This window comes from Pseudophryne corroboree, chromosome 4 (genome assembly GCF_028390025.1).
Source record: "Pseudophryne corroboree isolate aPseCor3 chromosome 4, aPseCor3.hap2, whole genome shotgun sequence".
Classification (NCBI taxonomy): Eukaryota; Metazoa; Chordata; class Amphibia; order Anura; family Myobatrachidae; genus Pseudophryne; species Pseudophryne corroboree.
In genome coordinates, this window is record NC_086447.1 from 389,004,918 (window position 1) to 389,077,006 (window position 72,089).

The following is a 72,089-nucleotide window of genomic DNA, read 5'->3' on the forward strand; positions in this document are numbered from 1 at the left end:
TTTTTCAGAGTTGGCCACCAATAGGACCTAGAGATAAACTCCAGGGTTTTTTGGATACCTGTATGTCCGGCAAAACGGGAAGCATGGGCCCAATGCATGAGCTTCTTCCTTAGTGTCGGCTTCACAAAACTTTTCCCTGATGGGGGCGTAGAGTCCATCCCTACCGTGGAGAATGCCAACGGATTTATAATAGGATGCTTGTCTGAAGACTCCGACTCATTTTCTTGCTCCCATGAGCGGGAAAGGGCATCGGCCTTGCGATTCTGAGAGCCCGGACAGAACTGGAGTTTAAAGTCGAACCTGGAAAAGAAAAGTGCCCATCTGGCCTGACGAGGGTTGAGACATTGTGCGCCTTTTAGATATAGAAGGTTCTTGTGGTCTGTAAGGATGGTGATTGAATGAGAAGCTCCCTCCAACAGATATCTCCACTCCTCTAGAGCGAGCTTGATGGCTAGCAACTCCTGGTCGCCAATGGCATAGTTGCGCTCCGCTGGGGAGAACTTCCGTGAGAAGAAACTGCAAGGATGTAAATGACCATCTTTAGCCCTCTGAGATAACACCGCTCCTACTCCAACGGAGGAGGCATCCACCTCTAAGATGAAAGGAGAGTCGATGTCAGGCTGTTTCAGGACAGGTGCAGAGATGAACCTCTGTTTTAAAAGATGAAAAGCTTGCATGGCTTCTTCAGACCACTTGGACGGGTTAGCACCCTTCTTGGTGAAAGCAGTAATAGGCGCCACAATGGTGGAAAAGTCTCGTATAAACTTTCGGTAATAATTGGCGAACCCTAAGAACCTCTGGACCCCTTTGAGGGTTAAGGGTACCGGCCAATTCTGGATTGCTTGTAGTTTCTCAGGATCCATCTCTAGTCCGGAACCGGACACAATGTACCCTAGAAACGGAATGGACTTGACTTCAAAGACGCATTTCTCTAATTTGCAGTAGAGATGATTGACACGGAGACGGGACAGAACCTCCTTTACCCAGAAACGATGTTCCTCTAAATCGTTGGCAAAAATGAGGATATCATCTAGATAGACCACGACATGACGGTATAGAATGTCTCTGAAGATCTCATTGACGAAATGCTGGAAGACAGCTGGAGCATTGCTCAATCCGAAGGGCATGACGAGGTACTCATAATGTCCGTCACGGGTGTTAAATGCGGTCTTCCACTCGTCACCCTCACGGATCCGGATGAGATTGTATGCACCTCTCAGGTCCAGCTTTGTAAAGATGGTAGCTCCGCTAACTCTGTCAAAGAGCTCAGTAATCAGGGGTAAAGGATAGCGGTTCTTGATGGTAATGTCGTTCAAACCTCTGTAGTCGATGCACGGCCGCAGACCACCATCTTTCTTCTTTACAAAAAAGAAGCCTGCGCCGGCTGGAGAAGAAGAAGGTCGAATGAACCCCTTTGCTAGGTTCTCTTTAATGTATTCCTCCATAGAATGTGTCTCGGGGAGAGACAACGGATAAGTTCGGCCTCGAGGTGGAACCTTCCCTGGAACGAGATCAATTGGGCAGTCCCATTCTCTATGAGGAGGAAGGATATCAGCAGAAGCTTTACTGAACACATCCGTGAAATCTTGATATGGAGGAGGTGGAACATCAGACGACCTGGGGGAGGAAGAACAGACAGGCAACACTTTAAACAAACATGTCTTAGTACAGGAGGAACCCCATGCCAGGATTTGCGTAGTCGTCCAATCAATTGTAGGATTGTGAAGACGGAGCCATGGAAGGCCCAGGACCACAGGATGTGTGGCTCTTGGAATCACTAAAAATGAAATAAGTTCGGAATGAAGAACTCCCACTCTCAGACGAACTGGTAGAGTCCTTAGAGAAATAACTGTATCAAAAATTTTACTGCCATCCACAGCAGTTAAGGAAAAGGACGAAGGAAGTCTCTCGGTGGGTAGGGACCACCGTTTAACATAGGCTTCAGTAATAAAGTTCCCAGCTGCTCCGGAATCCAGGAGGGCAATGACGTTCTGATAACGTTGAGCAACTTGAAGCGAGACTGGGAGGTTACAATCTTGAGGAGATGGAGAGGAGATCATTACTCCTAGCCGGCCCTCTCCTTGGCGAGCTAGGATTTGGAGTTTCCCGGACGTTTGGGACAGGCATTAATGGTGTGAGACGGAGCTGCACAATACAGACAGAGAAACTCGGAGAGACGTCTTCGGCGCTCAGCAGGAGTTAAACGGGAACGGCCAATTTGCATGGGCTCATCTTTAGATGGTGACAGTTGGCGAGGAGGAGGAGCAGAAGATTTTGGAGCAGATGATCTTCCACGCTCAGTTGCTCTCTCTCTGAAACGTAAGTCAACTTTCGTACAAAGTGAGATTAGCTCATCTAACTTGGAGGGTAAGTCTCTGGTAGCTAACTCATCTTTAATACGCTCGGATAAACCATGCCAGAATGCAGCATACAGGGCCTCGTCGTTCCATGCCAGTTCGGATGCCAGGATCTGGAACTGTATAAGATATTGTCCTACAGTACGTGATTCCTGGCGTAAACGGAGAATCTCAGACGAAGCTGAAGTTACCCGGCCTGGCTCGTCGAAGATGCGCCTGAATGTTGACACAAATGCAGTGTAAGAAGATAGCAGGGTGTCGGACCTCTCCCATAACGGTGATGCCCAATCAAGGGCTGAGCCACTGAGAAGAGAAATAATGTAGGCAATTTTTGTACGGTCACTGGGAAAATTGCCAGGTTGTAGCTCAAACTGAATCTCACACTGGTTGAGAAATCCCCTGCAGAATCTTGGAGATCCGTCAAATTTTGCTGGCGTTGGAAGATGAAGACGTGGAGCAGAAATGGGTAAGGTGGGTGGGGTTATAGCTGGAGTCACTGTGGTTGACGCACCAGACGCGCCTGATCCACGGAGAGTTATCTGAATCCCATCCAGCCGAGTAGAGAGATCCTGGAGACAGCGGATGATGTGGCCCTGTGCAGCCTCCTGATGTTCTAGTCGGGCTGCCAGTTCTTGCATCGGCCTGGCCGCTTGATCCTGGTCTCCGGCTGGATTCATTAGGTCAGTGCTTACTGTCACAACTGAGGGCCTGAGCTGACGGGAGGCAGCCTCAGTTGTAGGGGCTGAGATGTACCGGAACCTGGGAGGTTGTATCAGACCCCTGGACATGTAAGTAACATGAATAATAACTGCCCGAAGGCGTGACCACGACAACTTAGATAAAAGTCAATGATGTTTATTATGACAACTCCGCATCACAGCAGCAATAAAAGAAAACGTAAAAGTCAGCAAAGAATAAATACAGTTCCTGAGTACTACAGCATGGCAGGAGCCACAGGGCACTGGTAGTGTGAGATAGTTCTTATGATCTTCTAGATGGAAAGTCCTTACCAGGCCCGGCTGTAGCAATGGAGATAACCCAGGATTGTACCAGCTGGTGTTCCAGGAAGAGCTGGGTTGCTGAAGGTAAAACAGCTGCTGTGGATACTGGCTGGAACCAGACTGTTGTTAGCACGGAGTGGATACTGGCTGGAACCAGTTAAATAATAAATGAACTTTGGGAGCGATGAAATGTGAACTGAAATGTAGAACTTGAGAGCGGAGAAATAATAATTCCGGTGGAGAGTGGTAAAGTGTAGAAAGGACACCGGCCCTTTAAGGGAAGCTGTACTCTGCTGGAAGCTGAGGCTGGAAGCAGGTAGTGTTGTAGCTGGAAACAGATGAATCCACAATGGATTGGAGAGTCAGGCTACACCGCAGGTGGAATGCTGGTGCGGGTCTCTATGGTGGAAGTCTTGAGACAGGAGCTGGAACCTGGAAGACAATCATAGAAGAGAGACAAACAGGAACTAGGTTTGACAACCAAAGCACTGACGTCTTCCTTGCTCAGGTACAGCTTACTTATACCTGCAGCAAGGAAGGGGTTGGCTAGGCAATTATGCAAATCAACAACACAGACAGCAGATTGGTGGAAATGATCAGATGACAGAATCCAAGATGGCTGCGCCCATGCAGACACTTGGAGGGAAGTTTGGTTTGTAATCCATGTGGTCTGGGAAACAGTAATGGCGGCGCCGGCCACCGGAGACAGGAGACGCCAGGCTGATAGATGCACATTTAACCACGCGGGCACAGCGGAGGCCGCGGCTGATGAAAAGACCACTCTGTATGTGGAAACTCAGGAACAGCGGAATCCGGTCCTGGAACGCTGAGCCCGCCTTAGGAGGCATCTGAAGGGTAAGTAATGGCGTCCAGATACCCGGATCGTGACAGAGAGTGATGACAGGGAGAGAGAGTGACGACAGTGACGACAGGGAGAGAGAGTGATGACAGGGAGAGAGAGTGACGGCAGTGACGACAGGGAGAGAGAGTGACGACAGTGACGACAGGGAGAGAGAGTGATGACAGGGAGAGAGAGTGACGACAGGGAGAGAGAGTGACGACAGTGATGACAGGGAGAGAGAGTGACGACAGGGAGAGAGTGACGACAGGGAGAGAGGTGACAGCAGGGGAACATTACCTCATTTGTTGCTGGTGGCTGGCAGCGCTGAGCTGCTGGCGGCGGCGGGAGGCTGGTGGCGAGCAGCGTGCGGTGAGCGGCGGGCGGCTGGCGGTGAGCGGCGGGCGGCGGCGGGTGGCTGTGAGCTAATACAGCGCTCTACACAGCCGCTGGCCGCCGCGCAGGGATGGGGAGCACAATGTGCAGCAGGATCGCCACTTATATATATACACACACACATACATACATACATACATACATATATACCACATTAAAATATACATACACAAATGCACACATATACACAAGTACACATACATACATACATACATACATACATACATACATACTGTACATACACCAGTGCACAAACACACAGGCATACTGTACATACAAGCATACAAATACACACATAAACACTGGCTGTAAACTTACATGATCCATCAGGGCCTGGGAGCAGAAGGACGGCGGAGTGAGGACGGAGCAGAGGGAGCTGCTGTTGCTGAGCATGTGCAGTCAGCAGCTCCCCCGGCACATTCTGTAAGCAGAGAGCTCCATAGCTCTCTCTTGCTGCTGCAGCTCCGCGGTCGCGATCGCGGTAGCGGCTTTTGCTGAGACGGAGACAAAGCTGTCTCCGTCTCAAAATAGAAATCTCGGCTCATCAGGGGGGGTTTCCAGGTACTCGGAAACTTCCCCTGCGTGCGCCACTGTTATATCCACAGGGATGCCCCTCACCCGCAGGTTGTTTCTGCATCCCCTATTGTCTAAATCGTCAAGACTGTGATGTAGGTTCTGAATCTCTTCTGCTTGGAGTTTAATGGTCTCTACCAATGCATGATAGAAAGCAATGGATTCCTCTCCAGTAGTCTCCAGCGTTTCAATGTGAGAGCCCAGCTGAGTCAATTCAGACCGAAGCGTGGACACGTCAGAGTGTACCACGTCCCAAAGTTTACTTTCCAAGGATGTGAAGTCTGCCTTGGTGGGCAAGGACTGTAAGAGTTTAAGGACTTTCTGCATATCTTGATGTCCAGCGGAGCCCAGAGGTGGCATCGCCCTGGTTTCGACTTGTGTCTCAGACCCTTCAGAGTGGGCAGGAGAGCTGGGCGTCAACGGAGCAGACATGTCCGTATCTTTTTGGAGATTGAGATACCATCTTAGGTCTGAATGGGGGTGAACTTCAGACAGACGGATAGAGGTTTTTACTCCCTTACATTTCCTGCGACTCATGAAAAGGCAGCCTTTGAATCCGGAGAGGGCAATCCAATGAAGAGTAGCAGGGAGAGGATGGAAACGACAGCACCTTTATGACAAGAACGGAAACAGAAGCACAGGACGACTGGATGCCACTAATCAAATGAAGGCCGCTCCCCCGCTCCTGTCTCTCACAGTTGGGAACAAAAACTTGAAGAACACTACGGAGCAACCATGTTGAAGACAGAGACAGGTGCAGCTGCGGCTATAGATACCATATTACATGGTCACGGAACGCGAGCATACCAGAATGGCCACGTAGTCGTGCCGGGTCTAGCAGAAGAATGTAGGGTTAGTGAGACAAACCCATGTAGCTTTGTAGGAAGTATGTGTCAGAAGGTGTCAGCCATTACTCCTCGAGATGGCTGCACAAATTGGTTGAAGGAAGCATCCACTCCCGGGAAGATGGGGACAGGTTCACATGGCAGTGACTACTCCAATTTAGGCAGGATGATTTGTTATAATACAAGCAGATTTGACAGCAAGGAAGGTGAGATTCAGCAGGTTCCCACAAGGGGGAGCTTCGGTTCCCCTGGTCAGGCAAAGAGTGTGTATTCAGGCTTGACACGACCCATATAGCTAATAAAACAGCAGGGAATCTGCTCAGTGAAGCAATTGCAATGGGTGTATATAACACTATTATCCATTAAATTAGAGGCCACAGAGCCCACTATAATGAAGGGTGGGAGTAGTGGGATAAGGGCAGCTGCAGACCACTTCAAGGTTCACCTCTCCCCCTGGCAGTGCCTAGCATGGGTAATCAATGTCTCTAAAAGCAGAGGGGAGAGGGTTCCTAGCAGCCCCTACTACCAGTATTACAGAGAGAGCAGGGCAGTGTCCCCCCACAGATCAGCAGCTCCCAATATGGGCACTTTGCCAGACTCCAAAATGGCATTGCCAGGCTCCAACCCTGAGCCCCAGCAGCGCAGGTACATGTGCTCCAGCCAGATGCGTTGGTGGAAGTGGTGAGCATCCCGGCAGTTACAGAGCCCCCCTCACTGTATAACAGCGGAGGACGGATGGAGGAGGCAGCGCCAGCCGCGGCCAGCCCAGAGAGCACAGCCGCGCACTCTCCCGCTTCACAGAGCTACACAGCGGGCGCCGCGGCCAACGGGTGGGATGCCGCACAGGGCAGTCAGGCAGGAGGCAGGTGATGAAACTTCAGGGGAGGCAGGAGAAGGGCCGCTGATGCCCATGATCACAATCAAGGCACCGCCTTGTCACTTCCGGTCCGGGATAGCACCAAGCTCAAGTCCCCAGCTCCAACCAGGCAGGCAGACCGCAACCCGCACGGGCACAGGGGGCACCCGCTGGCTCCGCAAACCTACCCACCTAGTGCAGGGAAGTCTAAGCAGTCGACTGATGGGCCTCAATTAGTAGCTGAAAGGGCCGGTGAGTAATGAAAAATAGCACTCGTGCAGGAGCTCAGGCCCAGCATGTCCACCTCCTCTCACAGATAAGCTGTCTCCATCTTTTTGAAGGCAATACGTTTAAAGATTTTTCTACAGTAGGAGATGCCGAGGGATACTTACGTGAATCGGCTCAGGCGGACAGCTGCCCCTCTGCAGACCCAGATGATCTTTAACGAGCCCTGTGAGACTGCGTTTCTTTTACCTCACTTATCATTAGAGTGATGCCCACATCCACTCTTACCGTTGTTCCTGTGTATACAGATTTACAACTTTATACAACAAATTGTGGGCAACTTGCAGTCTTATTGCTAACATTATTTTTATTTTTCTGTTTTTATTATCCTGCATTTAAAATATGCTAAGATTGCTCTCTTTTTTTTCTTTTATTGCTCTTTTCTTGTGTTACTCTTATGTGTTATTATGATTATATTTCATCACTTACAGTATCATGACACTAATGTTGTAAGATATGGAGGTTTGGATATTACTTATGTATACTCTCGCTTCAGGAAACCCTTTATATTTTATTCAGTTGAACTTTGCTTCTTGATTTATTTTTCATATATTCTGGTATGCCTAGTTCCATCTTGTTAATAGAGGCTGGGAGCACTTCCCCTGTTCTGTTCCGTATTTGTTGCAGATTACCCGTGTATTACTATAGCGCAGGCAAATCTGACCCCGGAATTTCATTTTGCTTAAATGCTTAACATAGGAATGTATTCCCCTATAGGAGTATATTCTGTATGTTTGTGTCCCCAGTTGTTCTTTTCCTCCCCTCCTCTCCCCCTTCGCAACTCAGGTTTTGTTTTGTTTTTCAATTTGTCGTGACATAGAATGTATCCAGAATGTGGTTTTAAATTCTGTTTTGATTACTTGCTCGTCCTCCTTCACCTGTATGGCTAGTCTAAAATTAGGCTCTCTGAATGGAGGGGGCTTCCATTCCCCGGCTAAGAGGAAGAAGATATTGATATACCTGAATAGAACGCAACTTGATATAGCATACATACAGGAAACTCATTTACTTCCTCCTGAAATGTTGAAGTTAAACACACTATGCTGGAAAGTTCTTTTGTCTGCCCCGTTCACCTCTAAAGCTCGGTGTGTAACAATTTTAGTGAAGAAATCACTAGCAACCATTGTACATTCCTCGATAATAGACCCACAGGGCCGATATATTATAGCTGACGTTTCAATTGAACAATCTAGATATATATTGTGTAATATTTATGCCCCAAATGTATACTCTAGAGAATTTTTTGTTCAGATTATATCCAAACTCTATGCATTTGAAAACGTCCCTATACTCCTAGGTGGAGATTTTAACATAGAGGCATCTCCGCAGATGGACACCTCCTCCCCTACATCCAACAAACGCCGAGTCCCAAAACTCGGCATACCTTACATTATACAACAACTTCATCTGGTAGATGTATGGAGAGCTTCCCACCCCCTAGAGCGTGATTTCATTTGCCTGTCAGCGGCTCATGGTACTCTTTCCAGGATAGATTTTATTTTTATGTCTGAGCATTTGTTCACGCATCTACTGGACTCTAATATAGAGCCCACTTGTGTCTCCAATCATGCCCTATGCTGGATAAAAATTGCTTTGATCACTGACAAAGGCCCATACAAACAGTGGCATTTCCCCTCCCACTTATCTCACTCTGCAAAGTTTAGAGCTGCTTTAGAAACTACCTGGTTGAACTATCAACTTAACAACAAGGATACTGCATCTTCTTCCCCCATGCTTTTCTGGCAGGCCTTTAAACCTGTACTTAGAGGAGAGATTATTTCTTATTGCTCACATAAAGACAAAATGTTTTGTTCCTCCTATATAACCTTACAATCCAATCTGACTGCATCTTATCTTATCAGTTATTTAAGACCGCTCCCACCCTAGCCAAGAGAACGGCATATTTGTCCCAGAAAACAGCTTTTGATAACATGTTATCACAGGCAGAGTCGAAATATACATTTAACTCTGTCTGTAAGTTTCATAAGTATGGAAACAGGTCGGGAAAACTTTTATCTAACGTACTTAAGGGTCAACTCACCTCCAGTATAATTAAAGCTCTTAGGGATGAAAACGGTACGATTACTTCTTCTGGGAAGGGAATCTCCAATATCTTACATGCCTTTTACTCTGATTTATATGCCTCATCAAAAACTAGAGAGGAGGACAGGGTTGCTTTTTGGGACAAAGTGTCACTCCCCCATATGTCCCCAGATCAAGCTTCATCCCTACTGCTACCCATATCTATTGATAAAATAAGACTTGCCATCAAACAACTTAAACCTAATAAAGCTCCAGGGTCAGGTGGAATTTCTAATGATTTCTACAAGATTTTAGGCCCCAAAATAGAAGATACCCTTCTAGCAATTTTTTAACTCCCTTATATTAGGATCTGACCCTCCTCTATACTTTAACTCTGCACTATTGAAAGTCCTACATAAATCAGGGCGTGACCCTCTCTTACCCGGCTCCTATCGACCAATCTCCCGCCTGAACACTAATTATAAAATTTCTGCCAAAATTTTAGCCGATAGACTCAAATTCATTCTTCGAACTATTATCCACGAAGATCAAACTGGATTTATTATGGGCCGCCACTCAGTAGGGAATGTTAGAAAAGTCCTCACGGTTATGCAATGGCTAGAATCCTCAGATCGCAATGGTCACCATGCAATATTATCACTCGATGCAGAAAAAGCCTTCGATCTAGTAACATGGGAGCATCTGTATGATTGTATGCACAGATTTGGCAACCCTAAAGAATTCATCCTGACATTGTAAAGGCTATATAAGGGCTCCTCTACACAAATTTTAAGTAATTGTTACCTTTCCTCTCCCTTTTCTATTTTACAAGGCACAAGGCAAGGTTGCCCTCTTTCCCCCCTCCTCTTTGCTATGGCGTTAGAACCATTGGCAGTGGCCCTTCATTCAAATTCCCCGTTTAATGGTGTTAAAACCAAAGATATGGAGGTTAAGATGAGTCTTTTCGCAGATGACATGCTATTATTTATATCTCACCCTTTACAACCACTTACAACTATTATATCTATTTTAGATAATTTCAGTGCGTTTTCAGGTTTTAAGGTAAATTATTCCAAATCACGACTCCTGCCTATAGTTTCAGAGGCCAATTAATTTTTCATCACACCCTACTTTATCCCGTTTTTCTATTTGTCACACCCCTCTTAAATATCTCGGGATTTTCATTCCAGCCACTCTAAGTTTACTCTATTCAGTAAACTTTCCACCAATACTAACCTCAATTGAAAAATTAATCAATAATTGGATACATTTACCCCTCTAATTGTTGGGCAGAATCGCTGTAAGAAAAAGTGTGCTATTCCCCAAACTTTCATATATATTGCAAATGCTCCCCCCTCTCTCCAAACAAGATACCAGAGCCTTGAATGCTCAGCTTACTAACTTTATTTGGCAAGGTAAAAAAACACGCATTGCTCTTTCAAAACTTGTTCTCCCTAGAGCACAGGGAGGCTTTGCCTTGCCAGATGTTACCACCTTCACACAAGCAACTCATTTTAGCTACATATTAGACTGGTTTGGTCAAAACTCGGTATTTACCAATAAAGAACTAGAAGAAGCACTCTTTTTCCCTTTTTCCCCTAGTGCATTGTTACATTCTCCCAAACCACTGATCCCTACACCCATTTATTCTAATATTTTATTCACAGATATTTATAGGAGCTGGTGCGCCATCAACAAACGCTTAAACAGGGATCATACTGACACTCCTTTTACTACCTTCAGGGGGAACCCCTGTTTTATCCCGGGTCTGGATAATCAGTTATATTTAAACTGGAAAAGGAAAGGAATAATAGCGATAAAATACATTTTTGATCCAGGTGGCATTATCTGCACTTTTAATTATCTCCAAAGTACTTTTGTTTTACAGAAAAGTTGTTTCTTTATGTATCTACAGGCCAGACATTTTGCTCAAACCATAACTATAAAACCACGTTTGTCCCATCCCAAAGATTCTATTTTAGAAACCATGGCTTACATTAAAATAAAACCATACAAAATACGCTACTTATACCCTTTCCTGTTAGAACCAACTGCGACTAAGGCTTGGTCTTGCTCCCTCAGTAGTTGGGTCCGAGACATTCCCTCCATTCCGTCGTCTACCATTTGGACTGATTATTGTGAGGTTACTCTCAAGCGTCTCCCTTTAGCAGCGCTACAGGAAACTCATCTTAAGATCATTCATAGGGCATACATTTCCCAATCGCAGAGAAAATATATGGTCTTGGATAAATCAGGTAGATACCCAAAATGTACTGCCTCAAAAGCAGAATTTTATCATAACTTCTGGGAATGTGGAAAGATTAGACGATTCTGGGATAAAGTTCTCACTTATATTAATAATCTTTTTTCTTTGCGTCTTATCAAACTCCCTATCCCATGTCTACTTTTAAATTTTGATGAATGGGATCTGGGACTACATAAACGATTATTATCTCCTATATTTACGGTTATTCTGACCATTGCCAGTAAACTCATTTTAACTCACTGGATGTGTAGATTCCCCTCTTTCTTACATGAACTCCAATCGGAGATTTTAAAAATACTTTATTATGGTGGTCATTCTGAGTTGTTCGCTTGTTGCCGATTTTCGCTATGCTGCGATTTGTTGCTAAATGCGCATGTGCATGGTACGCAGCGCGCATGCGCTTAGTTATTTAACTAAAAACTTAGCAGTTTTGCTGTTGTCTGTGCGGCGCTTTTCAGTCGCACTGCTGATCGGTGAGTGATTGACAGGAAAGGGGCGTTTCTGGGTGGTAACTGAGCGTTTTCCGTGAGTGTGCTAAAAAATGCAGGCGTGCCAGGTAAAAATGGAGTGTCTGGAGAAAAGGGGGAGTGGCTGGCCGAACGTAGGGCGTATTTGTGATGTCAAACCAGGAACTAAACGGACCGAGCTGATCGCAATCTAGGAGTAGGTCTGGAGCTACTCAGAAACTGCAAGGAATTATTTAGTAGCAATTCTGCTAATCTTTCGTTTGCTATTCTGCTAAGCTAAGATACACTCCCAGAGGGCGGCGGCCTATCGTGTGCAATGCTGCTAAAAGCAGCTAGCGAGCGAACAACTCGGAATGAGGGCCAATGAACGTAGAGCTGCATTCCCGGAGATTGAAACTGGTGTAGAGAAATTTTATAGGAAATGGGGTAGATATATTGACCAGCTCCCCCAAGACACACAGGTTCAGATTCAAACAGTGTTTGAAGGTACTGACTAGTATCTAAGAAAGAAGATAACATAACTTCTATCTACTATGATGACATGTTTTTATTTGGAGTTGCCATCACCTTCCCCCTCCTTCCCCCTGTTCTCTGGTCCCCCCCCCCCCCCCTTCTGAGTTTACCTTTTACAGTAATAATATTATGATCAATTTATATATGGTATATTGGTATCATCCAGCAAGACTATAAATGTATTCTTTTTTCTCATTCTCTCATTTGGAATGTTTGTTCCATGTATTATGGTCTTGCCACCCAATTTTTATATATTGTTCATTTCTGCATACCAATTTTATATCTTCTTCCACTCATACATATCATGCTGTAATACACACACCAATAATACTAATATATGTTTGATTTTATGTTTATCAATGAAAAATTTTGAAAAATACAATAAAATGTTAATTAAAAAAAAAAAAGATATTGGGCCTGATTCTGTGTTGGTAGCAGCGGAAATGTTGGATGCTGTGGAGCGATATTTTTATTTGTGTGTCTAAGTTGAAGATGTTGTGATCGAGGCTTAATGGAAATGCACATTCTCAGAAATGTTTTAAAAATGTACTGGACAGTGACTTAGCAGACGTGTGGTGATGATCCATCTTATGGGTGTGTTACCAGAGTGTCGCTGAAATCGGTTGCACTCAGAGATGCTTGTCTGCTAAAGTAGGTGACCATACTCGGACTGAGAAACTGCAGCTGTCAGAGGGCGGGTGCAACTTTTTATGGTGCGACCAATGGTACGTCTAAATTATGCACCAATCGGCATTTCAGTGCCTGCGGAAGTTAACAGTGAGCATCTCAGTTCATGCACATTCGGAAGCATGCGTGTACAGCAGGGAAGGGCTTTGTAGTGGAATATGCATAGAGTCGCAGACATATGGGACCAGCAAAAGATGCAAACACGGACAGAATCAGCCCCACTGTCTTATGTAAACCCGCATGCGTTTAGTACAGCGTTATTCAACCACTGTGCTGCGGCACACTAGTGTGCTGCAAGTGGTTGTTAGATGTGCTGTCACCCGCAAGTGATGCCTCCTGCCCGGCTGCTGGCTGTTACTATCATCACTATCCGGCTTTGGCAACGCAGTGTTCTTCTGTGGCTCGGCCTGTGACCTATGGTGACGTGGCATGACTCATAGGTCATGCATGCCACATCACCTTTCCGCACACCCAGTACTGCTCCATGCAGCTCCGTGCTTCTTCTCCGTGCCCCTCTGTGCTCCCACCACTGAGAGGAAAAACTGAGCTTTTTACTGACTTACAGGTTGTGGCCAGTGTACTTTATTTTATTTGTGGAATTACTGTGGGGTGGGGGCAGGCAAGTTGGAATTACTATGGGGGACAGTGTGTGGCATTACTATGTGGGACAGTGTGGTGGATTTACTGTGGGGAGACAATGTGTGGCATTGCTATGTGGGATAGTGTGTGGTGGAATTACTTGGGGAGGGACACTGTGGCATTACTAAGTGGAACAAAGTGTAGTGGAATTAGTACTGTGAGGAACAGTGGGGCAGATGTATAAAGCTTGAGAAGTGATAAAGCAGTGATAAGTGGAAAGTGATAATGCACCAGCCAATCAGCTCCATTATGTAAATAGACAGTTAGGAGCGGATTGGCTGGTGTGTTACTTATCACCTTCCACTTATCAGTGCTTTATCACTACTCCAGGCTTAATACATCTGCCCCAGTGTGTGGAACTGCTATTATTATGTTTTATTACTGCGGGGGTGAATGCATTTGTTTTATTACTTCGGGGACCAACATGTTTTATCACTGTAGGGCCATTGTGTTTCATTACTGTGGGGGCGAATGCATTTGTTTTATTACTGCAGGGGCGAATATGTTTGTTTTATTACTGCAGGGGTCAATGTGTTTGTTTTAATACTGTGGGGGCCATTGTGTTTATTTTATTACTGCAGGGCCAATATGTTTTATTACTGTGAGGGTGAATGCATTTGTTTTATTACTGCATGGGCCAATGTGTTTTATTATAGTGGGGGCCAATGTGTTTTATTACTGCAGTGGCTAATGTGTTTGTTTTATTACTGCGGGGGCCATGTGCTTTATTACTGAGGGGACCAATGTGTTTTATTACAGTGGGTGCAAATGTGTTTTATTAGTGTGAGGGTGAATGCATTTGTTTTATTACTGCATGGTCCAATGTGTTTTATTATAGTGGGGGCCAATGTGTTTTATTACTGCAGTGGCTAATGTGTTTGTTTTATTACTCCGGGGGCCATGTGCTTTATTACTGAGGGGACCAATGTCTTTTATTACAGTGGGCGCAAATGTGTTTTATTACTGTGAGGGTGAATGCATTTGTTTTATTACTGCATGGGCCAATGTGTTTGATCTCCAAATTCTAAAATGGCTTAGGCAGATTTATTGGTATCCCCTAGAAAAGATAATACATGGTTATATTATAGTGATTTTTCAACTTATTTATTATTATTATTACATTTTATTTATAAGGCGCCACAAGTGTTTCACAGCACCGTACAAAGGACAGAACAGGGAGACAAAACTTAGCATTACAGTAAATAAATAACAGAAATAGAGTACAGGTAACAAAGAGCACCACACATTCTCAAGACATAATACAGCTAAGATGTAAGTATTGAGGGAGTGATCATTGTACTACCAGGGGCTGGTGGCCATAGATGGAGATGAGCCTTTACTAGCAGGCGAGAAAGTGGGTAAAGATGGTCGTTGAATAAGGGAGAGCTGTGAGTGAAATGTGTCGAGACGAGGGCTTAGATAACAAGAGGAAAGAGGGCCCTGCTCTGAAGAGCTAACAATCTAGTGGGGAGGGGCGACAGACAGATGACAAGAGGTGCAAGCAAGCGGGAGGTAGCCTGATGGCAGTATGCAAGCAAAGCTGAGATGTTCACGGCATGAGGCAGGGGGGTGGAGGCGCAGCCTCAGGACTGGGTTATGCATCGGGAGGGTATGCTTTGATGAATAGGTGAGTTTTTAGTTTGAAGCTTTGCAAAGTCGGGGAGAGTCTAATGGAGCGGGGGATTGCGTTCCACTGAAGGGGTGCAGTGCGGGCATAGTCTTGAACACGAGCATGGGAAGCAGTGACCAGGGCAATGGAGAGGCGACGGTCATTAGTCGTCCGTAGGGGGCGGGAGGGATTATCAAGGGAGAGGAGGTTGGAGATGGAGGGAGCAGTGGAATTAGAGATGGCCTTGTATGTGAGGGTGAGGAGTTTGAAGAGGATTCTGTAGGGGAATGGGAGCCAGTGTAGATTTTGTCGAAGGGGAGTGGCAGATGTGGTGTGGTGGGAGAGGAAGATAAGCCTAGCTGTGGAGTTCAGGACAGATTGGAGGGGAGAAAGATGGGAGCAAGTGAGGCCAGTGAGAACATTGCAGTAATAAAGTCGTGAGATGACCAGTGAGTGGATGATAAGTTTAGTTGCACTCTGGGAGAGATATGGCCTGATACGAGTAATGTTGCGTAGCTGGAACCGACAGGATTGTGCCAAAGCTTGGATGTGGGGTGCAAAGGAGAGGGAGGAGTCAAGAGTGACGACCAAGCAGTGGAGTTGGGGAATGGGGGAGATGGTGGTGTTGTCAACAATGATAGAGATATTCGTCGGGGGTGTTGCTCTGGATGGGGGGAAGATGATGAGTTCAGTTTTGTCCATGTTGAGCTTCAGAGGGAGCTCAGACATCCAGGAGGAGATTGCAGAGAGGTAGCTGGAAACCTGAGAGAGGACAGAGGGGGACAGATCTGGAGAGGAGAGGTAGAGTTGTGTGTCATCAGCATAGAGGTGGTATTGAAGGCCAAAGGAGTTAATGAGCGCACCCAGGGAAAAGGTGTACAGGAAGAACAGAAGGGGGCCAAGGACAGAACACCAACAGGTGAGGTGGTGCTGGAGGCAGACACAGAGAAGGAGCGGTTAGTGAGGTAAGAAGAAAACCAGTCAAGGACAGTGCTAGAGAGGCCAGCGTTTTGGAGTGTGCGGAGGAGGAGAGGATGATCTACAGCATCAAAGGCAGCAGAGATGCCCAGAAGGATAAGCAGAGAGAAGTGGCCCCTGGATTTGGCCAAAAGCAGGTCATTGGTAACTTTCACCAGGGCAGTCTCAGTGGAGTGGAGTGGGCGAAAGCCAGATAGTAGTGGATCGAGGATGGAGTTGTCAGAGAGGTAGCTTGTGAGACGGCTATAGACCAGTTGTTCAAGTAATTTGGAGGCGAAAGGGAGAAGAGAGATGGGGCGGTAGTTAGTGGGTGATGATGGGTTGAGGTTGTTTTTTTTGAGAATAGGTGAGACCAGAGCATGTTTGAATGGTGAGGGGAAGATGCCGGTAGAGAGGGACAGGTTAAAGAGGTGAGCAAGGTGGGAGCAGGCAGTGGGGGAGAGGGAGCGGAGAAGACGGGAGGGAAGGGGGTCCAGGGGGCAGGTGGAGGGGGGGATAAAATGAGGAAGTGGACTTCCTCTTCTGAAGTGGGATGGAAGGAGGACAGGGTGGGATAGATGGAGGGGAGGGATGATGTGGGCAGGGAGGTAGCAGAGGAGTGACGGCTGGAGATGTCATGTTGGATGTCCTCAATTTTGGAGATGAAGAAGGAGGCAAAGTCAGGGGCAGTGAGGGAGAATGGGAGGGGAGGAGGAGGGGGGTGAAGAAGAGTGTTGAAAGTTTCAAAGAGACAGCGTGGACAGGAGGACTGAGAAGAGATGAGTACTTGGAAAAAGGATTGCTTGGCGAGGGAAAGAGTAGAGCTGTAGGAGGAGAAAATAAACTTGAAATGGAGGAAGTCTGGCAGAGAGTGAGATTACCTCCAGGAGCGTTCAGTGGAGCGTGAGCATTTTTGTAAGAAACATGTTAGTTTGGTGTGCCAGGGTTGGGATTTGGAGCTGCGGAGGCTGACAGAGGAGAGGGGGGCCACAGAGTCGAGAGCAGCGGTTAGGGAAGAGTTATAGAAGGAGGCTGCCTGGTTGGGACAAGTCATAGTGGAAAGAGGAGAGAGGAAAGTCTCGAGGGAGGACATGAAAGTGGGGTCGAGAGACCCGAGATTGCGTCTGGTGGTGGTGGTTCTTGGCGTGGAGAGGAGGAAGGAGGATGAGAGGGTGAAAGAAAGTAGGTGGTGGTCAGAGAGAGGGAAGGAAGAGTTTGAGAAATCAGAGAGATCACATCGGTGGGTGAAGACAAGGTGGAGGGAGTGGCCAAAATTGTGAGTAGGGGTGGAGGTCCATTGAGAAAGTCCAAAGGAAGTGGAAAGGGCAAGAAGATTAGTGGAAGCAGCATAAGTGATGTCAATAGGGATGTTAAAGTCACCAAGGATGACAGAGGGGAGGTCGGAGGAGAGAAAGTGGGGAAGCCAGGCAGCAAAGTTGTCAAGGAAAGGTGGGCGGTAGATCACTGCCACAAGGAGGTGAATGGGGTAGAAGAGGCAGATAGTGTGGACCTCAAAGGTGGAGAAGGTGAGGGAGGGCTCAGGTGGGATGACACGAAAGGTGCAGTTTGGGGAGTGAAGGATGGCCATGCCTCCACCCTGGCAGCCATCAGGTTTGACCGTGTTGGTGAAGGAGAGGCCTCCATAGGAGAGGGCAGCAGGGGAGGTGGTGTCAGAGGAGGAGAGCCAGGTTTCAGTGATGGTGAGAAGGTTAAAAGAGTGGGAGATGAAGAGGTCGTGGATAGTTGGAAGCTTGTTGTAGATTGATCTAGCATTCCAGAGTGCACAGGAGAAAGGAAGGGAGGGGACAGGGGAGATAGGGATAAGGTTGGCTGGGTTCTGAGTGTATGTGGGTGATTTGGAATTTGGGGGGTGTGACCTGGCAGTGAGGACTGGTATGTGACAGGATCGATGAGCCATAATTCAGTACATTAGTGTTGTTCAGAGGAATAGAATGGTGTGGGTGTAATATAGAATGAACAAGGAGAAGGTGGGGTGTAGTGAAAGCAAAAGACAGTGCAAACAGGATTTTAAGAAATAATGGAAGGAACGGAAGGACTGAGATGGATACACAGTGGTTGTAGATTGTGTAAATGAGTAGTGTGAGCAATGTGTGAGAGCAGTAGGGCTGTTACTTAATCAGACAGGTAGTTCAGTGTCCAGGCTGTGCAGGCTGCAGGCTTTTCTGGTAGTGGTTTAGGTAACTCAATGTAGTATGTTGATTGCAGGTCTATTGTGGAGGTGGGGGAGATAGTCTGCTGTCCTTCTGTTTCTCTCCTGTTTATCTCCTTATAGCGCCAAAAATTATATCATCATACTTTGCACTAACATACTTAGCAACAAAGATGCTTGCAGCCAAGAGGCTTGCAGCCTTAATCTATACTAGTTAAATATACATGCATACATGGATACAGGGTTGGTTGATTGATAGCAGCACCCACCCACTGAAAACTCCACCCACAACAAAAGGTTGCCTCAAGGTGTGAACAGACCACTATACCCCCACTAATACACAGTGAAAACCGACTATAGTCTGGCCTAGAAATCACTAATTAATGATAAAGTTGTCAATACCTAACATAATTCAAAAAGCATGTAAAGGATGTAAAGTTGCTTTCTTGAATTAACATCACGCGTTTTCATTCTTGTAATCAGTCATTCAGTCTATTTAAATATATAAAATTAGTCACTCTACTGTTTGGTATCATTTTGTGCACAACACTGAATATGGGCCAAAGAAAACAAAGGAGATAAGAACAGTAGGAAAATAATAGACAATAATGTTAAGGGGAAAGGTTATAATTCCATTTCCAAGCAGTTTGATGTTCCTGTTACTAGAGTTGCAAATATTATTAAGAACTTTAAAGTCTATTGGACAATAGCTAACCTCCCTCGAAGCGGAAAATGTCCAAAGAGACACAAACTGAACCCCAAGGTCAAGGTATGTCAGCATCTGATTGCACCATCTGACGCTTTTTGAGCGACAGTGGGTTCCATGGAAGAAGACACAGGAGGACTTTACTTTTAAAAAAATAGACATAAAAAAGTTAGCCTGGAATATGAAAAACAGGAATACTGACAAGCCACAATGATTCTGGGAGAATGTCCTTTGGACAGATGAGTCAAAACTGGAACTTATTGGCAAGGCACTCCAGCTCTATGTTCACAGTTAAGAAAAATAAAAAATAAATAAAAAAAGCTTAGTTTTTAATTTTTTTGTGGCTGTTTTGCGGCATCTTGCGTGAGATGCCTTGAATCTGTACAACGAAATCTCAAGACTCAAGACTGGAGTGAAACATACTGCCCAATATCAGAAAGTTCAGTCACAGGTCTTGTGTGCTCCAAAAGGATAGTGGGGCAGATGTATTAACCTGGAGAAGGAATAAGGAAGTGATGAACCAGTGATAAGTGCAAGGTGATAAACGCACCAGCCAATTAACTCCAATATGTGAATTAACAGTTAGGAGCTGATTGGCTGGTGTGTTTATCACCTTGTACTTATCACTGCTTTATCACTTCCGTGTGCCTTCTCCAGGTTAATACATCTGCCCCAATGACACAGAAACACAGCTAAAAGCACCCATGAATAGATAAGAACACACCATTGGACTATTCTCAAATGGTCTTCTGTGAGCCCAGATCTGAATCTACTGAATATCTATGGAAAGCTGAAACAAGCAGTCTGGAGAAGACAATTATCAAAGCTGAGACAACTGGTGTAGATTGGTCAGGAAGACAACTACTTGTTGACAGGAGCAGAAGTCTCACTGGGGCAGATGTTTTAACCTGGAGAGGGCATAAAGAAGTGATAAACCAGTGATAAATGCAAGGTGATAAACGCACCAGGAAGGCTCCAGGCGGCCCCATTAGTTCAGTGACTGTCCTGGAAAAGTCTGACCATTTCTGAAATCATCTCTATGCTTTAGTAAAAGTTCTATATATCAATATCTAAACTTATTTTTGCGGCTACTTTGTGTACGCATTTTAATGATCATCTGTAAATCAGGAACCTTTATATAAGGATCATACTCAAAATGTATGTGATATCATGAAACACCCTAATCAAAACAACATCTAAAAATATGTACGATTTCCTGTATGGTTTTGCAAACCGGCTCTTGGTATATTGCACTACGAATCCCATGACGTTAAGCCGGCATTCGGTTTTACTCGGTTTTACTCGGTTCTCAAAACCGAATCTTATTGGCTATCCAAAACACGTGACATCAGTGAGTCAATAAGATTCGGTCAATAAGACTCTGCACATGTTATATCTGCCTCCCCTGCAGTGCACATGGTTTTGCCCAACTGCTAAAAAAAATCCTGCTGCGATCAACTTGGAATTACCCCATTAATCATGACAGTTGTTACGGTTGATGTAAAATCAGTGGGCTTTCTGCTTGCAGATGCATTACACCTGCCTTAGCCGTTTGGATTCTCACATTATCATACGGCATACTTGCCTACCTGACCCTCTCCATGAGGGAGAAAATGCTCTGTTCCTGGACTTTCCTGGTAATGTATGATTGCCATCACCTGTGGTGAAACACCTTTCTTATCAAGTAAGTAGCTCACCACAGGTGATGGCAATCATACATTACCAGGAAAGTCCAGGAACAGAGCATTTTCTCCCTCATGGAGAGGGTCAGGTAGGCAAGTATGTCATACGGTAGTAAATCAGGCCTCTGCAGCTGCCTGCAACTACAGTCACCTTGTTTGTGAATCTTGCACTTGTGACCTCATGTGCTTGGAGAGGCAATTAAAGAGTGCTAACATGCAAGTTCTGAGAGCGTGCAGAAACAGGGTACACCCATTTGAGATAACGGTCCTGAAATGCGCCATCTTTGCTACTAATGCATCTGGAGTTAAGGGTGAATGTTTCTTCGCGTTGGGCCTGAAATGCCGGTGGGCGGGATGCCGGTGGTCAGAATACCGACTGCGGCATCCCGCTGTTTAGAATCCCAGCAGGGGTCGGAAAGCAATGTACCCATCACACCTTTACCACCAATCCCTCTCTTACAGCAGCCTAGCCCTAACTAACCCCAGCAACCTAACCCTAACCCTATCTGGTGGTGCCTAACCTTAACCCTCCTCCCCACAGCCTAACCCTAACCCTCCCCACGAGTGCCTAACCTTAATCCCCCTCCCCACAGCCTAAACCTAACCCTCCCACCCCCTGCAGCCTAACCCTCCTTGAGGGTGCCTAACCGTAACCCCCCTCCCCGCAGTCTAAACCTAACTCTCCTGCCCCCCTGCAGCCCAACCCTCCCTGAGGGTGCCTAACCTTAACCCCGCCTCCCCGCAGTCTAAAGCTAACCCTCCTGTCCCCCTGCAGCCTAACCCTCCCTGAGGGTGCCTAACCTTAACCCCCCCTCCCCGCAGTCTAAAGCTAACCCTCCTGCCCCCCTGCAGCCTAACCCTCCCTGAGGGTGCCTAAGCTTAACCCACCCTCCCCACAGTCTAAACCTAACTCTCCCGCCCCCCTGCAGCCTAACCCTCCCTGAGGGTGCCTAAATTTAACACCCCCTCCCTGCAGCCTAAACCTAACCTCTTCTTCCCGCAGCCTAACCTTATCCCTCCCCAGCAGCCCAAACCTAAATCCCCCCCCCCCGCAGCTTACCCATCTGACGTCCTGGCAGTCGCTCGATCGAGATCCCGACTGTGATCCTATTCAGGATGCTGGCATCAGAATTCTGATCAGTGTCGTGATTCCGACATCTGTCTTTTGACAGCTGGGATCCCGACCACCAGGATCCTGACCAGATCCCGTTTCTTCAGATGTACTGTAAAAGGTACACATCTTTGTTCAAACACAAATGGGACATATTTAAGTTCTACTATAAATCGGACCCAAACAGTTTAAATATAAATTTAACAAGTATTTGTAAGACCAATTACATCTATATTTCTGCTGAAACGGCTATTAAATGAATATGAATATATTATAATAGCATGACACTGCAGTAAATGTTATTATATAATTTGCTTAGTATGCAGCAATTTCATAATGTTGCCAGTCTAAATAAAATATGTTCTTTATTATGTACCTTCATAGTAATGTCTACTATGCTATTGCTTTTTATAGAACAGACAAATTACATGAAAGTATAGAGTACAGCAGAATACTGATCTGCTGACGTCACCTCATCCATTAGATCTACTGCTGTTCAACACTTTAATATGCTGGAGGAGAGAGGCAAGACTTATTTTAGGCTCATTACCTTAAATGCCTGGTTTTCAAACCAGTCCTCAGACCTCTCGGACAGCCCAATTAATTAGACGTCCGTCAATATACGTGGGAACTTCTCTGCAGAATATTCCATCAGTGTTACACATTGGCTGGTTAGAGTCAGGGATTAACATCAAAGTTCTTTCTCAACACATGAAATGAAGATCACATTAAGCCCTGCAACTCACTTGGTGAGGGCTTTGATGATGGGCATTATTTTACTTAGCCAAATAAATGTATGATAAATTACTCCAGGGTGAGGCACAAAAAACTCCCAAAGAAACATACAATTTGTAGGCAGATAAGAACTTCTTGGCCCATCTAGTCTGCTCCTTTTTTACCAAGATTTCAAAGGTTAATAAAAAGACAGGATAAATATTCAAAATTTAGTCATAATGTGAAAGTGCATGGAATACAGTTTATTTCCAACTGCTTTTTTAATTTGATATTGTCATTTATTGGCGTATAGCAGCCTTCAGTTCATTAATGGTTCTTGGTCTGTGTTTGTAGACCTCAGCTTTTAGATGGCCCCGTTGGCTGTGTAGAGGCCTTTCATGAAGCTGATGAGGACTGTGTTCTGCCTAGTAATAAAAAATTCTGCTTGTTAAAGTAGCCAGACAAATTAAAGTGATATTTGTCAAGAAATTGCAGCGATAATGCCAGAAATTACCTAACGAGTGCTGCAAATGTGTATCAAATCTGGAAGTTTTAGATTTTTGCTTCACCCTGTATTCCCAAGAGTTATAAAAGAGATGTAATAATAATCATTAGGCGCACTTTTATTGGCTTAAGCACACAAACTCGTGTGCTTACGTTAACTGTTACATATGGACAGATTCGTCCATTGACAGACAAAATACTAGTGATGAGCGGGTTCAGATCCTCGGGATCCGAACCCCCCCGAACTTCACCCATTTTACACGGGTCCGAGGCAGACTCGGATCCTCCCGCCTTGCTCGGTTAACCCGAGCGCGCCCAAACGTCATCATCTCGCGGTCGGATTCTCGTGAGATTCGTATTCTATGTAAGGAGCCACGCGTCACCGCCATTTTTCACTCGTGCGTTGGAGATGATCGTGAGAGGACGTGGCTGGCATCCTCTCAGTTTCTATGTTCAGTGGGCTGCAAATTGTGCTGCAAATATCTGTGCTCAGTGTGCTGCAAATATCTGTGCTCAGTGTGCTGCAAGTGCAAATATCTACGTTCTCTGCCTGAAAAACGCTCCATATCTGACTGTGCTCAGTGTGCTGCAAATATCTGTGCTCAGTGTGCTAATTGCTTTATTGTGGGGACTGGGGACCAGCAGTATTATATAGTAGGAGGACAGTGCAGAGTTTTGCTGACCAGTGACCACCAGTATTATACGTTCTCTGCCTGAAAAACGCTCCATATCTGTGCTGCATTGTAGTATATAGTAGGAGGACAGTGCAGCATTTTGCTGACCACCAGTATAACTATATATATAGCAGTACGGTACAGTAGCCCACTGCTCGACCTACCTCTGTGTCGTCAAGTATACTATCCATCCATACCTGTGGTGCATTTCAGTTTTGCACAGTTTGCTGACCACCAGTATATAATATATAGCAGTACGGTACAGAAGGCCACTGCTCTACCTACCTCTGTGTCGTCAAGTATACTATCCATCCATACCTGTGGTGCATTTCAGTTTTGCACAGTTTGCTGACCACCAGTATATACTATATAGCAGTACGGTACAGTAGGCCACTGCTCTACCTACCTCTGTGTCGTCAAGTATACTAGTATCCATCCATACCTGTGGTGCATTTCAGTTTTGCAGTTTGCTGTCCACCAGTATATAATATATAGCAGTACGGTACAGTAGGCCACTGCTCTACCTATCTCTGTGTCGTCAAGTATACTATCCATCCTTACCTGTGGTGTATTTCAGTTTTGCACAGTTTGCTGACCACCACTATATACTATATAGCAGTACGGTACAGTAGGCCACTGCTCTACCTACCTCTGTGTCGTCAAGTATACTATCCATCCATACCTGTGGTGCATTTCAGTTTTGCACAGTTTGCTGTCCACCAGTATATAATATATAGCAGTACGGTACAGTAGGCCACTGCTCTACCTACCTCTGTGTCGTCAAGTATACTATCCATCCATACCTGTGGTGCATTTCAGTTTTGCACAGTTTGCTGTCCACCAGTATATAATATATAGCAGTACGGTACAGTAGGCCACTGCTCTACCTACCTCTGTGTCGTCAAGTATACTATCCATCCATACCTGTGGTGCATTTCAGTTTTGCGCAGTATATATAGTAGTAGGCCATTGCTATTGATATATTACTGGCATATAATTCCACACATTAAAAAATGGAGAACAAAAATGTGGAGGGTAAAATAGGGAAAGATCAAGATCCACTTCCACCATGTGCTGAAGCTGCTGCCACTAGTCATGGCCGAGACGATGAAATGCCATCAACATCGTCTGCCAAGGCCGATGCCCAATGTCATAGTAGAGAGCATGTAAAATAAAAAAAAATAAAGCTCAGTAAAATGACCCAAAAATCTAAATCAAAATCATCTGAGGAGAAGCGTAAACTTGCCAATGTGCCATTTACGATACGGAGTGGCAAGGAACGGCTGAGGCCCTGGCCTATGTTCAAGGCTAGTGGTTCAGCTTCACCTGAGGATGGAAGCACTCATCCTCCTGCTAGAAAACTTAAAAGAGTTAAGATGGCAATAGCACAGCAAAGAACTGTGCATTCTTCTAAATCACAAATCCCCAAGGAGAATCCAATTGTGTCGGTTGCGATGCCTGACCCTCCCAACACTGGAAGAGGTTGCGCCTTCCACCATTTGCACGCCCCCTGCAAGTGCTGGAAGGAGCACCCGCAGTCCAGTTCCTGATAGTCAAATTGAAGATGTCACTGTTGAAGTACACCAGGATGAGGATATGGGTGTTGCTGGCGCTGGGGAGGAAATTGACAAGGAGGATTCTGATGGTGAGGTAACCACCTAAGTCAGGCACCCGGGGAGACACCTGTTGTCCGTGGGACGAATATGGCCATTGACATGCCTGGTCAAAATACAAAAAAAATCACCTCTTCGGTGTGGAATTATTTCAACAGATATGCGGACAACTGGTGTCAAGCCATGTGTTGCCTTTGTCAAGCTGTAATAAGTAGGGGTAAGGATGTTACCCACCTAGAAACATCCTCCCTTATACATCACCTGGACCGCATTCATCAGAAGTCAGTGACAAGTTCAAAAACTTTGGATGACAGCGGAAGCAGTCCACTGACCACTAAATGCCTTCCTCTTGTAACCTAGCTCCTGCAAACCACACCACCAACTCCCTCAGTGTCAATTTCCTCCTTAGACAGGAAAGCCAATAGTCCTGCAGGCCATGTCACTGTCAAGTCTGACGAGTCCTCTCCTGCCTGGGATTCCTCCGATGCATCCTTGAGTGTAACGCCTACTGCTGATGGCGCTGCTGTTGTTGCTGCTGGGAGTCGATCGTCATCCCAGAGGGGAAGTCGGAAGACCACTTGTACTACTTCCAGTAAGCAATTGACTGTCCAACAGTCCTTTGCGAGGAAGATGAAATATCACAGAAGTCATCCTGCTGCAAAGCGGATAACTCAGTCCTTGGCAGCCTGGGTGGTGAGAAACGTGTTTCCGGTATCCACCGTTAATTCACAGGCAACTAGAGACTTGATTGAGGTACTGTGTCCCCGGTACCAAATACCATCTAGGTTCCATTTCTCTAGGCAGGCGATACCGAAAATGTACACAGACATCAGGAAAAGAGTCTCCAGTGTCCTAAAAAATGCAGTTGTACCCAATGTCCACTTAACCACGGACATGTGGACAAGTGGAGCAGGGCAGACTCAGGACTATATGACTGTGACAGCCCACTGGGTAGATGTATTGCCTACCGCAGCAAGAACAGCAGCGGCGGCACCAGTAGCAGCATCTCGCAAACAGTAACTCGTTCCTAGGCAGGCTACGCTTTGTATCACCGCTTTCCATAAGAGGCACACAGCTGACAACCTCTTACAGAAACTGAGGAACATCATCGCAGAATGGCTTACCCCAATTGGACTCTCCTGGGGATTTGGGACATCTGACAATGCCACCAATATTGTGCGTGCATTACATCTGGGCAAATTCCAGCACGTCCCATGTTTTGCACATACATTGAATTTGGTGGTGCAGAATTATTTAAAAAACGACAGGGGCATGCAAGAGATGCTGTTGGTGGCCCGAAGAATTGCGGGCCACTTTCGGCATTCAGCCACCGCGTGCCGAAGACTGGAGCACCAGCAAACAGTCCTGAACCTGCCCTGTCATCATCTGAAGCAAGAGGTGGTAACGAGGTGGAATTCAACCCTCTATATGCTTCAGAGGATGGAGGAGCAGCAAAAGGCCATTCAAGCCTATACATCTGCCTGCGATATAGGCAAAGGAGGGGGAATGCACCTGACTCAAGCGCAGTGGAAAATGATTTCAACGTTGTGCAAGGTTCTGCAACCCTTTGAACTTGCCACACGTGAAGTCAGTTCAGACACTGGCAGCCTGAGTCAGGTCATTCCCCTCATCAGGCTTTTGCAGAAGAAGCTGGAGACATTGAAGGAGGAGCTAAAACAGAGCGATTCCGCTAGGCATGTGGGACTTGTGGATGGAGCCCTTAATTCGCTTAACCAGGATTCAGAGCACTACATTTTGGCCACCGTGCTCGATCCTAGATTTAAAACCTACGTTGTATCTCTCTTTCCGGCAGACACAAGTCTGCAGAGGTTCAAAGACCTGCTGGTGAGAAAAATTGTCAAGTCAAGCGGAACGTGACCCGTCAACAGCTCCTCCTTCACATTCTCCCGCAACTGGGGCTGCGAAGAAAAGGCTAAGAATTCCGAGCCCACCCGCTGGTGGTGATGCAGGGCAGTCTGGAGCGAGTGCTGACATCTGGTCCGGACTGAAGGACCTGCCAACGATTAATGACATGTCGTCTACTGTCACTGTATATGATTCTCTCACCATTGAAAGAATGGTAGAGGATTATATGAGTGACCGCATCCAAGTAGGCACGTCAGACAGTCCGTACGTATTCTGGCAGGAAAAAGAGGCAATTTGGAGGCCCTTGCACAAACTGGCTTTATTTTACCTAAGTTGCCCACCCTCCAGTGTGTACTCCGAAAGAGTGTTTAGTGCAGCCGCTCACCTTGTCAGCAATCGGCGTACGAGGTTACTTCCAGAAAATGTGGAGAAGATGATGTTCATCAAAATGAATTATAATCAATTCCTCCGTGGAGACATTCACCAGCAATTGCCTCCAGAAAGTACACAGGGACCTGAGATGGTAGATTCCAGTGGGGACGAATTAATAATCTGTGAGGAGGGGGATGTACACAGTGAAAGGGGTGAGGAATCGAACGATGAGGAGGAGGTGGACATCTTGCCTCTGTAGAGCCAGTTTGTGCAAGGAGAGATTGATTGCTACTTTTTTGGTGGGGGCCCAAACCAACCAGTCATTTCAGTCACAGTCGTGTGGCAGACCCTGTCGCTGAAATGATGGGTTCGTTAAAGTGTGCATGTCCTGTTTGTACAACATAAGGGTGGGTGGGAGGGCCACAGGACAATTCCATCTTGCACCTCTTTTTTCTTTCATTTTTCTTTGCATCATGTGCTGTTTGGGGACTATTTTTTTGAAGTGCCATCCTGCCTGACACTGCAGTGCCACTCCTAGATGGGCCAGGTGTTTGTGTCGGCCACTTGTGTCGCTTAGCTTAGCCATCCAGCGACCTTGGTACACCTCTTTTTTTCTTTGCATCATGTGCTGTTTGGGGACTATTTTTTAAATCTGCCATCCTGTCTGACACTGCAGTGCCACTCCTAGATGGGCCAGGTGTTTGTGTCGGCCACTTGTGTCGCTTAGCTTAGCCATCCAGCGACCTTGGTGCACCTCTTTTTTTCTTTGCATCATGTGCTGTTTGAGGACTATTTTTTGGAAGTGCCATCCTGTCTGACACTGCAGTGCCACTCCTAGATGGGCCAGGTCTTTGTGTCGGCCACTTTTGTTGCTTAGCTTAGTTACACAGCTACCTCATGCGCCTCTTTTTTTCTTTGCATCATGTGCTGTTTGGGGACTATTTTTTGGAAGTGCCATCCTGTCTGACACTGCAGTGCCACTCCTAGATGGGCCAGGTGTTTGTGTGGGCCACTTGGGTCGCTTAGCTTAGTCATCCAGCGACCTCGGTGCAAATTTTAGGACTAAAAATAATATTGTGAGGTGTAAGGTGTTCAGAATAGACTGGAAATGAGTGGAAATTATGGTTATTGAGGTTAATAATACTATGGGATCAAAATGACCCCCAAATTCTATGATTTAAGCTGTTTTTGAGGGTTTTTTGTAAAAAAACACCCGAATCCAAAACACACCCGAATCCGACAAAAAAATTTCAGGGAGGTTTTGCCAAAATGCATCCGAATCCAAAACACGGCCGCGGAACCGAATCCAAAACCAAAACACAAAACACGAAAAATTTCCGGTGCACATCACTACAAAATACTATCCGTGAAATGGGCCTTTTTTGGTGGTAACTGGGAGGTGACCATGCGATCGGATGGAACTGATCCATTTTATGGGAATGTCATGGGAGTATGCTGGATGTGCCAGACAACTTCCACGCTCATTAGCAGTGTGCATACAGAGAAGGGACTGCTGTAAGTCCCATTACCAATAATGATAGTGACGGCATAAGAGCACTGGGCGGGATAGGCTTCTACAGGCAGTCACATAGATTTATAATACACACATACGGATTATCTCATTACCATAATGTAGTAGGCAGGCTTCAGCAGTCAGCCAGAAAAGCAGCCGCGGGAGTGTCAGCCACTATATGCGCAGTATGTTTCCCTGAAGATTCCATTTACAAAGAGCTTCAGAAGAAAAAAGAGACATATTGTGTGATGTGTACATAGGGTTACCACCTCATCCCTTTAATTCTGAACACATTAATTACACAGGTTCTGTGACTGGCTGAATTCAAGACTCCATTTCACCTGGTTTTAATCAGCCGCAGAACCTGTGTAATTAATGTGTGTCCAGAATAAAAGGGATGAGGTGGTAACCATATGTGTACATCCTGTTAAAAAATATTTAATCTAGAAAACATGATGTGGAATTGTGGGTATCAGGAAGTGGTTTGATGGTGGAGTGTAGAGAAATTGCTGTGGGATTATTCCAAGTATTTTTGTGGGGTCTATGCTCATTACAGGATTCATTTTCAGACAATCAGCAGAGTTGTGTTATGGCTTATTGTTATATAGTTGGTGATGGAAAGACAGACTGGGCAAGTCATTTGAGGAACTGCAGTCAACCAAAGGTCTTTCACCATTGTACAACGTATTAATAATAACTAATAAAATACAAATAAACTGTAATGTAATATTGACAAATTTGTCGACTTTAAACAGGTTGACCTGTTTAAAGTCGCCAGACTGTTGAACTAAAGATACTTGTGAGAAGACCTGTGAGTGCCGCCTTCCATCTTCACAAATAAAGGGAACTCTTAAACAACACAATGTAATTCCAAGTCAATCACACTTCTGTGAAATCAAACTGTCTACTTAGGAAGCAACACTGATTGGCAATCAATTTCACATGCTGTTGTGCAAATGGAATAGACAACAGGTAGAAATTATAGGCAATTAGCAAGACACCCCAATAAAGGAGTTGTTCGGCAGGTGGTGACCACAGACCACTTCTCAGCTCCTATGCTTTTTGGCTGATGTTTTGGTCACTTTTGAAAGCTGGCGGTGCTTTCACTCTAGTGGTAGCATGAGACGGAGTCTACAACCCACACAAGTGTCTCAGGTAGTGCAGCTCATCCAGGATGGCACATCAATGCAAGCTGTGGCAAGAAGGTTTGCTGTGTCTATCAGCGTAGTGTCCAGAGCATGGAGGCACTACCAGGAGACAGGCCAGTACATCAGGAGACATGGAGGAGGCTGTAGGAGGGCAACAACCCAGCAGCAGGGCCGCTACCTCCGCCTTTGTGCAAGGAGGAACAGGAGGAGCACTGCCAGAGCCCTGCAAAATGACCTCCAGCAAGCCACAAATGTGCATGTGTCTACTCAAATGATCAGAAACAGACTCCATGAGGGTGGTATGAGGGCCCGACGTCCACAGGTGGGGGTTGTGCTTACAGCCCAACACCGTGCAGGACGTTTGGCATTTGCCAGAGAACACCAAGATTGGCAAATTCGCCACTGGCGCCCTGTGCTCTTCACAGATGAAAGCAGGTTCTCACTGAGCACATGTGACAGACGTGACAGAGTCTGGAGACGCCAAGGAGAACGTTCTGCTGCCTGCAACATCCTCCAGCATGACCGGTTTGGCAGTGGGTCAGTAATGGTGTGGGGTGGCATTTCTTTGGGGGCCGCACAGCCCTCCATATGCTCGCCAGAGGTAGCCTGACTGCCATTAGGTACCGAGATGAGATCCTCAGACCCCTTGTGAGACCATAGAAACATAGAATTTGACGGCAGATAAGAACCACTTGGCCCATCTAGTCTGCCCCTTTTTTATTTTATCCTTTAGGCAATCTCAACCCTTTTTTAACCTTGATTCTTTGTAAGGATATTCATATGCCTGTCCCAAGCATGTTTAAATTGCCCTACAGTCTTAGCCTCTACCACCTCTGATGGGAGGCTATTCCACTTATCCACTACCCTTTCTGTGAAGTAATTTTTCCTTAAATTTCCCCTGAACCTCCCCCCCTCCAGTCTCAATGTATGCCCTCGAGTTCTAATACTTCTTTTCCTTTGAAGAAAATGCTGGTACGGTTGGCCTTGGGTTCCTCCTAATGCAAGACAATGCTAGACCTCATGTGGCTGGAGTGTGTCAGCAGTTCCTGCAAGACGAAGGCATTGATGCTATGGACTGGCCTGCCCGTTCCATAGACCTGAATCCAATTGAGCACATCTGGGACATCATGTCTCGCTCCATCCAATAACGCCACGTTGCACCACAGACTGTCCAGGAGTTGGCGGATGCTTTAGTCCAGATCAGGGAGGAGTTCCCTCAGGAGACCATCTGCCACCTCATCAGGAGCATGCCCAGGCATTGTAGGGAGGTCATACAGGCACGTAGAGGCCACACACACTACTGAGCCTCATTTTGACTTGTTTTAAGGACATTACATCAAAGTTGGATCAGCCTGTAGTGTGTGTTTCCACTTTAATTTTGAGTGTGACTCCAATCCAGACCTCCATGGGTTAATAAATTTGATTTCCATTGATAATTTTTGTGTGATTTTGTTGTCAGCACATTCAACTATGTAAAGAACAAAGTATTTATATTTAATAAGAATATTTAATTCATTCAGATCTAGGATGTGTTGTTTAAGTGTTCCCTTTATTTTTTTGAGCAGTATATATATATATATATATATATATATATATATATACATACATACGCACGCACACACACACACACACACACACACACACACGCACGCACACGCACGCACACACACACACACACACACACACACAACAATAGTGAATAAGTGCCTTGGTATGAATGAGAAATTGGTCCTCTAGTTCCTGCAAGTTATCATTCTCTACGGCTCAATAAGACAAATAGTTGACATTTCCTTTAATATATTTATTTAAAAAGTCAATTTCGCATACAATTGTATAAACAATATAAAATGTTCATTGTTATGACAGATATACTTCTCCCCGCTTCTTGTTATGAAGATAGGGGATCACAATTGTAATAAAACCCAATGTGTTTTGTCTCTTGGCGAGACTTCATCAGGGGTATATCTTTAGTTAAGAATTGACTTGATCATCAGTAGTACATAAAGATCTTAATGCTGACACTTTTCGGTCAATTATAGATGTAAGTGGTTCTATATTCATACAACAAAGCACTCAAACACCCTACTCACTGAGCTATTTGATCCTGCATAAAAACTATGAACACTATATGAAGCTGCTAGTACTTTGTGAAAAAAAATCAGCAATGCAATTGAGCAGATCTATGTAGTGTGCAGTCACACATCCAATCTCTTGCAGCCATACGCTACATACTGTAGATTTGCCCAGCTGAAGTACAAAGTACAAGGTAAGCTTCATATATCTAGAATTCTCTAACTTGGAATTATCTACCTTTCTTTTTTTTTTTTTTGTAAATATCTTTAGTAATGGTCACAAGGTGTACATGCAAAAGATAAACAGTATTGTTAATACATCAGAAAGCATCAAATTCGAAAATTTGTCAGAAAAGGAGTCCATAGCATCATCCTAAGCAATAAGCAATAACACAATAATATATAAAACAGTATAAAGATCACATAGATACATAACTGCCGCTAAACAAAACATCAGCCATATACAACCGTATTGACCATAATTTTAAACTTTATATAGAGGTAAGATAGAGAAAAGCAACAATAGATGGGAGGGGAGGGGGGAACTTGCACCGTCATAAACATGTAGAAAATCATACACAAATTCTATACTCTCAGCACTTCCTTCAGAGGGGAAAAAACTAGTAAGTAAGATGAACAATAAAGTTATACAGTATATCAGCGCTGGCTGTAATAATTATATACAAAAGACGGTTTGCTTCAAAAATTTAAAAATTACAATTTATTAACATAACACAATTTAAAACCACAGGAATCGATTCCTATTTACGCTAATAGCAGCAAACTCAGATGATGACACCTCTCTGAATAGAATCACTAGTTTGGATCCACTCTTATTTAAACAGACTGTCAAATCCTTGGGGGGGTAATTCTGAGTTGATCGCAGCAGCAAGTTTGTTAGCAATTGGGCAAAACCATGTGCACTGAGTGGGGGGGGGGGGGCAGATATAACATTTGCAAAGAGAGTTAGATTTGGGTGGGGTGTGTTCAAACTGAAATCTGAATTGCAGTGTAAAAATAAAGCAGAGTGGGATTGTATCTGCACACACACAATTTTATTATATCAGATTTGGAACTATATACAGCTCCAAGAAAAACCCCTATTGTATTCAGGTATTCCACCATTGTTTGTGGGGGTGCTATCGACTACAGCTAAAGTTAGTCAGCAGAAAAAAAGGAGAAAAGGACTGTATTTGTCGATGCACAAGAAGGAGGGTGACCTAGTTATCACAACCTTCTGAAAAATTTCTAAAATGTAACTTTTATTGGTATCAAATTAAAAAGGTGTGACAATAACTAACACACAAACTACGAGTATAGACGAAACATAGAGGTTAAAATCAAGACATATACAACATATACCACAAGTGCAAATGAAATAATAAATGTGATTAAAGATTAAAATATGTGTCCGCGTGTCTGTTCTTATATCCAATTGTATAGTATGGCTCACAATCTTTACTCAGTCTGATGATCGTTGTCAGCAGTTGGTCTTCCTATATCATATGACCATTTGTCAGTATCTGTAATCTCTGAAATATCCCACTTCTATATTTATGCTTATGGCTGACAATGTAATTCCAATAGTATATGTAATATCCACACTGTGTATATCTTATGTTAAGACAGATCACTATGCTTATAATTGCGGGCCACTTTCGGCATTCAGCCACCGCGTGCCGAAGACTGGAGCACCAGCAAACAGTCCTGAACCTGCCCTGTCATCATCTGAAGCAAGAGGTGGTAACGAGGTGGAATTCAACCCTCTATATGCTTCAGAGGATGGAGGAGCAGCAAAAGGCCATTCAAGCCTATACATCTGCCTGCGATATAGGCAAAGGAGGGGGAATGCACCTGACTCAAGCGCAGTGGAGAATGATTTCAACGTTGTGCAAGGTTCTGCAACCCTTTGAACTTGCCACACGTGAAGTCAGTTCAGACACTGGCAGCCTGAGTCAGGTCATTCCCCTCATCAGGCTTTTGCAGAAGAAGCTGGAGACATTGAAGGAGGAGCTAAAACAGAGCGATTCCGCTAGGCATGTGGGACTTGTGGATGGAGCCCTTAATTCGCTTAACCAGGATTCAGAGCACTACATTTTGGCCACCGTGCTCGATCCTAGATTTAAAACCTACGTTGTATCTCTCTTTCCGGCAGACACAAGTCTGCAGAGGTTCAAAGACCTGCTGGTGAGAAAATTGTCAAGTCAAGCGGAACGTGACCCGTCAACAGCTCCTCCTTCACATTCTCCCGCAACTGGGGCTGCGAAGAAAAGGCTAAGAATTCCGAGCCCACCCGCTGGTGGTGATGCAGGGCAGTCTGGAGCGAGTGCTGACATCTGGTCCGGACTGAAGGACCTGCCAACGATTACTGACATGTCGTCTACTGTCACTGTATATGATTCTCTCACCATTGAAAGAATGGTAGAGGATTATATGAGTGACCGCATCCAAGTAGGCACGTCAGACAGTCCGTACGTATTCTGGCAGGAAAAAGAGGCAATTTGGAGGCCCTTGCACAAACTGGCTTTATTTTACCTAAGTTGCCCACCCTCCAGTGTGTACTCCGAAAGAGTGTTTAGTGCAGCCGCTCACCTTGTCAGCAATCGGCGTACGAGGTTACTTCCAGAAAATGTGGAGAAGATGATGTTCATCAAAATGAATTATAATCAATTCCTCCGTGGAGACATTCACCAGCAATTGCCTCCAGAAAGTACACAGGGACCTGAGATGGTAGATTCCAGTGGGGACGAATTAATAATCTGTGAGGAGGGGGATGTACACAGTGAAAGGGGTGAGGAATCGAACGATGAGGAGGAGGTGGACATCTTGCCTCTGTAGAGCCAGTTTGTGCAAGGAGAGATTGATTGCTACTTTTTTGGTGGGGGCCCAAACCAACCAGTCATTTCAGTCACAGTCGTGTGGCAGACCCTGTCGCTGAAATGATGGGTTCGTTAAAGTGTGCATGTCCTGTTTGTACAACATAAGGGTGGGTGGGAGGGCCACAGGACAATTCCATCTTGCACCTCTTTTTTCTTTCATTTTTCTTTGCATCATGTGCTGTTTGGGGACTATTTTTTTGAAGTGCCATCCTGCCTGACACTGCAGTGCCACTCCTAGATGGGCCAGGTGTTTGTGTCGGCCACTTGTGTCGCTTAGCTTAGCCATCCAGCGACCTTGGTACACCTCTTTTTTTCTTTGCATCATGTGCTGTTTGGGGACTATTTTTTAAATCTGCCATCCTGTCTGACACTGCAGTGCCACTCCTAGATGGGCCAGGTGTTTGTGTCGGCCACTTGTGTCGCTTAGCTTAGCCATCCAGCGACCTTGGTGCACCTCTTTTTTTCTTTGCATCATGTGCTGTTTGAGGACTATTTTTTGGAAGTGCCATCCTGTCTGACACTGCAGTGCCACTCCTAGATGGGCCAGGTCTTTGTGTCGGCCACTTGGGTCGCTTAGCTTAGTCACACAGCTACCTCATGCGCCTCTTTTTTTCTTTGCATCATGTGCTGTTTGGGGACTATTTTTTGGAAGTGCCATCCTGTCTGACACTGCAGTGCCACTCCTAGATGGGCCAGGTGTTTGTGTGGGCCACTTGGGTCGCTTAGCTTAGTCATCCAGCGACCTCGGTGCAAATTTTAGGACTAAAAATAATATTGTGAGGTGTAAGGTGTTCAGAATAGACTGGAAATGAGTGGAAATTATGGTTATTGAGGTTAATAATACTATGGGATCAAAATGACCCCCAAATTCTATGATTTAAGCTGTTTTTGAGGGTTTTTTGTAAAAAAACACCCGAATCCAAAACACACCCGAATCCGACAAAAAAATTTCAGGGAGGTTTTGCCAAAATGCATCCGAATCCAAAACACGGCCGCGGAACCGAATCCAAAACCAAAACACAAAACACGAAAAATTTCCGGTGCACATCACTACAAAATACTATCCGTGAAATGGGCCTTTTTTGGTGGTAACTGGGAGGTGACCATGCGATCGGATGGAACTGATCCATTTTATGGGAATGTCATGGGAGTATGCTGGATGTGCCAGACAACTTCCACGCTCATTAGCAGTGTGCATACAGAGAAGGGACTGCTGTAAGTCCCATTACCAATAATGATAGTGACGGCATAAGAGCACTGGGCGGGATAGGCTTCTACAGGCAGTCACATAGATTTATAATACACACATACGGATTATCTCATTACCATAATGTAGTAGGCAGGCTTCAGCAGTCAGCCGGAAAAGCAGCCGCGGGAGTGTCAGCCACTATATGCGCAGTATGTTTCCCTGAAGATTCCATTTACAAAGAGCTTCAGAAGAAAAAAGAGACATATTGTGTGATGTGTACATAGGGTTACCACCTCATCCCTTTAATTCTGAACACATTAATTACACAGGTTCTGTGACTGGCTGAATTCAAGACTCCATTTCACCTGGTTTTAATCAGCCGCAGAACCTGTGTAATTAATGTGTGTCCAGAATAAAAGGGATGAGGTGGTAACCATATGTGTACATCCTGTTAAAAAATATTTAATCTAGAAAACATGATGTGGAATTGTGGGTATCAGGAAGTGGTTTGATGGTGGAGTGTAGAGAAATTGCTGTGGGATTATTCCAAGTATTTTTGTGGGGTCTATGCTCATTACAGGATTCATTTTCAGACAATCAGCAGAGTTGTGTTATGGCTTATTGTTATATAGTTGGTGATGGAAAGACAGACTGGGCAAGTCATTTGAGGAACTGCAGTCAACCAAAGGTCTTTCACCATTGTACAACGTATTAATAATAACTAATAAAATACAAATAAACTGTAATGTAATATTGACAAATTTGTCGACTTTAAACAGGTTGACCTGTTTAAAGTCGCCAGACTGTTGAACTAAAGATACTTGTGAGAAGACCTGTGAGTGCCGCCTTCCATCTTCACAAATAAAGGGAACACTTAAACAACACAATGTAATTCCAAGTCAATCACACTTCTGTGAAATCAAACTGTCTACTTAGGAAGCAACACTGATTGGCAATCAATTTCACATGCTGTTGTGCAAATGGAATAGACAACAGGTAGAAATTATAGGCAATTAGCAAGACACCCCAATAAAGGAGTTGTTCGGCAAGTGGTGACCACAGACCACTTCTCAGCTCCTATGCTTTTTGGCTGATGTTTTGGTCACTTTTGAAAGCTGGCGGTGCTTTCACTCTAGTGGTAGCATGAGACGGAGTCTACAACCCACACAAGTGTCTCAGGTAGTGCAGCTCATCCTGGATGGCACATCAATGCAAGCTGTGGCAAGAAGGTTTGCTGTGTCTGTCAGCGTAGTGTCCAGAGCATGGAGGCACTACCAGGAGACAGGCCAGTACATCAGGAGACATGGAGGAGGCTGTAGGAGGGCAACAACCCAGCAGCAGGGCCGCTACCTCCGCCTTTGTGCAAGGAGGAACAGGAGGAGCACTGCCAGAGCCCTGCAAAATGACCTCCAGCAAGCCACAAATGTGCATGTGTCTACTCAAATGATCAGAAACAGACTCCATGAGGGTGGTATGAGGGCCCGACGTCCACAGGTGGGGGTTGTGCTTACAGCCCAACACCGTGCAGGACGTTTGGCATTTGCCAGAGAACACCAAGATTGGCAAATTCGCCACTGGCGCCCTGTGCTCTTCACAGATGAAAGCAGGTTCTCACTGAGCACATGTGACAGACGTGACAGAGTCTGGAGACGCCAAGGAGAACGTTCTGCTGCCTGCAACATCCTCCAGCATGACCGGTTTGGCAGTGGGTCAGTAATGGTGTGGGGTGGCATTTCTTTGGGGGCCGCACAGCCCTCCATATGCTCGCCAGAGGTAGCCTGACTGCCATTAGGTACCGAGATGAGATCCTCAGACCCCTTGTGAGACCATAGAAACATAGAATTTGACGGCAGATAAGAACCACTTGGCCCATTTAGTCTGCCCCTTTTTTATTTTATCCTTTAGGCAATCTCAACCCTTTTTTAACCTTGATTCTTTGTAGGGATATTCATATGCCTGTCCCAAGCATGTTTAAATTGCCCTACAGTCTTAGCCTCTACCACCTCTGATGGGAGGCTATTCCACTTATCCACTACCCTTTCTGTGAAGTAATTTTTCCTTAAATTTCCCCTGAACCTCCCCCCCTCCAGTCTCAATGTATGCCCTCGAGTTCTAATACTTCTTTTCCTTTGAAGAAAATGCTGGTACGGTTGGCCTTGGGTTCCTCCTAATGCAAGACAATGCTAGACCTCATGTGGCTGGAGTGTGTCAGCAGTTCCTGCAAGACGAAGGTATTGATGCTATGGACTGGCCTGCCCGTTCCATAGACCTGAATCCAATTGAGCACATCTGGGACATCATGTCTCGCTCCATCCAATAACGCCACGTTGCACCACAGACTGTCCAGGAGTTGGCGGATGCTTTAGTCCAGATCTGGGAGGAGTTCCCTCAGGAGACCATCTGCCACCTCATCAGGAGCATGCCCAGGCATTGTAGGGAGGTCATACAGGCACGTAGAGGACACACACTCTACTGAGCCTCATTTTGACTTGTTTTAAGGACATTACATCAAAGTTGGATCAGCCTGTAGTGTGTGTTTCCACTTTAATTTTGAGTGTGACTCCAATCCAGACCTCCATGGGTTAATAAATTTGATTTCCATTGATAATTTTTGTGTGATTTTGTTGTCAGCACATTCAACTATGTAAAGAACAAAGTATTTATATTTAATAAGAATATTTAATTCATTCAGATCTAGGATGTGTTGTTTAAGTGTTCCCTTTATTTTTTTGAGCAGTATATATATATATATATATATATATATATACATACATACGCACGCACACACACACACACACACACACACACACACGCACGCACGCACGCACGCACGCACGCACGCACGCACACACACACACACACACACAACAATAGTGAATAAGTGCCTTGGTATGAATGAGAAATTGGTCCTCTAGTTCCTGCAAGTTATCATTCTCTACGGCTCAATAAGACAAATAGTTGACATTTCCTTTAATATATTTATTTAAAAAGTCAATTTCGCATACAATTGTATAAACAATATAAAATGTTCATTGTTATGACAGATATACTTCTCCCCGCTTCTTGTTATGAAGATAGGGGATCACAATTGTAATAAAACCCAATGTGTTTTGTCTCTTGGCGAGAATTCATCAGGGGTATATCTTTAGTTAAGAATTGACTTGATCATCAGTAGTACATAAAGATCTTAATGCTGACACTTTTCGGTCAATTATAGATGTAAGTGGTTCTATATTCATACAACAAAGCACTCAAACACCCTACTCACTGAGCTATTTGATCCTGCATAAAAACTATGAACACTATATGAAGCTGCTAGTACTTTGTGAAAAAAAATCAGCAATGCAATTGAGCAGATCTATGTAGTGTGCAGTCACACATCCAATCTCTTGCAGCCATACGCTACATACTGTAGATTTGCCCAGCTGAAGTACAAAGTACAAGGTAAGCTTCATATATCTAGAATTCTCTAACTTGGAATTATCTACCTTTCTTTTTTTTTTTTTTTGTAAATATCTTTATTAATGGTCACAAGGTGTACATGCAAAAGATAAACAGTATTGTTAATACATCAGAAAGCATCAAATTCGAAAATTTGTCAGAAAAGGAGTCCGTAGCATCATCCTAAGCAATAAGCAATAACACAATAATATATAAAACAGTATAAAGATCACGTAGATACATAACTGCCGCTAAACAAAACATCAGCCATATACAACCGTATTGACCATAATTTTAAACTTTATATAGAGGTAAGATAGAGAAAAGCAACAATAGATGGGAGGGGAGGGGGGAACTTGCACCGTCATAAACATGTAGAAAATCATACACAAATTCTATACTCTCAGCACTTCCTTCAGAGGGGAAAAAACTAGTAAGTAAGATGAACAATAAAGTTATACAGTATATCAGCGCTGGCTGTAATAATTATATACAAAAGACGGTTTGCTTCAAAAATTTAAAAATTACAATTTATTAACATAACACAATTTAAAACCACAGGAATCGATTCCTATTTACGCTAATAGCAGCAAACTCAGATGATGACACCTCTCTGAATAGAATCACTAGTTTGGATCCACTCTTATTTAAACAGACTGTCAAATCCTTGGGGGGGTAATTCTGAGTTGATCGCAGCAGCAAGTTTGTTAGCAATTGGGCAAAACCATGTGCACTGAGGGGGGGGGGGGGGGGCAGATATAACATTTGCAAAGAGAGTTAGATTTGGGTGGGGTGTGTTCAAACTGAAATCTGAATTGCAGTGTAAAAATAAAGCAGAGTGGGATTGTATCTGCACACACACAATTTTATTATATCAGATTTGGAACTATATACAGCTCCAAGAAAAACCCCTATTGTATTCAGGTATTCACCATTGTTTGTGGGGGTGCTATCGACTACAGCTAAAGTTAGTCAGCAGAAAAAAAGGAGAAAAGGACTGTATTTGTCGATGCACAAGAAGGAGGGTGACCTAGTTATCACAACCTTCTGAAAAATTTCTAAAATGTAACTTTTATTGGTATCAAATTAAAAAGGTGTGACAATAACTAACACACAAACTACGAGTATAGACGAAACATAGAGGTTAAAATCAAGACATATACAACATATACCACAAGTGCAAATGAAATAATAAATGTGATTAAAGATTAAAATATGTGTCCGCGTGTCTGTTCTTATATCCAATTGTATAGTATGGCTCACAATCTTTACTCAGTCTGATGATCGTTGTCAGCAGTTGGTCTTCCTATATCATATGACCATTTGTCAGTATCTGTAATCTCTGAAATATCCCACTTCTATATTTATGCTTATGGCTGACAATGTAATTCCAATAGTATATGTAATATCCACACTGTGTATATCTTATGTTAAGACAGATCACTATGCTTATAACATAAGATATACACAGTGTGGATATTACATATACTATTGGAATTACATTGTCAGCCATAAGCATAAATATAGAAGTGGGATATTTCAGAGATTACAGATACTGACAAATGGTCATATGATATAGGAAGACCAACTGCTGACAACGATCATCAGACTGAGTAAAGATTGTGAGCCATACTATACAATTGGATATAAGAACAGACACGCGGACACATATTTTAATCTTTAATCACATTTATTATTTCATTTGCACTTGTGGTATATGTTGTATATGTCTTGATTTTAACCTCTATGTTTCGTCTATACTCGTAGTTTGTGTGTTAGTTATTGTCACACCTTTTTAATTTGATACCAATAAAAGTTACATTTTAGAAATTTTTCAGAAGGTTGTGATAACTAGGTCACCCTCCTTCTTGTGCATCGACAAATACAGTCCTTTTCTCCTTTTTTTCTGCTAAAAATAAAGCAGCCAGTATTTACCCTGCACAGAAACAATATAACCCACCCAAATGTAACTCTCTCTGCACATGTTATATCTGCCCACCCTGAAGTGCACATGGTTTTGCCCAACTGCTAACAAATTTGCTGCTGCGATCAACTCAGAATTAGGCCCCTTATTGACTGGGACAGTCTCCAGACTGCATTTCACTGTAAGGCAATCATATTTACCAGGTCCACAAGATGGTATCACTCGATGGAATCAGCTTTAGGAAAAGTTCATTTAGAGCTGCAAGGGTGGACCATTCCGTTAATGTGAATTTTCCAGTGATAGGAAAGTGTCCAATGGTGGCCAAAGGTTGACAAAATTCCAATAGGTGCAAGTCATGGAGTGGAATCCAAGCAGGTGTCTGGTGATGGGCTCAACCATCTTGTGGACCTGGTAAAAATTCACGCTCTGAGCCCAGTTCCGAGTCAATCTCGGGTTTTCCCTGCCTGCCTTGGAAACCTGAACGAGGCAAAACATCATCATCCTGCTGTCGGATTCTCGCGGGATCTAGATTCCATATAAGGAGCCGCGCGTCACGGCCATTTTCGCTCCAGTCTCGGAGAGTGTAGTGAGAGGACGTGTCTCTGTCCTCAATGTCTGTGTGGAGGCGGGAAAGTGGGGTGGCGAGTCTAGTGCTTTGTTGTGCTGCTCAGTCCAGTGCAGTGTAGTCAGTATCTTATGCTGCATCAGTTCAGCCAGTCACAGTGTTGGTGTCCTCTGCTGCTATATGTCCCCAGTGCTGCTGGCTGCTATATAACTCCCTTGCATTTTTGCTGTGTTGCATCAGACCAGGGTTAGTGTCTTGTGCAGCATCAGTCCAGTGACCAGTCACAGTGGTGGTGTCCTCTGCTGCCATATATCCAGTGTAGCTGTATAAGTCCCTTTCAGTGGTGCTGTGTTGTCCTGCATTAGACCAGGGGAACTGTCTGCCATATATCCAGTGTTACTGGCGTATAATTCCCGTGATACTGGCGTATAATTCCCATGATATTGCCGTATAATTCCCATGATATTGCCGTATAATTCCCGTGATTCTGGTGTATAATTCCAGTGATATTGGTGTATAATTCCAGTGATATTGCCATATAATTCCCGTGATACTGGCGTATAATTCCTGTGATATTGCCGTATTATTCTCGGAATACTGGCGTATAATTCCTATGAAATTGCTGTAGAATTCCTGTGATATAGACGTATAATTCTCGGAATACTGGCGTATAATTCCTGTGACATTGCCGTATAATTCTCGGAATACTGGCGTATAATTCCTGTGATATTGCCATATAGTTCTCGGAATACTGGCGTATAATTCCCGTGATACTAGCGTATAATTCCTGTGATATTGCCATATAATTCTCGGAATACTGGCGTATAATTCCCGTGATACTAGTGTATAATTCCTGTGATATTGCCGTATAATTCCTGTGATATTGCCATATAATTCTCGGAATATTGGCGTATAATTCCCATAATACTGGTGTATAAATCCTGTGATATTGCCATATAATTCTCGGAATACTGGCCTATAATTCCCATGATACTGGTGTATAATTCCTGTGATATTGGCGTATAAATCCTGTGATATTGCCATATAATTCTCGGAATACTGGCGTATAATTCCCGTGATACTGCTGTATAATTCCCGTGATACTGGTGTATAATTCCTGTGATATTGCCATATAATTTTCGGGATACTGGCGTATAATTCCCGTGATACTGGTGTAAAATTCCTGTGATATTGCCATATAATTGAATACTGGTGTATAATTCCCGTGATACTGGTGTATAATTCCTGTGATATTGCCATATAATTCTAGGAATACTGGCATATAATTTCCGTGATACTGGCGTATAATTCCTGTGATATTGCTGTATAATTCCCGTGATACTGCCGTATAATTCCAGATATCCTGCTGTATAATTCCATATAATTCCGTATAAATCCAGTCCAGTGGTGCTGCCATATAATTCCAGTGATCCTGCCGTATAATTACAGTGGTAATGGCGTACAAGTCCATTGATACTGCCGTATAACTCCAGTGTTACTGCCGTATAAGTCCAGGCGAGTGGTGCTGCCATATAAATTCAGTGGTGCTGTCCTGTGCTGTATATTATTTACTCCAAATAAAGGGGTTATTAATATTTAATCCAAATAATTTTTACAGGGTTTGCCCTGTGAGGTGTAGGGGTACGCTGTCTTGTGCCGCATATTGTGTTATACAACTCCAGAAAAATAATGGAGAACAAACATTTGGAGGATAAAATAGGGAAAGATCAAGAACCACTTCCTCCTAGTGCTGAAGCTGCTGCCACTAGCCATGACATAGACGATGAAATGCCATTAACGTCGTCTGCCAGGGCCGATGCCCATTGTGATAGTAGAGGGCATGTAAAATCCAAAAAGCCAAAGTTCAGTAAAAAGACCCAAAAAAAGAAATTTAAATGGTCTGAGGAGAAACGTAAACTTGCCAATATGCCATTTATGACACAGAGTGGCAAGGAACGGCAGAGGCCCTGGCCTATGTTCATGACTAGTGGTTCAGCTTCACATGATGATGGAAGCCCTCATAACTGAGGCCTTGACACTTATGTTGGTGTTAGACGTGCGTCCACAATCCGCCATTAGTGCAGTGGGATTTAGACAATTGATGGAGGTATTGTGTCCCCGGTACCAAATCCCATCTAGATTCCACCTCACTAGGCAGACGACACCGAGATTTTGCCATTTTATTCCAGTGATTTGGACTTATAATTATTAAATACAGTGATTTTGCCAATTAATTCCAGTGATTTGGACGTATAATTATGAATTACAGTGATTTTGGCAATTAATTCCAGTGATTTGGACGTATAATTACAGTGATTTTGGCAATTAATTCCAGTGATTTGGACGTATAATTATTAATTACAGTGATTTTGCCAATTAATTCCAGTGATTTGTATGTATAATTCCATTGATTTGGACGTATAATTCCAGTGGGAATTGGTTGTGTTGCTTGGCTTAGTCATACAGCTACCTCCTTGCACCTCTTCGACATCTTTGCATGAGGTGCTGTTTGGGGCCTAGTTTTTGAAAAGTGCCATCCTGTCTGACACTGTCGTATGAGTCCAGGGGTACTGCTGTATTAGTCCTGGGGTACTGCCGTATAAGTCCACCAATTGCAGAATTTTTTAAAAATGACGGGCGTGCTGGAGATGCTGTCAGTGGACCGAACAATTGCGGCCCACTCTCGACATTCAGCCACTGCATAACACTACTAGATGGGCCTGGTGGTTGTGTCGCTTAGCTTAGTCATACAGCAACCTCGGTGCACCTTTTTTTTCTTCTTTGCATCATGTGCTGTTTGGGGCCGTTTTTTGATATCTGCCCTCCTGTCTGCCACTGCAGTGCCACTCCTAGATGGGCCAATTGTTTGTGTCACTTGGCTTAGTCATACAGCTACCTCATTGCACCTCTTCTACATCTTTGCATAAGGTGCTGTTTGGGGCCTAGTTTTTGAAAGTGCCATCCTGTCTGACACTGCAGTGCCACTCTTAGATGGGCCAGGTGTTTGTGCTGCACACTTGTGTCGCTTAGCTTGGTCATACAGCCACCTCGGTGCAACTTTTAGGCCTAAAAACAATATTGTGAGGTGTTCAGAATAGACTGGAAACGAGTGGAAATGAATGTTATTGAGGTTAATAATACCGTAGGAGCAAAATTACCCCAAATTCTGTGATTTTAGCTGTTTTTATGTTTTGTTTTTTTCCAAAAATCATCCAGATCCAAAACCAAAACACGAAAGGGTGGTTTTGGCAAAACCAAGCCAAAACCAAAACACGAAAGTGGAATTAGAACCAAAACACAAAACACAAAAAGTGCCAGCCGCACAATCCAATAATTTTGTGCCAATATTTCTTTATGTGTCCGCAGGTCCACAGATTATGTAAAAGAGTAGTGGAATAATGGCCTCATTTTGGACATCTACCAGATTCTGCGTCATCGAAATGACTTCTTTGAGCCTGAGAGATATAAGCCCTACATACTACCTTTATATGTATTTCCTGTAAAGTACAGCAATGTACTGTATGTAAAACTCTATGAAAATTTTTAAATATTGTGAGATCCTGTGTTAATAAAGGAATATCTGTTTTCCAGGCGTCTGTGGTGAATTTCCATGCTGGTCTAATAAAGAGTTTTAGTAACTCCGTATATATCATTCTGGTTTTATATCGGTGAGATTGGAATTTCGAATATATTGATAGTAAAGGGTCTGGGCAAGGGCTGAGAGTCAGTAGTTGTGGTAAAGTAGATATATAATGTTGTAATTGTAAGTAAGCAAAATAGCAATTATTTGAAAGGTTATAGGTTTGTTGGAGGTGAGTGAATTAAATAATAGTGCCTCCTGGGTCAAATACTATCTACCTTTCTATGTAAGGGCAGATAGCTCAATAAATAGATTGTCTGCCTGCAACGCCACAGGCAATAGGTTCAAATCCCAGGTACGTCAGCATCTTGAAATGTACTAAAGGACAGTGTGAGTGAATAACAAAGAAATCTCAAGTTGAGTTCATGAATGTTGTATAGGTATTAGTGATAGAAGGGGTCAGGAGATGCTGGCCTTCAAAAAGGGGGGAAGCTGCAAGTGAAAATAATTAAAATATGTCGAAGTCAGAAAAATGTCTCTATGCACGTTGCCATATTTGCACCGCACACTGGTCCGTGCTGCGCGTGCGTGCGCTCTCCCGTGGAGGCGCATACCCGCAATAGCGTGCACTCGCAGGCGCGGTATGCGTATTTACGGTAGAGTTTACGTAGTCGTAGCGTGCGACCCATTCGTTACAACTGTTCACAATTAATGTAGTTTATAGATCATGGTCCCTTTGATAGATTCTGAAAGTTTGGTTAAAATAGAATGTCCCTGAGCTGAGGAGTCCCTCTTTGCATCGTACGAAGGGTCTAACAGGAATCATACAGCAGTGTTTGGTACCCATCGGAAGAGTATTTAATTAGCAATATTCCGGTGTTGGTTTGGAGCGTATTAATCGCTCGTGCGAATAGTTATGGACATAAGAAGTTATGTCCATTTATTTATTATTATTTGTTCTTACTTAGTCATGCATCTGAAACAGTTGGAGACAGGCATCAGTGGGTCTCAAATGTCTCTTTGACCTCAGAGATCCCCCAAACAATAGTTTGCATGTTAAGAGGGCCTCATATCTACACATGCATAAGGTAAACACAGGAATAGTAATTGAAGATCAATTGTACTCCAAATCAGTATCTTTCCCGCAGACGGAGTACAATAGCCTTTAATTACACTGAGCTTTTGAGACTCAATAAGGAGGGCCAACACCTGTGTTTACAAATGGGGCTGGATTTGTATACAGGAGAATGAGGGCTGAGATGTCATTGTCTCAACTGAAAGTGGACATCATGAATATAGAACAAAACCCAGACAGGATTCTGTTTTGTATTCGCCAAACAATCGCTCTCCAGAAGACAGGAATGTGTTAGTCATCACCCATTATTTTGCATAACCAGGGCCACTGATATGAATCAACTTATGACCTTTTGTTATGATGCAGGGCCGAATTCCTTCGGCCAATGAACAATGGGATTGTAGGGACTATGAGATTGCATTGTGTGTGGGGCATAAATAGGCAGGCCGACCACATCCAGCACTCACTCTCATCAACGGTTATCTGCTGATAGCCGGGAGCTGGATATCGAGGCGCAGGCGATCATACCCTTTGTGCGTAAGTTTCTCTCCGTAATCATTGTCTTTCTGTGAGCCAATTTCTCTCTCTCTCTCTATCTCTCTCTCTCCTCTTTTCTCTTATATCTCTCATAGTATTATAGTATTGTACTGTATTGCATTTAGGTCAGTGTAGTATTGTCTTTTTGTATTTATTGTTTAGTTCTGTGGTTAGGAAGTCCTTGTTATATTGTAGTGTATCATTTGTACTGTTATCCCCTTTTACAAGTATATTAGATATAATACAGTTAATAGGCTTTGGAACCTAAACCAGTATCTGTGTATTTTCTATAGTGTTAAGTGTTCACTTGAGCGTCGGTGACGCTCAAGCAGCTTTGTAGTTAGTCAGGTTACACAAGGTTGCACTTACACCCTGTACTCACATTAAGGTATTCAGTGTATTTCATTGATATAAGGTTTTAACATAAAGGTATAGTGTTGTGAGCGTCTGCATCGCTGGTGACCTCCTCGTGGTCTCGAGCGTAAGCTACGCCATAGCGAATCATTACCCTAGACATAACCAATAACGTGTCCTGTGATCGCTGGGCCGCGAGCGAACGTGACGCTTGAGCGTCTCGCCTACGGCCGAGCGATCGTTACGCCAACAGCGTACCATTACGGTACTTCTTAAGTAAACAGCGTACAGTGTTCTTAGCTTCATAAAGGGTTGTTTATACGACAAAGGAATTTAGCATTGTCAATTGGGAACTCGTCCTATACTTCTCACATCTGCACTAGGTAGATCAGCAGACATTATCCCCCAGCAAAGGGTGGGAGATTGTCTCATAGTGCTGGCGGGATAAGCGTCTGCTTCGCTTAGATAAAGAGTGCTGAAGGAACCCGGTAACCGGAAGTAAGAACAAAACGCTTGTGTCTTTTTAAAACTGTTTATTTTTCTTTTGTCTTGCGTACGCACGCATATATCTGCATTTCTGTTTCATTTTCGTATATCACTATTCCTGTTTGCCAATTTTATAGTTGATAGAAAGTGCTAAAAAGAGATTTGCTGTTATTTCATAGTAGAGGTAATAGTTAAAGTATAGAACAACACACGGTTTGTCTGAGATACAAGGCAGTCAGTGTGGATTGCGGTAGATGATCAGGGATCATTTACATTGATAAAAATATATTGTGTTACGGTGGATCCTTTGCATTGCGTACACGTGTCGCTAACAAAGACTAGCGTACGCAATCCAAAAGGCAGACGCACGCAGTGTACATTACGCAACGTAGCGTCCGGTTACGCCCACGTAGCTCAAGTTGTGATAAAGTGAAGTAACGCAAAGGCGATAATTAACGCACAGCGGTAGATAACGCGAAGCGGTAAATAACGCAAATCTATTTTTGGAAAATCTGAAATTTAGTTTAACAGATCCTGCTCCTAATTGGTAACACTTTTGGCCTAAAGACAATTTCTGCGCAGAAATAGACATAGAAACAAAGTGTACATGTGTTGAGTGAGTGTGTTTATACAATTTTAAAGGTGGAACCACAAGAAAAGCCGAGTACTCGTCAAGGGACATACGTGTAAGTGACATATACGGTGGCTAGGGAGGCATCCCTGGTTAAATAATATTTGAGCATTAGAGTATAGCGGACCATAAGGTAACAAGACCAGGAGGTCATAAGGTAACAGACCAGGAGGTCATAAGGTAACAGACCAGGAGGTCATAAGGTAACAAACCAGGAGGTCATAAGGTAACAGGTAAAATAGACAAAGAGGTCCGCTATAAAAGTCCAGTGGCACAACGCCTGGGGTGTTGGTGCAGAACCCATATAGGCCATAAGCTCTTGCTGAAGGAATCGCGGCCGGAAACATCGATTCCATTGATCTTTCAGTACATGACAAGTAGTGCTCGTGTACTGAACGATTGGACCGCACGTAATTGTGTGCAGTAGTTAGTAATCTGACCTAATACCATTAGAGTAAAGTGGTCACAAACGCTATTTGTACATTCTGACGTGATTTGTGTAATTTTTTATTTTTGGAAGGGAAGTTCGCTGGTCACTCAGGAACTATCTAACAACCGATACTTGCTGGGGAACGCGCCCCAGTAAATAAAGGTTCACAGGGGCCCTGGGTTGGGTACCGCAGCTCTGGTTACAGTGATTGCAGCACAGGCCAACGTGGGCGAGAAGTAAGTGGGGTACTTGATAAACCACCACCGCCGGCCTGCCCAAGGACATCTTGGTTTGTTTGTAAGGGTTCGCTGAAAACCTTGAGATAAAGATCCAAGGAGGAATAAGCAACGCCTGCAGATTATGGGGGCCATTTGTTCAGGTAGGGGGCGATCAACCTCGGTTCGGGTTGATTCAGAGAACCGACCAGTTGGGTCGGCACGATATGTAATGTGTGAAAAATACGGTAGTCACACAGAGGTTTTATGTGATGAATGGGAGAGAATGACTGTACAAGACAGGGACAAATTCCCAAGAATAGGTAGCTTCAGTCCAGTAGTGTTACAAAATTTAAGGAGGAGGATAAGTCTCATTGAACCAACGAAGAGACAAAATAAACATTATGAATATTTACAGTTATGGCAACAGGAAAGTGAATTACAAAAAGAGTCTATTGACTTTTCTGACTCTTATCTTGAGAGGAGAGACAGTGGCATCAGGAGAGGGGTTGATTGCGGAGAGAAAGACACAAGGGTGAACAATAAAAACGCTCTTAGCAACTGTAATATAGATTATAAGAATAAGTGTAATAAATGTAACAATGATTATTGTAATACTGTTGAATGTACAACTATTAACCTGTGCAAGCTGCACCCCATGTCAAACCTCCCTCAGGAATACAAACAAGAAAGTGAGCCCAGAACGATGTCAGCACCTCTTCCAGAAGCCATCCTACAAGACATCCAGGTGGACGCGACCAAATTGGTAAAGGCAATAATCAAACCCCCTAACGGAGGGTCAGGTGAGGTCGTGTCCACAGGTACGTACAATGTTTTATATCACGCACAAACAAATGTACCCCATATTATAAGACCAAAACAAGGTGATGTAATTGAGTTTAGTCCTGTCAGGGTGATCACAGTCCCCAATGGGAAGACTGATGATCAGGGAACCATTCCCGTCAAGGACAGTGCAATGCGCCATCCCTGGTCCCGGACAGAATTGAGATCAATCATGTCTGATTACCCAGATCCTAGGAAAGATCTAACTGTATGATCAAAGATTCACAGAAGGTATATCAACTCCCTAGACAACGACATAATCATGGTATCCAAGGAATCAGGTAGGTACAGGGAAAGCGGTTGATGGTGATGAGCATCCAAGCGTTTGAGGAGGCATCAAATCAACCAAAACCCCAGGCCATTGGCACATGGAGGAACTTAAGGATTTGTGATCTGTGCAAAAGAGAAGGGCATTATGCCAGTAACTGCAACAGCCCACATAAAATCAGACCCCCTAGACATGAAAATGAGCAAAAGTTATGACACACCAAATTATAATCGGGGATCATATAGGAAGAATTTTGGGCCACACCCATAATATATAGTCAGGAAAGGTGATCATTAGGACTGATGGTAAGCCTGAGGTAACGGTTAATGAAGTGGGAGGTCATTCACTAAAGACACAGGAATGACCAGGTGAAAAGTTGTAAATGTATTTGTGAAAAATGTTTTTCTCTCCCTCTCTCTATCCCCATCTCTGACGAGTATTGGTAAGAATTCACACATTGCATACCCACTTGGTCCTTGCAGAAGTCTACCAAACCCCAGCATGACCTCCGCCACAATGTATTTCTGGCCAGATACAGACAGTGGAGTAATGCAGGTGCTGGTGGGGAGGGACTGCTCAAGGAGACCATTAGACACATAGATATGACAGCCTAATAAGTCTGACAATGTTTTTCTAATGCTAACAATGTTTTCTTAATGTTGACAATGTTTAAAAATGCTTTGTTTCTCTTTTCTTATTGATGGTTATTGTCGAGTTATGTAATGTATATATGCACATGAATTGTTCTCTATCTCTTTTGTTTTTTTTTTTTGTTGTCTCTCTCTTCCCACTCATGTTTCCATGGTTTAAAGATGCTATGTCACCCCTCAGTTGGACCAATGGTAATGCCAGATTTTTGCTCCTTACAGAAAGATCGTCGGTTGGGAAGGAATATTGCATCACCAGAATGTTCGTTTTGAAGACTGAGAGACAACACCTTTGAGAGGACAGCAGAACAAGAAGAACAACAAGACGAGAGAACTTATTATCGTAACGAGTTCTCTCCCCCTCAAACTGATTTTCTTATACCCCATTTACAAATTTCTTCTTTTCTCCTCCTGTAAGATGGACTTGCCCCAAGAGACTGTGATATGGATTTTTCCCGTTAACCATGATGTTGACCAGAGCAGTCTGTTTCGGTGAGAGTACCAGTGAGGTCGAGAAAGGATCCAGAAAGGTCCTGATGACTGAGACGGAGGTGTAAATTTCCAATAGCAACCCAATCACCAAGCAAAGGCGAGTACCGGGCACGATCTAACAACCATGTTATTTGTAAACAACTGTGAAGGAATGTTAGTTCAAAAAGAAAGTTGTATCTGTAGGCTCTGTAACAAAGAAATGCCAATCCAGTTTTAATATCCACATGGACCGGCATCCATTGAGTGACTATCACTCCTTAGTGGGTAACGTATTAAACAAGACCGATTGTTGGGTATGCTCTCAAGTACCTCAGGGTCACAGTAAATCAGGGCTAGTACCATTTCCTTTAACGTTAGGGGAGGTACTTGAGCTAAATGGTGGGAGACCGGTGGACCGGAGGTTTAACATCTCCAGCCCTCCTAGTTTGAAGCTCCACCAATACCATGTGGATAGGTCCCTCATATGTTTTAACATCTCCAATCCCAGAAAACCGGGAAATTGGGAAGTGTCATGGAGCAACCTTACCATGACCTTTTCACACAGAGCAGATAGAATGCCTACAGATACAGAGCTCGTACGCCACATAGCTAGTAGAGGAAAATCTTTCCGGTATCGATATACCTTAGGAAATAGGATTACTAGAGTTGGAGAGGTATCACCAGGATACTGTGCACATATCGTACAAACTGATACGTGCATTAAGCAGATGGAAGAATTAGGGTCAGGAGATTTCACCTGGAAGGTTTGTAACATGGTCATGTCCTTCTCCGTCCCTTATGTTCTCCCCGATGACGCATATTTCATATGCGGGAGAAAGGCGTACAAGTGGCTTGCCCCAAACTCTGAAGGATTGTGTTATATTGGAAAAGTATTGCCTGAAGTGATGACTGTTACACATGACAAAATGAAGGACATACACCGTGGTGCCCAAGCTCCTTATACTCACACTCATTACGAGCACCGAGTTAAAAGACAACTGTCAGAAAGGTTAGAGCATCCGGCCTCTGATCTTATCCATGAATCCACCGGGATTCAGGTTCTGGTAGCGTTAGATTTCACTCGTACCGCTCGGGGAGTGATGAATTATAGGTACATTTCCGCACTCGCCAATTTGTTAGATAATATCACTGAAATGTATGATGACACGTTTAGATACACTGGAAGAGAACTTCAAGCTTACAAAACAGAACTAGTTCAGCATAGGATGGTTCTTAATTATCTTACAGCAGTAACAGGCGGATATTGTGTTACATTGGCAACACAGTACGGCATAAAGTGTTGCACGTATATCACAAATAGCACCGAGGACCCGGTAGAGGTCATAGACCAAAAGATGGATGATATTCTGCAATTAAAGTGGGAATTTCGTCGAAAACACAATCTCACCCTTGCTGCTGTAGGTAATGAGCTGACTGGTTGGGTGTCATGGTTGAACCCGCGAAATTGGTTCTCCGGTTTGGGAGAATGGGCTCAAGGAGTCATAATGGATGTTGGAAAGTTTCTCCTATGTATCTTGGGTGTCATTATATCAATTGGATTGATATTTAGATGCGGGCAGGCTTTAATGAGGTGCAAACAAAGTACAAAAGTGATGAGCTTGAGGAGTGAGGAAACTGTAATTAACCTGGATTTGATTTATGACCCAATGATAGAAACCAGAATGTGATGAAAAATGCGATTATACGGTCCGTTTCTTTCACCTGTTTTTCTGCTTTTCTCCAAGATACAAAGACCCCTTGGACGAGGCAGTTGACGAGACGGTATACAGACAAGACAACAGACAAGCACCAAAGATGAAGTTTTGACAACCTATGATATGGACACTTGATGAACTTTGCCATGGATCCCCAGTTTCCCTAGTACTTTTAAACTCACGCTAGCCCAACATTTTTTGTAAATCTGATGGCTCAGACAAAGCTATTTGCTCATGCCTAAGGAGCAATACAGCGCAAAGAAGACGACTCTCAACAGATACCGAACACAACCTCAACGACAGATGTACATTTCCCTGACATAGAATATCATTGCATTCTCCATAAGTGTTCTTTATCTTCATCTCTACAACCCCCAGGTAACGACACACATAGACGATAGGGAATACAGGCACAGATAGCAGCAACCACATACCTCCCCCATTCATGTATCATCAACTAAAATGTGCATCCCCATTTTGTTACAACCACAGCCGAAATGAGCTCGGTAGAGTTTGACAGCCCATCCACAGACCTGTACCACAGGATAAGAAGGAATTCAAATGTATACTTCGCAATACCTCGAAGCTTGATTTACCACACGTACGGCACGATGATACATGACCCTCCAAACATGGACTCATACACACATGCTTCTACTCTCTCACTAGGTCATACCCTTTTCACACCTACTCCTCTCTTCTTCCTTACCCCACCATGGAAATCAATTAACCCCTGACTTACATTTTTCTCCTTAAACGTTTTGTGGCAGTTATTATTGACTGCCAAAGGGTGGACTGTCGAAGTCAGAAAAATGTCTCTATGCACGTTGCCATATTTGCACCGCACACTGGTCCGTGCTGCGCGTGCGTGCGCTCTCCCGTGGAGGCGCATACCCGCAATAGCGTGCACTCGCAGGCGCGGTATGCGTATTTACGGTAGAGTTTACGTAGTCGTAGCGTGCGACCCATTCGTTACAACTGTTCACAATTAATGTAGTTTATAGATCATGGTCCCTTTGATAGATTCTGAAAGTTTGGTTAAAATAGAATGTCCCTGAGCTGAGGAGTCCCTCTTTGCATCGTACGAAGGGTCTAACAGGAATCATACAGCAGTGTTTGGTACCCATCGGAAGAGTATTTAATTAGCAATATTCCGGTGTTGGTTTGGAGCGTATTAATCGCTCGTGCGAATAGTTATGGACATAAGAAGTTATGTCCATTTATTTATTATTATTTGTTCTTACTTAGTCATGCATCTGAAACAGTTGGAGACAGGCATCAGTGGGTCTCAAATGTCTCTTTGACCTCAGAGATCCCCCAAACAATAGTTTGCATGTTAAGAGGGCCTCATATCTACACATGCATAAGGTAAACACAGGAATAGTAATTGAAGATCAATTGTACTCCAAATCAGTATCTTTCCCGCAGACGGAGTACAATAGCCTTTAATTACACTGAGCTTTTGAGACTCAATAAGGAGGGCCAACACCTGTGTTTACAAATGGGGCTGGATTTGTATACAGGAGAATGAGGGCTGAGATGTCATTGTCTCAACTGAAAGTGGACATCATGAATATAGAACAAAACCCAGACAGGATTCTGTTTTGTATTCGCCAAACAATCGCTCTCCAGAAGACAGGAATGTGTTAGTCATCACCCATTATTTTGCATAACCAGGGCCACTGATATGAATCAACTTATGACCTTTTGTTATGATGCAGGGCCGAATTCCTTCGGCCAATGAACAATGGGATTGTAGGGACTATGAGATTGCATTGTGTGTGGGGCATAAATAGGCAGGCCGACCACATCCAGCACTCACTCTCATCAACGGTTATCTGCTGATAGCCGGGAGCTGGATATCGAGGCGCAGGCGATCATACCCTTTGTGCGTAAGTTTCTCTCCGTAATCATTGTCTTTCTGTGAGCCAATTTCTCTCTCTCTCTCTATCTCTCTCTCTCCTCTTTTCTCTTATATCTCTCATAGTATTATAGTATTGTACTGTATTGCATTTAGGTCAGTGTAGTATTGTCTTTTTGTATTTATTGTTTAGTTCTGTGGTTAGGAAGTCCTTGTTATATTGTAGTGTATCATTTGTACTGTTATCCCCTTTTACAAGTATATTAGATATAATACAGTTAATAGGCTTTGGAACCTAAACCAGTATCTGTGTATTTTCTATAGTGTTAAGTGTTCACTTGAGCGTCGGTGACGCTCAAGCAGCTTTGTAGTTAGTCAGGTTACACAAGGTTGCACTTACACCCTGTACTCACATTAAGGTATTCAGTGTATTTCATTGATATAAGGTTTTAACATAAAGGTATAGTGTTGTGAGCGTCTGCATCGCTGGTGACCTCCTCGTGGTCTCGAGCGTAAGCTACGCCATAGCGAATCATTACCCTAGACATAACCAATAACGTGTCCTGTGATCGCTGGGCCGCGAGCGAACGTGACGCTTGAGCGTCTCGCCTACGGCCGAGCGATCGTTACGCCAACAGCGTACCATTACGGTACTTCTTAAGTAAACAGCGTACAGTGTTCTTAGCTTCATAAAGGGTTGTTTATACGACAAAGGAATTTAGCATTGTCAAATAGATCATTGACAAATGCCGCCAACAGCGCCCCCTATCTTGCAGCGCTATGTGCCCCCTCCGCACACACCTAGTTACGGCCCTGTTCCAATTTGTACTGGCACCAAGAAGGAGCTGAGCACCCAGTGCCTTGGATCATCCCACTAATGACTAATTAGGCAATTGGAAGTTTTCAGTAAGCTTAATTGGGCCAATAATTACATGCAATTTTTGGGTAATATTCTGCAGAGAGCATTGTAATAGGTTAAAATGATGTGGGGCATGTATATGTGGGCATTGTATGGATGGGACTGGTGTTTTAAACTTTGCAGGTGGGAGTTACAGGTTTTGTTTTTTTAAAACTGGCCTCAAAATACCCCAAAATCAACATTTGTTGCATTTTTATGCACCCAAATGTAACTAATATATTTATTTAAATTAATTTTTTTATCATTGTTTTCTCTTTTCTTTTTGTAAATGCAATAATCACCCATTTTAAAAATCTTAAAATATTTTTATATTGCACAGTAATAGGTTGATATACGGTTACACAATATTTGCTTGAAGTTTTTTAGGGTACAAGCTGATTTCTGCATTTTTTAAATCTCCCTTGGTTTTTTTCCAGAAAAATTATCCCGCCCAATTTTTGGGGGGCTGGGGGATAGTGTGAGAATTGTGAAAATGCATAACCGCAGAAATGAAAAACTGGGTGCAATAGCTGCGTCAAGTTTTGCAGGAATACAGTGCATCCGGAAAGTATTCACAGCGCTTCACTTTTTCCACATTTTGTTATGTTACAGCCTTATTCCAAGGGGGAAATTTACTAAAATTCGTATTTTTCAGAATGAGCTTAAAGTACAAACACGAATGACATCGAATGTGTAAAAGTGCAACTTTTTGAATGGATTACGACTCATTTACTAAGCTGTCGTATTTGAAATTTTCGTGTTTTCCGATGTCGATGTCATTCGTGTTTTTCAAAGGTAGAATGCGGCCGATTTTGTAGATTTGCGGCCGTGTTACGCGGTTTTTTTACCGACTGCGTCATTTTTCGGTTACGGCACTGTTTATCCGTTCCCGGACGCGTTTTTCTCTAAGTTTCGTTTTTGTCACTCGTCCGTGATTGGTTTGTTTCGTGATGGAGGAGTGTCTGTGCTCATTACTATAAATCCGCCCCAAACCGGCCGCACCTCGTGGGTTTAGTTAGTGGAGAGGTGAGAGGAAGGTGTGTTAGGAGTTGGTGAGTTGTTTGGAGTTTTTGGCGGTTTGGAGGAGGTTATTTGCGATTGTTGAGTGCTGTACTGTGTGTGTAAGTAGTCTTGTCATACTTGTTGTGTGGTTATTTAAAAGTCTGTCTAGTTTTTTGTCTTGGTTTTTTTTTAACGTCTATTGTCATTGTTTGTGAGTGAGTGAGTGAGTGAGTGTGTGTGTGTGTGTGTGTTTGGTGTGTGGTGTGTAGTGGTAGTGGAGGAGTGTGTTTACTGTTTTTTTCTCTCAGTGTTATTTGTTGTTTGTCCTGATTATGTCCCAGTCAGAGGTGAGTGAGAGGGAGGAGGTGAGTGAGGTGGAGGAGGTGAGTGAGGTGGAGGAGGTGAGTGAGAGGGAGGAGGTTAGTGAGGCAGAGGAGGAGGGTGAGGTTGCTGCTGCGGCCTCCAGTGAGAGTGAGAGTGATGCTGATGGCGCTCCGCAGCCACGCACCACTACGAAGACAGGCAGAAATGTAAAATTTAGTCACGCAGAAAATGTGGCATTGGTGAATGAGTTAATGCGTCATCATCGACACCTGTTTGGCCCTCAGGCCTCCAAGGTGACATCTTGCAGAAAGGCTGTGCTGTGGGGTTAAGTAGTTTCGGCAGTGAACTGCGAGGGTGTGGTGAGGCGGACTGAGGACACTTGCCGAAAGCGATTTTATGACATAAAGCGCAGGGTAAAGGCAAAGATGGCCAAGGAGGCAAAGTCAGCCCGACAAACTGGGGGTGGCCATCCTTTCATTGCCACATATGCTGAGTGGGAGGAGCCCGTTCGTCGCATTATTCCACACGAAGTTGTCCGTGCCACTCATGTCAGAGATTCTGATCGGCCCAGGCAGGATGGTGAGTATTGTTTTGTTTCTTCTTATCAGTGTAATTGTTTTAAAAATGTGTTTTAATGTGTACAAAATTGTTTATAGTGTTTGGCATATTTGTTGCATTGAGGATATGTTGTTTTAATGTGTTTGTGTGTGAGGGATATGTATTATGACATATGAATTTTTTTTTTTTTGGGGGGGGGTTTTCACCATCATTTACGTGATGTAAAAGGAACGATTATGTGTGCCATATGGGGCTCAGACCATACTGTATTTTTTGCAATTTGTATGTTCCCAGTTTGATAGTTTAATGTTTAAACCTATTAATATTGGCTTAAGTTGTCTGGTACAAATTGTTGAAGTAGTGATGTGTGTAAAACGTTGTGTTCCTAGTTGTAACCATTACCTTTATCCATTTATGTTGAATGTGCTTAGCATGGTTTTTTGTTTTCAGTATCAGATGGTATATTTTCTGCAGCTGATTTTTGTCAGTTCAACTGTATGTATAAGTTGTAAGCATATGTGGTATTTGAATATAGCATTTGTTATGTAGTGTTTTACTGCACATTCCTTGTTTGTGGCAAACATCTATGTTGTAGTAAGCATAGGTGTTTTTGGTAAAGTAAGCAGGTGTGGTCATGTTGTTGTTTTTTAAGATGTATATTATATCTGTACTTGCTGACGACAATATATGGCGGACTATTTTTAATAACAATTTTCAAAACACAGGTATGGTTTTGATTTTCCTAATGGCTACATGGCTAATGTTGATTATCATGTTGTAAATGTTTTGGCAAAAATACATACCATAGTGCTAAAAAAATTTCAGTGTCACAAAGAAGAGCAGCCCGTAGTAGCAGGACAAATGTTGCACAGGAGGATGCTGCTGCTACTACAGGTAAAGTATCCTTTTTGTTTTTTTTTTGCCAAAATATATTTTTTTTAAATACACTAATGTATTGCGTTTTTCCATAGTTCCATCCAGGCCACACCTTAGTCCGCAAATGCGCACAGGACAACCATCATCCAGCCGCAAACACGTGGCGTTGAAAAGACCACGGCCAGATCTCCCGATGCCCACATCTGCATCTCCCCCTCACAGACGCATCTCTACTGTGTCCAAAAGGCCACCATCACAATTACTGGCACCTTCCCCAACACGGGAAGCAGAATCCCCTCATCTGGCTGGTGAGTCCATAAAATAACACATCTGAACACTTACAAACACAATGTACTTCTGATAATTATGTCAACGAAACAAACACACAGTAATGCAGCGTCAGTATAATTTTTTTTACTACTAAAACAAACATTAATGTAAAGGGCTGAACACCTCCTCACTAAAGCAGCCAAACTATATGAGTGCACACTTGAGGTATACAGTAATATAATGCTTATTAAAGTGCACACCATAATCTGCTGGGCAAGCTTCAGCACATGAGGATCATTGCTTATTGGGTTTTAATCTTATTATGAATATTTTCCTTGATTTATATGGCGGCACAAGGGATCCACAGCGCCCATAACACAGTACATAATTAAATCCAGGGCCGTCTTAACAGCAGTGTAGGCCCCTGGGCACAGCAATGCACTGGTCCCCCTACCCCTCCTACAGCGGTAAAGGTTGGGGGTGCTATCATCGGGTGGTAGGGGGTGTTCTATCCTCCACTCAGCATGTAGGACCTGCTAATTACTCCTTTACTGCACAGATGGTGGAAGATGGGGTGGGAGAGAGAACACTAAACTGTAGAAGAGGCATTGGGCAGAATGAATGGGCCCTGGTACATGACTTCCAGGGTGGTAGGGGGGGTGTTATACGCAGGGGAGGGGTGGATAGTGGAGTGGGCTTAATATTCATCATTTTCTGGTGGGAGGGCAGCTTGCTTGACTGCAGATATCTCCAGTTCCTGGAAAAAGATTTCTTAGCTTTGAATGTGATAAAAAACTAGAGAGTGCCACCTTTCAGGAGGTACTGAGGACTTAGGGATCAGAGTTCAGGATCCAGCGCAATCCACCGGTGAATATATAAAACTGCAAATCAGATGTGTGGAGCTGGAGCAGGGACCAGCTGCTTGTAGGCTTTTATCTCCGGTTCTGGGCATAGTAGAGTCAAGCTGCCAGTGTCCACTGAAAGGGAAGGGGTCCCATATTTTGGAGAGTCCTCTCAGAAAAGCTATAAGTCAGACAGAACCCAAGATATCTGGCTGGGAAGAGCAATTAACAGTCTTGGATGGGGACCACTGCTTCGAAGTCAGATATCTCTGGTTCCCCAGGGCCGATTTTCAAAAATCTGGTAGCCCTGGAAAGAGGGGACCCTCAGCTACTAGCCTAGGGCCCTTAGACTCCTTGGGCCCTTGGGCAAGAGCCCATTGAGCCCATACGAAAAGACGGCCCTGATTAAATCTGAAAACCTTGAAAAGCACAGTACAGGACAAAATAGGACAGGTTTAGAAAAGCCGGTGTTAGGTGCCATCAAAGGGAGTATTGAGTATAAGATAGTTTAAAAAATTAAAGAAAAGGAACATGAGGAAAGAAGTCCCTGCTCCTGCGACCTTAAAAAAAAGAAAATAATGTTGGTCTACTATGCCATTCATGTTGTGTTTTCTGCCTCATCTTACTTCAACAGGGTTTGTACATGATTGTTTTTTTGTCTATTCCTGATTGTCTAATGTTTTTAAATCAATCAAAACCACGAACCTAAAACAAAATAGGGTCTTCCGTTAAGAAAAATATTTGTTGTGGCTTTTGTTACAAACATATGTGTGTTATTTTTTGACAAACAGAATAATAAATGCAATGCAATATGATAGAAGTATAAAATACCTGTTGCATATTACTACAATGTTGTATTCTTATACCACACACAGATGATGACAGCATGCCCACGGACCAGCAGACACTGCAAACTGATGCCACATTTGTTCTGGATCTCCGCCCATTACAGACAACGCAACCTAACACGGTACCTGTGGCCACGCCTCCACAACAAACAAGTCCGCAACCAATAATGAGCCCAAGTACACCACTGACTCAAACTGAAGAGCAGACATTTTGGGCCAACTGGGCAAACCACCAGAGGCTCAATTCAGACTGTCTCCAAAGACAAAATCAGCTGCTGGCAAGTCTGCCACATTACATGCCACGCATAAGTCGAAATCTCAGCAGAGAACATTTGGAAACCAGTCGTGTGGCGACTTGTCTGGAGCAAATGCGGGCAGAAAACAGCACCATGATGACCACTTTACAGAGAATTCTGGATGAACAAATGAGGCAACACCAAAACTACCTGCATCTCCTTGAAAGGAACAATAGCCTTACAGAAAGTCTGGGTAGAATTATAGAGAATAACACGGCCTCCAATAACCAATTAAATGCTACACTCACTAACTTAAGCCACAACATAAGTGCTTTACACTCCCAACAAGCGAGCACTAGCTCAGGAACTACAACTCCAATAAATACCCCAGTGACCTCCCCAATAAGGAGGTCAAGCAGATCAAGACCTCATGTCCCTGGCCCCACCTCTGAAGCCTCCAAGGCTACACGAAAAAAATAAAGCCAGCCTCTGCAGAGGGCAGATGCATAAGTGGGGTTAACACTGTCTGTTGACGTTTGCAATGTACACACTTTCACACTTTAATAAACATATTTGTGGTTTAAACATAAAAATGTTGTGGATAATCACTATTTCTACCATTTCTGAGGGTGATGTTAATCTTGTACTTATTGACCTTTTAAAGTATCACAATTATATGTGTAATTTTTGGTGAGGGTGCAACACATGTAAACACGCATTTCAAAAGCAGGTCTATTTTTTTGGCGTATTTTCTTACGATTCTATCATGAACACGAACGTAATGGACCTTTCACCTTTCACGGTGAAAAATACAAATACGAATTCTTGGTAAATTACAGAGTTCTACCAAATAACAGGCGTATTTGACTGATGGTGTATTCATTCGTATTTTTTCCCGTTGACTTCTAAAAAAATATGAATGCCCTCATCACTGCCGAGATTTCTGTTTAGTAAATGACAGAGATGACACTTTGAAGAAAAAACACCATCTCGGTCAAAATCGTGAGCTTAGTAAATTTCCCCCCAAGATGGAATAAATTCATTTTTCCCCTCAAATTTCTACACACAATCCCCCATAATGATAACATGAAAACAGTTTTTTGAGATTTTTGCTAATTTATTAAAATTCAAAAACTAAGAAATCATATGTACAGTACATAAGTATTCACAGCCTTTGCTCAATACTTTGTTGAATTACAGCCTCACGTCTTTTTGAATATGATGCCACAAACCTGGCACACCTATCTTTAGAGCAGATTGCACATCACTAGATTCATTGGAAGGGGGCGGGACTAAATGATGCAACGTTGTACCATTTAGCCCCGCCCCCTCCACATGGCTCCATAATTCCCTGTATTATCTGTTCCCTGTATAATCTCCTCATCCTGCTCACTTTACTAGGAAGCGGGCAGAATGCAGAGAGATCTGGCTACTGGTCCGTGGGTGCTAAGGACTGCCGAAAAATCGTGAGTCTCCCGGCATTTGCGGGAGAGTAAGTAAGTATGGTGTACATGCATAAATATATCTATACACTTACTTTTCCATTGCTGTATTTCAATGTTTACATGTACAACTTTAAATCCAACATACCTCACAGGTTACAAACATTCAACTGTTTTCTGCAGCTAGGACACTTGCACAAGGTTTATAGATTATGACAAAAGAAACACTTTCTAAAAGGTGTATAATAAAGATACTTGTAACTCATAGTTGAATGTATGGGATCTGGTGATCACCATGCCGATGCTGGGATCCTGATTGATCAAGAGCCCTACAGCCGGCATGCCGACTAACAGGGACTACTTCCCATAGAGTGGGAATAGAACCTGTGGCGAGCGCAGCGCAGATCACACATACCTAACCCTTGCAGAGCACAGTGACAGGCTGTGGAGTCATCATAGGCGTGCGCAGGGGAGATGCTTGGTGCGCACAGGCACCCCCCTAATGTCCGGCAATCCGATCTCACATGCCTGATGCAGCGATCGTTGAGCAGGCTGAATACTGTCCCCTCTGCGTTGCACCCTGTCAGGACTGCATTACTGACTGGACGCCTGGGTTAATCAAGGGTGCCACTGCCACTGGCTTTCAAACTCCCGGCTCCACCTCAATGTACAAAAACAGCGTGATGTGATGTGATGACATCATGCTGCTCGCATGCCCACCTGTCACACGCCCACCTCACTCCTTCTATTCTATGCCAACGCCAGCCACTGATGAGGAAGACAAATTCAATACTGGCAGGCGGTCGGCAGCAGCATTGACACATAACGCGTTTTTGTAGCAGTAACTAGTCTGCGACTGTCAGTGTCAGTGAGTGACTGCAGCTTGCAGGGGAAAGAGAGGGTGAGCCAGACCAGGCTGAGGAGAAGCAGTGTAACTGCAGTGAGTGCAGCTTGGTGCACACCACAACATCTGACAATGCATCTGCATTATTAGGATTGGTACAAGGGTGGATATTTTATATTACGTTGACAGTCAATAGATGGTGCTAGACATGCCCAAAAGGCGGCGCTAGACACACCCCTCCAACAGTGCACCCCCTAATAAAATGTGCTGCGCACGCCTATGGGAGTCATACGGGCTTCTGACCACAGAGGCAAGATTCTGGAATGGTGTGGGGAAATGGAGGTCAATGCTGGAAGATGTCCAAGCCCAGCCCTCTAGTATTTCCCTTGATTATAGGAGGTTGTCTTGCATACATCTTCTACAGTCCACACTCAAATGGCTCTCCTCCAGAGCACACAAGACACGCAGGGGGCTTTCCACAATGTGCACCCTGATAGGACAATAGTGCTAGATTGTAACTAGAGTCGGCTGCATCTGACCCGTGGGTTGTAACTTGGACACTCCTGGTTTAGATTATTCCCAAAATCAGACAGAATTGGCACACTACACTTTGTCGATTCAGCTGATTATTTGTCTACACAGAACCATCATTGGAAGGATAGAAAATCAAGAGGCTAATCAGAACCAGTTTCTTTGTTGCACTCGCCCCCCTTGCCGGCATTCTGCAGCAGGGATCCCGGGGTCGGTATCCTTACCGCCAGGATCCCCACCACCGGTCACCCAGCCCCAACCCAAATATATATCTAATTAATATCTTCAAGCACAAGCAAACACTTAAGATACAATCAATACTAAGGATGTAAAAAGTTACATTTTCTTGGTGGCACAAATATACATAACCTCAAACTTTAAATCAGGTCTCCTGTGATGCCATGGCCAATGCTGAATGTTGCCAGCTGGCAGAAGTTAATGACAAACAAAAGTAGGTCTGGAGAAACAGGTTATACATTTATACAGGAGGAAATATGCCTTAACAACAGGTGTTCTAATGTGTTGTGCAAGATTCAACCACAGAATGTGACCACTAAGGGCTTGCGCAGACAATACTCTTAACTCCATTACTAAGAAATGCAAGCTGAGGTTTGGCACACAGAGGGCCTGATTTAGCAGTAGACGGATTTGCAAAGCCACACATAAGCGACTTTACAAATCCGTCCACTGAAAATGCAACCGTTCACTGAAAATGCAAATGCAGAAGATGTCAAACACCTCATTGCTGCACTTCTGATCCCAGTGCTGCGATCGAGGTCACAGCCTGGGATCAACATCGCGACCAATGGTCGTGATGTTTCCCGTAGGCCAGCTGATAAGCCTCAGCTTACTCAGGCTGGCCATCGCAGGGGGGCCTTGCAAGGCCAGGAAGTATGTGTCCAGAGACGCAGACCTTTGCCTTGCCACTCCTTGAAAACGGGGACAACACTCCCCCATTTCCAGAAACGCCGGTGGTCCCCGTCCCTCGAATGAGGCAGAAGGGGGACTGCATGTGATCACTCAGGACTCATTCTGCACATTCGCAGTATGAGTCCTGCGCCTTCCCTGTTTCCAATAAGCAGGAATCTGCGTGGGCATTTGGTTCAGTGTATATTAATGAGTAGTGATGTGCACCGGAAATTTTTCGGGTTTTGTGTTTTGGTTTTGGGTTCGGTTCCGCGGCCGTGTTTTGGGTTCGAACGCGTTTTGGCAAAACCTCGCCGAATTTTTTTTGTCGGATTCGGGTGTGTTTTGGATTCGGGTGTTTTTTTCAAAAAAACCTAAAAAACAGCTTAAATCATTGAATTTGGGGGTCATTTTGAGCCCATAGTATTATTAACCTCAATAACCATAATTTACACTCATTTCCAGTCTATTCTGAACACCTCACACCTGACAATATTATTTTTAGTCCTAAAATTTGCACCGAGGTCGCTGGATGGCTAAGCTAAGCGACACAAGTGGCCGACACAAACACCTGGCCCATCTAGGAGTGGCACTGCAGTGTCAGGCAGGATGGCCCTTCCAAAAATACTCCCCAAACAGCACATGACGCAAAGAAAAAAAGAGGCGCAATGAGGTAGCTGTGTGAGTAAGCTAAGCGACCCTAGTGGCCGACACAAACACCTGGCCCATCTAGGAGTGGCACTGCAGTGTCAGGCAGGATGGCCCTTCCAAAAAATACTCCCCAAACAGCACATGACGCAAAGAAAAAAAGAGGCGCAATGAGGTAGCTGTGTGAGTAAGATAAGCGACCCTAGTGGCCGACACAAACACCTGGCCCATCTAGGAGTGGCACTGCAGTGTCAGGCAGGATGGCCCTTCCAAAAAATACTCCCCAAACAGCACATGATGCAAAGAAAAAAAGAGGCGCAATGAGGTAGCTGTGTGAGTAAGCTAAGCGACCCTAGTGGCCGACACAAACACCTGGCCCATCTAGGAGTGGCACTGCAGTGTCAGGCAGGATGGCCCTTCCAAAAAATACTCCCCAAACAGCACATGACGCAAAGAAAAAAAGAGGCGCAATGAGGTAGCTGTGTGAGTAAGCTAAGCGACCCTAGTGGCCGACACAAACACCTGGCCCATCTAGGAGTGGCACTGCAGTGTCACGCAGGATGGCCCTTCCAAAAAATACTCCAAAAACAGCACATGACGCAAAGAAAAATGAAAGAAAAAAGAGGTGCAAGATGGAATTGTCCTTGGGCCCTCCCACCCACCCTTATGTTGTATAAACAGGACATGCACACTTTAACCAACCCATCATTTCAGCGACAGGGTCTGCCACACGACTGTGACTGAAATGACTGGTTGGTTTGGGCCCCCACCAAAAAAGAAGCAATCTCTCCTTGCACAAACTGGTTCTACAGAGGCAAGATGTCCACCTCATCATCATCGTCCGATTCATCACCCCTTTCACTGTGTACATCCCCCTCCTCACAGATTATTGATTCGTCCCCACTGGAATCCACCATCTCAGATCCCCGTGTACTTTCTGGAGGCAATTGCTGCTGGTGAATGTCTCCATGGAGGAATTGATTATAATTCATTTTAATGAACATCATCTTCTCCACATTTTCTGGAAGTAACCTCGTACGCCGATTGCTGACAAGGTGAGCGGCGGCACTAAACACTCTTTCGGAGTACACACTGGAGGGAGGGCAACTTAGGTAGAATAAAGCCAGTTTCTGCAAGGGCCTCCAAATTGCCTCTTTTTCCTGCCAGTATACGTACGGACTGTCTGACGTGCCTACTTGGATGCGGTCACTCATATAATCCTCCACCATTCTTTCAATGGTGAGAGAATCATATGCAGTGACAGTAGACGACATGTCAGTAATCGTTGGCAGGTCCTTCAGTCCGGACCAGATGTCAGCATCAGCAGTCGCTCCAGACTGCCCTGCATCACCGCCAGTGGGTGGGCTCGGATTCGTAGCCTTTTCCTCGCACCCCCAGTTGCTGGAGAATGTGAAGGAGGAGATGTTGACGGGTCGCGTTCCGCTTGACTTGACAATTTTCTCACCAGCAGTTCTTTGAACCTCTGCAGACTTGTGTCTGCCGGAAAGAGAGATCCAACGTAGGTTTTAAATCTAGGATCAAGCACGGTGGCCAAAATGTAGTGCTCTGATTTCAACATATTGACCACACGTGAATCCTGGTTAAGCAAATGAAGGGCTCCATCCACAAGTCCCACATGCCTAGCGGAATCGCTCTTTTTTAGCTCCTCCTTCAATGCCTCCAGCTTCTTCTGCAAAAGCCTGATGAGGGGAATGACCTGACTCAGGCTGGCAGTGTCTGAACTGACTTTACGTGTGGCAAGTTCAAAGAGTTGCAGAACCTTGCACAACGTTGAAATCATTCTCCACTGCGCTTGAGACAGGTGCATTCCACCTCCTTTGCCTATATCGTGGCCAGATGTATAGGCTTGAATGGCCTTTTGCTGCTCCTCCATCCTCTGAAGCATATAGAGGGTTGAATTCCACCTCGTTACCACCTCTTGCTTCAGATGATGGCAGGGCAGGTTCAGGTGTTTTTGGTGGTGCTCCAGTCTTCTGTACGCGGTGCCTGTACGCTGAAAGTGGCCCGCAATTCTTCTGGCCACCGACAGCATCTCTTGCACGCCCCTGTCGTTTTTTAAATAATTCTGCACCACCAAATTCAAGGTATGTGCAAAACATGGGACGTGCTGGAATTTGCCCAGATGTAATGCACGCACAATATTGCTGGCGTTGTCCGATGTCACAAATCCCCAGGAGAGTCCAATTGGGGTAAGCCATTCTGCGATGATCTTCCTCAGTTGCCGTAAGAGGTTTTCAGCTGTGTGCGTATTCTGGAAAGCGGTGATACAAAGCGTAGCCTGCCTAGGAACGAGTTGGCGTTTGCGAGATGCGGCTACTGGTGCCGCCGCTGCTGTTCTTGCAGCGGGAGGCAATACATCTACCCAGTGGGCTGTCACAGTCATGTAGTCCTGAGTCTGCCCTGCTCCACTTGTCCACATGTCCGTGGTTAAGTGGACATTGGGTACAACTGCATTTTTTAGGACACTGGTGAGTCTTTTTCTGACGTCCGTGTACATTCTCGGTATCGCCTGCCTAGAGAATTGGAACCTAGATGGTATTTGGTAACGGGGGCACACTACCTCAAGAAATTGTCTAGTTCCCTGTGAACTAACGGCGGATACCGGACGCACGTCTAACACCAACATAGTTGTCAAGGCCTCAGTTATCCGCTTTGCAACAGGATGACTGCTGTGATATTTCATCTTCCTCGCAAAGGACTGTTGGACAGTCAATTGCTTACTGGAAGTAGTACAAGTGGTCTTCCGACTTCCCCTCTGGGATGACGATCGACTCCCAGCAGCAACAACAACAGCAACGCCAGCAGCAGTAGGCATTACACTCAAGGATGCATCGGAGGAATCCCAGGCAGGAGAGGACTCGTCAGACTTGCCAGTGACATGGCCTGCAGGACTATTGGCTTTCCTGGGTAAGAAGGAAATTGACACTGAGGGAGTTGGTGGTGTGGTTTGCGCGAGCTTGGTTACAAGAGGAAGGGATTTACTGGTCAGTGGACTGCTTCCGCTGTCGCCCAAAGTTTTTGAACTTGTCACTGACTTATTATGAATGCGCTGCAGGTGACGTATAAGGGAGGATGTTCCAAGCTGGTTAACGTCCTTACCCCTACTTATTACAGCTTGACAAAGGCAACACACGGCTTGACACCTGTTGTCCGCATTTCTGTTGAAATACTTCCACACTGAAGAGCTGATTTTTTTGGTATTTTCACCAGGCATGTCAATGGCCATATTCCTCCCCCGGACAACAGGTGTCTCCCCGGATGCCTGACTTAAACAAACCACCTCACCATCAGAATCCTCCTTGTCAATTTCCTCCCCAGCGCCAGCAACACCCATATCCTCATCCTGGTGTACTTCAACACTGACATCTTCAATTTCACTATCAGGAACTGGACTGCGGGTGCTCCTTCCAGCACTTGCAGGGGGCGTGCAAATGGTGGAAGGCGCAAGCTCTTCCCGTCCAGTGTTGGGAAGGTCAGGCATCGCAACCGACACAATTGGACTCTCCTTTGGGATTTGTGATTTCGAAGAACGCACAGTTCTTTGCTGTGCTTTTGCCGCAAGTCTTTTCTTTTTTCTAGCGAGAGGATGAGTGCTTCCATCCTCATGTGAAGCTGAACCACTAGCCATGAACATAGGCCAGGGTCTCAGCCGTTCCTTGCCACTCCGTGTCGTAAATGGCATATTGGCAAGTTTACGCTTCTCCTCAGACGCTTTTAATTTTGATTTTTGGGTCATTTTTTTACTGATCTTTTGTGTTTTGGATTTTACATGCTCTGTACTATGACATTGGGCATCGGCCTTGGCAGACGACGTTGATGGCATTTCATCGTCTCGGCCATGACTAGTGGCAGCAGCTTCAGCACGAGGTGGAAGTGGATCTTGATCTTTCCCTATTTTTTTAACCTCCACATTTTTGTTCTCCATATTTTGCGCACAACTAAAAGCCACCACAGGTATACAATGTAGATGGGTGGATAGTATAGTATTATATTACTTATGGACGACGAGTGACGACACAGAGGTAGGTACAGCCGTGGCCTACCGTACTGCTGCTTATATATATAATATACTGTATAACGGACCTGGTGGACACTGTCAGCAGACTGCTAAACTAGTATGAAGAAAAAAACAACAACACAGGTATACAATGTAGATGGATGGATAGTATAGTATTATATTACTTATGGACGACGAGTGCACTGACGACACAGAGGTAGGTACAGCCGTGGCCTACCGTACTGCTGCTTATATATATAATATACTGTATAACGGACCTGGTGGACACTGTCAGCAGACTGCTAAACTAGTATGAAGAAAAAAAAACACCACAGGTATACAATGTAGATGGATGGATAGTATAGTATTATATTACTTATGGACGACGAGTGACGACACAGAGGTAGGTACAGCCGTGGCCTACCGTACTGCTGCTTATGTATATATTATACTGTATAACGGACCTGGTGGACACTGTCAGCAGACTGCTAAACTAGTATGAAGAAAAAAAAAACACCACAGGTATACAATGTAGATGGATGGATAGTATAGTATTATATTACTTATGGACGACGAGTGATGACACAGAGGTAGGTACAGCCGTGGCCTACCGTACTGCTGCTTATATATATAATATACTGTATAACGGACCTGGTGGACACTGTCAGCAGACTGCTAAACTAGTATGAAGAAAAAAACAACAACACAGGTATACAATGTAGATGGATGGATAGTATAGTATTATATTACTTATGGACGACGAGTGACTGACGACACAGAGGTAGGTACAGCCGTGGCCTACCGTACTGCTGCTTATATATATAATATACTGTATAACGGACCTGGTGGACACTATCAGCAGACTTCTAAACTAGGATGAAAAAAAACAAAACACCACAGGTATACAATGTAGATGGATGGATAGTATAGTATTATATTACTTATGGACGACGAGTGACGACACAGAGGTAGGTACAGCCGTGGCCTACCATACTGCTGCTTATATATATAATATACTGTATAACGGACCTGGTGGACACTGTCAGCAGACTGCTAAACTAGTATGAAGAAAAAAACAACAACACAGGTATACAATGTAGATAGATGGATAGTATAGTATTATATTACTTATGGACGACGAGTGCACTGACGACACAGAGGTAGGTACAGCCGTGGCCTACCGTACTGCTGCTTATATATATAATATACTGTATAACGGACCTGGTGGACACTGTCAGCAGACTGCTAAACTAGTATGAAGAAAAAAAAAACACCACAGGTATACAATGTAGATGGATGGATAGTATAGTATTATATTACTTATGGACGACGAGTGCACTGACGACACAGAGGTAGGTACAGCCGTGGCCTACCGTACTGCTGCTTATATATATAATATACTGTATAACGGACCTGGTGGACACTGTCAGCAGACTGCTAAACTAGTATGAAGAAAAGAAAAAAAACAGGAGTGTTTTTCAGGCAGACAAACGTATACTGGACTGGTGGTCACTGTCAGCAAAACTGTGCACTGTACTCCTGCTATAACTGCTCCCCAGTCCCCACAATTAGGCAGTGTGAGCAGAGCAGTGCACTCAGCACAGATATATCATGCAGCAGTGCAGCACACTGAGTGAGCACAGATATGGTGGTCGGAGCGTTTTTTTCAGGCAGAGAAACAAAGGATTAAACTCACTGGTGGTATAATCAAAACCCTGCACTGTACTCCCTAACAGCTGCTACCCGTCCCCAATCCTCCCCACAATTATAACTAACTAAGTCACTCTGTGTTCTACTATAACGGAGAGGACGCCAGCCACGTCCTCTCCCTATCAATCTCAATGCACGTGTGAAAATGGCGGCAACGCGCGGCTCCTTATATAGAATCCGAGTCTCGCGAGAATCCGACAGCGGGATGATGACGTTCGGGCGCGCTTGGGTTAACCGAGCAAGGCGGGAGGATCCGAGTCGCTCGGACCCGTGTAAAAAAAAGGTGAAGTTCGGGCGGGTCGGATTCCGAGGATCCGAACCCGCTCATCACTAGGAATCATGTCCAGAGTCTATTACCTTGATTACTACAGGTCCCAATAGCCTTGAAACATGCAGTGAGAGTGTGTGAGTGAATGTGTATATACACACTGTCTATCTATCTATAGTAAAAGGTTATGAAATGCGAGTGCAAATAAGCTCAAGCGATCGTAAACTTCAAGGATGTAGGATTGCATGAGCCTTGCACAGTTTGGATAGGTTATTAAACAGTTAATAGGTTTTGGGGGCAG